Source organism: Athene noctua, chromosome 3, assembly GCF_965140245.1.
Source record: "Athene noctua chromosome 3, bAthNoc1.hap1.1, whole genome shotgun sequence".
Lineage (NCBI taxonomy): Eukaryota > Metazoa > Chordata > Aves > Strigiformes > Strigidae > Athene > Athene noctua.
In genome coordinates, this window is record NC_134039.1 from 52,796,830 (window position 1) to 52,868,681 (window position 71,852).

Here is a 71,852-nt window from a genome sequence, read left to right on the forward strand (position 1 = left end):
AGTGCTGCCATTTAGAGAGACCTTGACAGTGCAGAAAAGGCCCTGGCAAGGCTGGCAGACGCCAACTTCCATGCAAGCAACATAGCTTTGCAGCAAACGAGGCCAACACTCTCCTGAGCTGCATTAGGAAGTGTTGCTAACAGGTTGATGATCTCAGCACTGGTGCGACATCTGAAGGGATGGGTTCACTCCTGAGCTTCCCAGTACAAGAGAGACACGGACATAGCAAAGTGAGTCCAGCAAACTGCCATGAAGTTTATAAATGGATTGGAACATCTGCCCTTCACAGGGAGACCAAGAGCTGGGACACTTCAGCCCACAAAAGAGAAAGTTCAGGGATATTTTATCAATGTGCATAAATACCTGATGGGACAAGGATGGAAGAAGACTGCACCAGAGTCTTCTCAGTGGTGCCCAAGGAAAGGACAAAATTGGTACAAAGTGAAATACAGTGTGGTGGTTTGACCTTGGCTAAATGCCAGGTACCCACCAAGTCGCTCTATCACTTCCCCCCCTTTCCCCTTGTTTTCTCAACAGGGCAAACAGGGGAAAGAAAATAAGATAGACCAACCCTTGTGGGTAAAACAAAAGCAGTTTTAATATAAGCAAAGCGAAGCAAAGGTCCGTGCACGGAAGCAAAAAAAAGAAAACAGATTTATTCTCTCCTTCCCATGAAGAGACGATGTTGGGCCTTCTCAGGATCAGGGCTCCCATACGCATAGTGGTTGCCTCAGAGGACCAAAGGTGACCCCACCCCCTTCCTCCTTTCTCCCAGCTTTATACTGAGCAGACGTCACATGGTCTGGAATATCCCTTTGGTCAGTTCGGGTCAGCTGTCCTGGCTGTGTCCCCTCCCAAGATCTTGCCCACCCCGTCCCACTGGGGGGGGGGGGGGGGGAGGAAATGTTGGAAAGAGCCTCGGTGCTGTGTAAGCACTGCTCAGCAGTAGCCACAACACCAGGGTGCTGTCAACACCCTGCCAGCTCCCAGCATAAACCACAGCACCATGAGGGCTGCTATAGGGAAAACCAATTCCAGCTCAGCCAGACCCAGTACAGTCTCCACCCCTTATTCCATACCATTTACGTCCTGCCCAGGTCCCACATAATATTCATTTATCCATTCCATAAGCTTTCTTCACTCCTCCAGATGTTCAGTGACTTGGCTCCCATCTGTCAAGATGGATGTTCAGGACAGGAGCAGTATGTTTGACTGTTGGACTCCAGCACCAGCTAGGTTTGGGTCATCATTGCACGTATCTGGTTCACTCTTCACCGTTCCTACTTCCTCCATCACTTCCTGTAACATACAACTTATCTCACAGATTACTTTCCCCCCAAGGTTAAATGTTCTTGAGGCACACACTGAGTAGTCCCATCCTCCCACATTACCCACCAAGTACATCCAGGTCCCTGAGCAAAGACAATCCCACGAGTGGGTTTGCCTTTTCCCAAGGGAGGAGCAATCCACACTGCCTTCCCCAGCCATTTCCCAGTGTGTACTACAGGGACCTTATCTCCTCCCACATTATGAGGGGGGTTTGTTTGGGCAGGACCAGGATGGTTAACAGATCCTCTGGTGTTAATTAGCCAAGTGGCTTCTGGTAAATTTATATCCCAGCGCTTCCATCCCCCATTGTCCAATGCTCTCAACATAGTCTTCAACAGTCCATTATATCTTTCAGTCTTTCCAGACACTTGTGGGTAATAAGGGACGTGATACACCCACTCAATGCCATGCTTCTTTGCCCAGGAGTTTATAAGATTATTTTGAAAATGGGTCCCATTGTCTGATTCAATTCTTTCAGGAGTACCACCAGGGTTTCAACCCCAAGCCCCAAATTAAGGTTGACATATGGGTGATTCTCACAGCCCTTCCCAAAGGGGGGGTGAGTTTACCTTTAGGCTTCCCTCCAGGGCGCGGCCGGCCCTGCAGGGAGAGCCTTTGGGTAAATGAGCCCCGGGTGTCCCACATTAAGTAAACAAGGGTCAGGTGTCCCACTTGGGGATAAAAGCTGGGACCACTTACAGGCAGGGGCAGTGTCTGTCTGTGAGGTGGATGCACTTTGCAGAGTTTTCTGTTGGGGAAGGACCTCCTGCCTCCCTGGGACTGGGCTCCAGTCAGGTCTGGCTTTTGTAAACGTGGGCTGTGTAGAGATTCACTATGTGGTTTCCTTGGTCTTATGTGTTTGGCTTGTTGACTTGGTTATCTCCCATCACTTCTATGGGAGACTGCATTTCATTGTTTATTCCACCCGTTGTTGGTCATGTGGTGTTGTTGTTGGGGTCAGTGGGATTGATGTCAACTATGTATAATCTGATTGACTTGTTTGTACCCCTAGTGCTCATCTGTGTACTGACCCTTTTGTATCAAATACAATTTGGTTATTGGTTCATCTGTATGCTGGCTGTGTCCTTTATGCTAGGCCTGATAATTGGCAGAACACCATGCCACCATAAAATTTGCCTTTCAAGACCTAAGATGGTATTTCAAGCAGTGGCATGATTTATGGGGTACATTTCAAGCTGACCAGTAGTTGCTTCTACCATGGTGAGTATGTAGTGTTTGTCTTGGTGTGTTTGTGGCAGTGGTCCAATATAGTCAATCTGCCAGGCCTCACCATATTGAAAACTCAGCCATTGTCCTCTGTTCCAAGAAGACTTTACTTGTGTAGCTTGCTTGATTGCAGCACATGTTTCACAGTCATGAGTGACCTGTGAGATGGCCTCCATAGTTAGGTCCACCCCTCGATCATGAGCCCATCTGTATGTTGCATCTCTCCCGAGATGCCCTGATGTTTCATGGGCCCATTTTGCTACAAACAGCTCACCTTTGCACTCTCAGTCCAGGTCCAGCTGAGCTACTTCAATTTTGGCAGCCTTGTCTACTTGCTCATTGTTTTGATGTTCTTCAGTGGCACGCCTTTTGGGCACATGAGCATCTATATGATGTACCTTTAGAGCCATGTTTTCCACCCAGGCAGCAATGTCCTGCCACAATACAGCAGCCCAGGTGGGTTTACCTCTGCACTGCCAATTGGTCTTCTTCCACTCCTGTAGCCACCCCCACAGGGCGTTAGCCATCATCCAGGAGTCTGTGTAGAGATATAGTACTGGCCACTTTTCTCGTTCAGCAATCTTTAAGGCTAGTTGGATCACTTTTACTTCTGCAAACTGACTTAACTCGCTCTCTCCTTCAGTGGCCTTAATGACTTGTCTTGTGGGATGCTACACAGCAGCTTTCCACTTCCGATGGTTTCCTACCACACAACAGGATCCATCAGTAAACAGAGCATAACACCTTTCATCTTCTGGTAACTCGTTATATGGCAGTGCCTCTTGGGCACAAGCCACCTCCTCAGGCAATGCTTCAAAATCTCTACCTTCTGGCCAGTCAATGATCTCTTCCAGGATCCCTGGGTGGTTGGGTTTCCCCAGTCAAGCCCATTGCATGATTAATGCTACCCATTTACTCCAGGTAGCACTGGTTGCATGTTGTGTGGAAGGAATGTTTCCTTTGAACATCCCATACAGGCAATTGTGGTGCCGAGAGGAGTTGTCCTTCTGTACACACAACTTCTGAAGTGGCTCAAATCCCCTCATGTACTGCCAGTATCTCCTTTTCAGTCAGAGTGTAGTGGGCTTCTGATCCTTGATATCCCCAGCTCCAAAATCCTAATGGTTGACCTCAAGTTTCACCTGGTATCTTCTGCCAGAGGCTCCATGTGAGGCCATGCTCCCCAGTTGATGTGTAGAGTACATTTTGCACAGCTGGTCCTGTCCGAACAGGCCCAAGAGCTACTGCCCAAGCTATCTCTTGTTTGATGTGCTCAAAGGCTTGTTGCTGCTCAGGACCCCACTGAAAATTGTTCTTCTTTTGGGTCACTTGATAGAGAGGGCTCACAAGCTGACTGTAACCTGGAATATGCATCCTCCAAAATCCCACAAGTTCTAGGAAAGCTTGTGTTTCCTTCTTGTTGGTCGGTGGAGACATAGTTGCTATCTTGTTGACAACATCCATAAGCACATGATGGCATCCATCTTGCCATTTTATTACCAAGAACTGAATCTCTTGTGCTGGTCCCTTGACCTTGCTTTTCTTTATGGCAAACCCAGCTCTTTGTCCTTTCTTGAACACGTCTTCTGCCTCATTGCCCCATTGATGTTATCAATGTGTTGTAGAAGTTCAGGGGCATAACCCTTTTCCAGTGCAGTTTGAATTAGTCCATGACAAATAGTGGGGCTGTGCTTCCACCCCTGGGGCAGTTGATTCCAGGTATACTGGATGCCCCTCCATGTGAAAATGGTGGCCTACACTCTTCTGCCAAAGGAATTGAAAAGAATGCATTGGCAATGTCAATTGTGGCGTACCACTTGGCTGATTTTGACTCCAGTTCATATTGGAGCTCTAACATATTTGGTACAGCAGGACTCAGTGGTGGTATCACTTCGTTCAGGCCACGATAGTCTACTGTTAACCTCCACCCTCTGTCAGACTTTCATACCGGCCATATTGGGCTATTAAAAGGCAAATGTGTCTTACTGATGACACCTTGGCTCTCCAGTTGATGAATCAGTTTTTGGATGGGAGCCAGAGAGTCTTGGTTTCTGTGATACTGCCATCGGTGCATGGTCCTCGTAGCAATTGGCACTTGTTGTTCTTCAACTTGCAACAGTCCCACACCAAAAGGATCTTCTGAGAGGCCAGGCAGATTAGACAACTGTTTGACTTTCTCTGTGTTCACACTGGCTACATCAAAAGCCCATCGGTATCCTTTTGGGTCTTTGAAGTATCCCCTCTTGAGATAGTCAATGCCCAAGATACAAGGGGCTTCTGGGCCAGTTAAAATGGGATGTTTTTCCCACTTGTTCCGTCAAGCTAACCTCGGCCTCCAGTACTGACAGTTCTTGACAGCCCCCTGTCACTCCTGAGACCCAGATAGGTTCTGCGCCTCTATAACTTGACGGCATTAGTGTACACTGTGCCCTGGTGTCGATTAAAGCCTGGTACTTCTGTGGATTTGATGTGCCAGGCCATCAAATCCACAGTGTCCAATACACCCCACTGCGGTGGACGGAGGAAGCAAGCAGTTGATTCAATGTGAATGACAGAGCAAGCTTCAACTTTATTGAAAGAAATCACACCTTATATAAGCACTAACTATAATTATGCACACTAATCATAAATCTATTGGATACATCGAAAAGGCTACATTATAATATCCCAGCCCCCTGTGGCACTTCAGGCATGTCACAACATCCTCCTTCTTCTGGCTTGCTTTCTTTCCCAAGGTTGTTTACCATCATACTCAAGGCTGTTGTGCACCTGAGTTTCTCCCTTTGTTAGCATAACAGTCCTTTGTTAGCATAACTGTGCCCTGAATCTCCTTCCTTGTTAGCATAACTGTACCCTGGGTTTTTTCCTTTTACCTCAGATGGCTGTAATCAGCTCCTGCACAGACCCATGACCTTGTTCTGCAAGCAATTCTCCAACACCCCATCATCCCTTTTCTCCTCCTGGTTGGAGGCAGGGCCCCTCTATTCCTGTTCTTGGTCAGAGTATTCACTGTCTGACCCTTGCTGTGCCAGGCCGGAGGTTCCTTCATCAGGGTCAAGGGAGGTGATCTCAGTCTTCCTGTATCTGGGAGATAGCTGATTATTTTCTTGTGGTTTTACACCAGCTACATTAACAACCTTCTTAGATGTCTTCTTCTTGGCAGGGGTCTTTCCTCGCAATTCATGTACACAAGCTTCCAACTTAAAGGTGGGTTGACCGTCCCACTTCCTCATGTCCTCCCCCTGGTCGTGCAGGAAGGACCAAAGTTTGCCATGTGTCATGCACCTGAGTTTCCCTTTCCCTCTGACTGGGGCAGAAGAAAACTGATTTCTTGGGGAGCTCCTAACATCCCGGGCACTCACCCATAGAGATGAGGAGGTACCAAGACTCTCTTCAAAGTTCTGAAGCCAGGAAGAGACTGCCTCCACAGTTGGCGTACATCTTAGTCCTTCTCCCGCATCCATTTCTGGGTAGTACATCACAGCCAAGCCGGCAGAATACGAGGATGGCGCACCTTTAATCATCTTCCTCCACGTGGCCCACGTGCACAGGACATCCTCTGGATGTTTAGGGGCTTCATCATTATCTGGATCACCATGGATGACTTCCATCACTGCTAATTCTCATACTGGACACCTCCATCTGCAGTAGTCCACTTATCTAGGGTGTTGTCCATAAGATCTTCCTTGAAAGGATACCTTGCTTTAACACTTGAAAAGGAGCCATCTTGACAGACTGCAAATTGCTGTCTCTTTTCCAATTCCCCTTTCAATTCCTCGATTTCTAGCAAGGGAACCCAGCTGTTGAGTTTCCTTACCTTCCAGTTGTTGAGCATCTGCCCTATTACCCCAGCATCGCAGCAGCCAGGCAGCGATTTGTTCACCTGGCTGGCGGCAATAGTCTTTCTGCAGATCTCGCGGTTCTGATGACGTCAGGGACCAGGTAGTTTCCGCCTCCTGTTTCAGTTCTGTTATTCCCTCTTCAGATTCCTTTGTTGAAGGGCCAGCTTCTTCTTCTTTCTCCTCCCTGATTAATCGAGGGTATGGGCCTGTTGTTCTCCTTCTCCACTGTTTCTTTTTTACTACTGGGGCAATCTCTGCGGTTGCTTGAGTTATGTCAACCATAGTCTTTTGACAGTACTGAGCTGCAGCTCGATAAGCATAGGCCAGGCGCCCATACAGCGCTAGAAGTTGCTGATTCTCACTGGGATAGGCAAGGCACCCTTCTATCAGGTGGTGTGTCAATTTTGTGGGGTTGCTTGCTTGTTCAGGGGTAAGATCCCAGGCTACGGGAGGTGATAGCCATCCTAGAAACCTGCCTAAATCCTTCCACTCCCCCTGCCACCCAGGGACAGGCCACCTCAGAGCACATTTTGGTACTGACTCTCCCCAAATTTGCCTTCTCTTACACCAAAAACATATTGAGCTCCACACAACCCACAACAGGCGAACAGCATTAATAAACTGTATCAATGAGCTAACATAAGGATGAATATGTACCTTGAGAGCCTGCAAAATAAAACCACACATGATGTTCCCAATTCCTTGCAGCATGTTCCCAAGTTTAGCAAAATAAAGATAAGCAGAGCAATCAACAAACCCGTGACCAGCACAAGAGCTTGTCGCTTAACAACTACTATAGCTACAGCACACTTAATATAAAACTATTGTTGTTGAGCCCCACGTTGGGCACCAAAAAGAGACTGTGGTAGTTTGACCTTGGCTAAATGCCAGGTACCCACCAAGTCGCTCTATCACTTCCCCCTCTTTCCCCTTGTTTTCTCAACAGGGCAAACAGGGGAATGAAAATAAGATAGACCAACCCTTGTGGGTAAAACAAAAGCAGTTTTAATATAAGCAAAGTGAAGCAAAGGTCTGTGCACAGAAGCAAAAAAAAAAAAAAAAAAACAACAGATTTATTCTCTGCTTCCCATGAAGAGGTGATATCGGGCCTTCTCAGGAGCAGGGCTCCCACATGCATAGTGGTTGCCTCGGAGAACCAAGGGTGACCCCACCCCCTTTCTCCCAGCTTTATACTGAGCAGACATCATATGGTCTGGAATATCCCTCTGGTCAGTTTGGGTCAGCTGTCCTGGCTGTGTCCCCTCCCAAGATCTTGCCCACCCCGTCCCACTGTGGGGGAAAAATATTGGAAAGAGCCTTGGTGCTGTGTAAGCGCTGCTCAGCAGTAGCCACAACACCAGGGTGCTATCAACACCCTGCCAGCTCCCAACATAAAACACAGCACCGTGAGGGCTGCTGTAGGGGAAAACCAATTCCAGCTCAACCAGACCCAGTACATACAGGAAACCCTATTTACACCTGAGGGAAAAACACCATCAAATCTGCAATGGTGATCAAACACTGGGACAGGTTAACCTGAGAGGTGGTAGAGTCTCCATCCTTGGAGATACTCAAAATCCATCTAGATATACTCTTCAGCAACATGCTTTAGTTGACCCTGCTCTGTGCCATGTGATTGAAACAGCAGTGTCTCCAGATATCCCTTCCAACCTCAGCAATTCTATGTTGCTGCAGTTGTGAACAACTTTACGCAGGAAAACTGACACTATCACCCATACTCAGACCTTGACATCATATGAAGTCGAAAGCCTGTCTTAAGTGTTTTGCAGTATAAAACAGTAACAATTAGCACCATTTCATCTTCTATGGAATTTTATTTCCCACTTGAGTGGGAAATACAGTAACTGTTAGAGCAGTTATGCCTACAAGCCTTTGACTGGGAACCCACATCTCCATTAGGTCAGTGAACAGTACCTGTTGTTGAATCACACCTTTAATTTCAACTAGAAAAGGTGGTTCTCTTGCATCCGTGACTATAATACCTTATATTTGGAAATAACAGAGGAATGAGAGAGTTTCTCTCAGATGTAGGATAAAGATAGCAGCTTCCTGCATTCCTAACACGAACTTATCCACCTAACAAGGACAGGAAGAAGACCATAAGCTACACCAACATTTTGAGCAAAGCTCAACCTAGTGGACAGACTCTCACCAATGCTTATCCAGCCTGTAGGTTTGAGCCAGTAAGCAGATTTATCATCCAAATCCCCAAAAAGCCAAAGGGTTTTATGTCCTGTAAAGTTAACATTAGACGAGCTGGAATTCCAAGAATTTCAGGAGGTGCTCAAAAACAAATGTAGCAGTTAATGAAATTCTGGGTTTAGCCATAGTTATTAAATCTAGACCCAAAAGCTGTAGTTCAGGCACCCATCTTTTAAAATAGAGTGATGAAATCATCGAGCTTATGATTGTGTATCAAGGATGGTGGAAATGTAAAGATTTTATAAAAAGATTTATTCAGTAAAAACAAAACTTTTAGAAACCAAGTCCTAGTCTGACTGAGCAGAATTAAATGTGCATTGAAATGTGCAGGTCATTACATGATAAGTCATTTGGTGTACTAAATTATCCTGCCAGAACAACAGCTGAGGAAACATGGTTTTGTAGTCTTGTTCATTTACTTTGTTTAATTCCATGGAATTTGGCTCCTGGAAAAGGTTTACAAAATTAATTGACACATTTAATAAAATTGCCCTTTCCACCAGCACTGCGTGCATAGACTGTGACTCCAGATGTTACAGAACAATCAAATATTAACATAATTTCTTATGTTTTTTTTTCCTTACAAATTAGCATTATAGCGATCTCTGTTCTGAAAGTCTCTATAAGCACGTTTTGCATCTGTTTTACTGTGCGGGATTCTTCCAAAAGGTTCCAGATCATTGAAACAGGCATCAAAAACTTCATCCACAGCTTTCTCTGCTGTTTCTTTGCTAACTTTTCTAACAGCCAGAATGGAACGAATTGCTCTGTCTCGTACACAAGTCTAAAGTGGAAATAAGATAAAGAAAAATTTGTCATTATTAGTATAAATAATTTTTTTCCAGATTTTGTCAAGTATGAACTCCTACTAGATATGGAATAATTCTGTATCGCAGAAGAGTCAAACAATTTAGAGCCTGTAATAAGCACTAAAGTCCATTTTTGTTTCATCCTGTGTTAACTACGTGTTTTAGTTTTCTATGTGCAAATAAACTGTCAGATAAGTAAAAGACATTCCTTAGAACAGGAATTAAAATACAGTTTGGCATCTGCTGTAGGTATCAAGTATTTGTACAACTTGACTTGGAAACAAGAGTAAATATATCAAAAACAAACAGACATAAGTGTTTGTAGTTTTCCAGCTGAAATGCTATAAAACATTAAAGAATGCTATAAAATGTTAAAGAATGACCCCTCTAGTGGCCTTCATTTTGATGCCTCTCTTTATGGCAACTTTTGCTTACACAGTTTGTCTATTAAAAGATAAAAAAAGATGTAAATATCCCCAACTACAAGGTAAATGCCACTCTAACATAAGCAACTACTTGGGACTCAATCTGTAGTCTTCATTACTATTAACAAAAATTAATTCCTGTAAGACAACACACATGGTTATTTAAAACCCCTGTCATTCCCCTCTCTCTAGTTTTCAGAGACCTTTTAGAATCTTACCTGATTACAGTGGGTGAGGTATTCCCACTACATTTCCTGCAAACACTGGCTTTTGTTTGGTTCTTATTAACCATACGTTTTCAGTGGTAATACTCTACAATATGACTAAGTAGACAGGAATTTCACGTCAACAAAAATAACAAGGTGGAAAAAAAAATTTAACATGAAGCATTAAAGGTTATTAAAGGTTAATTAAGAGAAAGAAGCAAGTCCATGATATCTACTTATTTCTCTGATGTTTTCAGCTATGAAAGTGTAGAAGGCTGAGATCACGTAGGTAAGGATGGATCACAACAAATCAGTAGACTTTAACATCTACAGTCTTTACCTGATGGTGTCCTTTTAATCCAAATTTAAACCTGGCTATTTCATTCATCAGTGTACAGTCTCCACTGAGATTAGCAGCTCGAATCTGTTGAGAAAAAAACCCCACAGAATCAGAGAAACACATGTACATGTAAAATCGTAAAAACTGTAAAATTTTTTTTTCTTCAATATCTTTCTGGTGCGTGTTGGTAGAGACTATTCCCAGGGCCACTTCTACTTATTAAGTACATATTACCCTTTATATTCACCCTCTCAGCATCAATGAACTGCAAAGTATTACTATATAACTTGTAAGTTTCTCCAGGGACCAAGTCTCATGTATTGCCAAAGCTTAAATGAATGAGCAAAAGTTCATATAGCTGCAATACTGCTTTTCTGGATAACTCACCTGCTTTAGAAAAAGCCACATTTAAATGAATCTGTGTGTTTTAGTTCATTAATTGTCTTGTCCCATGCATTGTAACTTCTTTTGTTTGTCAACTGTTCCACACCCTACCCCCTCAATTAGGAAATAAAACTAAATTTCCTGTAATTAAGTACTAGAGTGAGAATAAATGCATGGAAAATATGAAATGCAAGAATTAAAAAGCTGACAATAAAAACTGTAAAGACCATATAATAAAATATCAAAAGACCCGAAGCAAGTAAATAATCTCAACAAGAGCAAGAACAAGCACAATCTTGTTTTACGCATTCTCTAATTTTATGTTTGAGGCTCACATGCTTTCTCCTGCACTGTGTAAATGCTTAGACAAGAAAAAAAGGTAGATGATACTTAATAATTCTGCATTATTGTATTCAGTTTACGAGGCAAGATGTTTGTAGTGGGGGACCTGTTGGGATGGCTTCTGTGAGAAGAGACACAGGGGTGCTCCCATGCTGGACACAACCAGTTTCAGTTGGCTCTAAATCAGACTGCTGCTGGTCAAAGACAAGCTCATCAGCAGTGTCGGTGGTACCTCTGTGATGACACATTCACGAAAGTATAAAAAACACTACATGGCAGCTGTGAGAAAGAGGAATTAGAAAATCTGAGAGAAACAGCCCCATCAACACGAAGATCAGTGAGAAAGGAGAGGGAGGGTAAGCTCCAGGCACCAGAGCACCCTGCCACCTGTGGAGAAGACCATGGTGACACAGGTTGTCTCTCTGCAGCCCAAGAAGGAACACAGTGGAGCAGATATCCACACTGCAGTGCAAGAAGGACCCCACACCAGAGCAGAAGGACATGCCCTGAAGGAAGCTGCAGCCCATGGAGAGCCCACGCAGGAGCAGGTTTTCTGGCAGGAACTGTGTCCTGTGGGGGACCGACACTGCAGCAGTCTGTTCCTGGACTGTACACTGTGGAAAAGACCCAAGCAGGAGCAGGTCTTGAAGAATAGCAGCCCATGGGAAAGACCCACATTGGAGCAGTTTATGAAGGACTGTATGCTGTGAGAGAGCTTTAAACTAGATTTGAAGGGGGGAAGGGACAAAATTGGAACTCCCAGAAATAAGCCCCAGGGTATATTACCAGAGTTTGTGGGCTGTTGTGCCAGCGATGACCCGCACCCTTCCATCTCAGTGGAGGCAAGGGATGGAGACATACAGCACAACAAAGATGCAAGACATATGGATGGATCAGTAACCGTGGTAACACCTGTGAAAGCTCAGGCTGGACTTAGCACCTCCAAATGCAAAAAGGCACTGGGGACATCAGCCCATCTGAAGTGCATCTATACCAATGCACACAGCATGGGTAACAAACAGGAGGAGCTTGAAGCCATGATGCAGCAGGAAAATTATGATGTAATGGCTATCACAGAAACATGGTGGGATGTCACCCATGACTGGAGTGCGCCAAGTGGTGGCTGTTTAGGAGGGACAGACAAGGAAGAAGAGGTGGTGGGGTGATGCTGTATGTTAGAGACTGTTATGATTGCTTCGAGTACAAGTGTAGTGAAGACAGGGTGGAGTGTCTTTGCGTTAGAATCAGGGGGAAGGCCAACCAGGCAGACGTCATCGTGGGAGTCTATTATAGGCCACCCAACCAGGACAGAGAGGTGAATGAAATATTCTATAGATACTTAGAGAAATCTCACAATTGCTTGCTCCTGTTCTTGTGGGAGACTTTAACTTCCCAGACATCTGCTGGAAATACAACACAGCAGAGCAGGACCAGTCCCAGAGATTCCTGGAATGCGTGGGAGATAACATCTTGATGCAGCTGGTGAGTGACTCAATCACAGAAGGTGCCCTGCTGGATCTCCTCTTTGTGAACAGAGAAGGACTGGTGGATGATGTACTGGTTGGAGGCCAACTAGGGCACAGTGATCATGAAATAATAGAGTTCTCTAGTCTTAGAGAGGCCAGGAGAGGGGGCAGCAGAACTGCCATCCTGGACTTTCAAAGGGCTGACTTTTTCTTGTTTAGTCACCTGCTTGACAGGATCCCTTGGGAGATGGTCCTGAAGGGTATAGGGGTCCAGGAAGGCTGGGGACTCTTTAAGAAAAAAATCTTAACGGCACAGGAGCAGGCTGTCCCCAGGTGCTGTAAGAGAAGCCGGGGGCAGAGAAGACCACCCTGGCTGAACAGGGAGATTTGGCTGGAACTCAGGGAGAAAAGGAGAGTTTACAGCCTTTGGAAGAAGGGGCTGGCAACTCACAATGATTACAAAGATGCTGTGAGGCTATGCAGACCAGAGAGAGCCTCCATCCCCTGCTAGATGCAGGAGGAAACATGGTAACATGTGATGAGGAGAAGGCTGAGGTGCTTAATGCCTTCTTTGCCTCAGTCTTTAATAGCAAGACTAGTTGTACGGATGGAACCCAGCCTCCTCAGCCAGAAGACAGAGACTGGGAGAAAAACCACTCCGCAATCCTGGAGGAGACAGTCAGTGACCTACTGCATAACACAGACACACACAAGTCTATGGGACCGGATGGGATACACCCGAGGGTGCTGAAGGAGCTGGCTGGGGTGCTCGCCAAGCCGCTTTCCATCATTTACCAGCAGTCCTGGATGAACAGGGAGGTTCCGACAGACTGGAAATTGGCCAATGTGACACCCATCTATAAGAAGGGTTGGAAGGATGGCCCAGGAAATTACAGGCTTGTCAGCTGGACTTGAGTGCCTGGGAAGCTGATGGAGCAGCTCATCCTGAACACCATCACACAACACATGTGGGACAACCAGATTCTCAGGCCCAGTCAGCATGGGTTTATGAAAGGCAGGTCCTGCCTGGCAAATCTGATCTCCTTCTACAACAGGGCGACCTGCTTATTGGATGAGGGAAAGGCTGTGGATGTTGTCTACCTTGACTTCAGTAAGGCCTTTGGCACCGTTTCCCACAGCATTCTCCTGGCAAAACTGGCTGCTTGTGGCTTGGATGAGCACACGCTTCGCTGGGTAAAAAACTGTCTGGATGGCCGGGCCCAGAGAGTTGTGGTGAACAGAGTTAAATCTGGTTGGCGGCCAGTCACAAGTGGTGTCCTCAAGGACTCGGTTTTGGGGCCACTCCTGTTTAACATCTTTATTGATGATCTAGACGAGGGGATCGAGCGCACCCTCAGTCAGTTTGCAGATGACACCAGGTTGGGTGGGAGTGTTGATCATCCAACTGTGTGAGTTTCCATAAGGCCAAATGCCGGGGGCTGCCCTTGGGCCACAACAACCCCCAGCAGCGGCTTGGGCAGGAGTGGCTGGAGAGCTGCCAGTCAGAGAGGGACCTGGGGGGGTTGATTGACAGCCGGCTGAACAGGAGCCAGCAGTGTGCCCAGGTGGCCAAGAAGGCCAATGTCATCCTGGTTTGTGTCAGCAATAGTGTGGCCAGCAGGGACAGGGAAGGGATCTTACCCCTGGACTCGTCACTGGTGAGGCCGCGCCTCGATTCCTGTGTTCAGTTTTGGGCCCCTCACTACAAAAAGGACATTGAATGACTCGAGCGTGTCCAGAGAAGGGCAACGAAGCTGGTGCAGGCTCTGGAGCACAGGTCGTACGGGGAGCGGCTGAGGGAACTGGGGGTGTTTAGTCTGGAGAAGAGGAGGCTGAGGGGAGACCTCATCGTCCTCTACAGCTCCCTGAAAGGAGGTTGCAGAAAGATAGGGATGAGTCTCTTTAACGAATTAACAAGTGGTAGGACAAGAGGTAATGGCCTCAAGTTGTGCCAGGGAAGGTTTATACTAGATATTAGGAAGCATTTCTTTACAGAATGGAATTTTAGGCATTGGAATGGGCTGCCCAGGGCAGTGGTGGTCCCCTGGAGGTGTTTAAGACCTGGGTTGATATAGTGCTTAGACATACGGTGTAGTTGAGAATGGTCAGTGTTTGATTAATGGTTGGACTAGATGTTCTTCAAGGTCTTTCCCAACCTAGATGATTCTGTGATTCCGTGGGAAGGATCCCATGCTAGAGCAGGGTAACAACATCAGGAAGAAGGAGCAGCAGAGAGAATTGTCATGAACTGACCACAGCCCCCATTCCCCTGTGACACTTGGGGGAAAAGGAGACAGAAGAGTCAGGAATGAAGGAGTGAAGTTAAACCTGGAAAGACGGGGAGGTAGGTGGAAGGTATTTTTAGTTTTATTTCTCAGTATCCTACTCTGTCATTATTTGGCAATAAATTAAATAAAATTTCCCCAAGTTGATTGTTTCTTACCCATGATGGTAACTGGTGAGTGACACCCAATGTCCTTATCTTTATTCATGAGCTTTTTAATCTTATTTTTCTCCCCTGTCCTACTGAAGAAGGGGAGTTGGAGAATGACTTGATGAGGGCCTGGCAGCCAGTCAAAGTCAGCCCCCCACAATTATACAGAATGGATTTACTGATTCCACATAAAGTTACTTCATAAAATTTTATCTCTAAAGAGATAAAGACAATCATAGAATAGTTTGGATTGGAAGGGACCTTAAAGATCATCTAGTTCCAACCCCCCTGCCATGGGGGGGTCCACACCTTCCACTAGACCAGGTTGCTCAAAGCCCCGTCCAACCTGGCCTTGAACACTGCCAGGGAGGGGGCATCCACAGCTTCTCTGGGCAACCTGCTCCAATGTCTCACCACCTCACAGTAAAGAATTTCTTCCTTATATCTAATCTAAATCTACCCTCTTTCAGTTTAAAACTGTTACCCCTCACCCCTTCACTACACTCCCTGATAAAGAACCCCTCCCCATCTTTCCTGCAGGCCTTCTTTAAGTACTGGAAGACTGCTATAAGGTGTCTTGGAGCCTTCTCTTCTCTAGGCTGAACAACCCCAACTCTCTCAGCCTGTCCTCATAAGGGAGCTTCTCCAGCCCCCTGATCATCTTCATGGCCTCCTCTGGACCCACTCAAGCAGATCCATGTCCTTCTTATGTTGGGGGCCCCAAAGCTGGACACAATACTCCAGGTGGGGTCTCACAAGAGTGGAGTAGAGGGAGAGAATCACCTCCCTTGACCTGCTGGCCAGTTTTTTTGATGCAGTGCAGGATATGTTTGGCTTTCTGGGCTGCCAACACACATTGCTGGCTCATAGTCAGTTTTCCACCCACTAATACCCCCAGGCCATTCTCCGCAGGGTTGCTCTCAAGCCAATCATCTCTCCACCTGCAGTTGTGTTTGGGATTGCCTCAACCCATGTACAGGCCCTTGCACCTGGCCTTGCTGAACTTCATGAGGTTTGCACAGGCCCAACTCTCAAACCTGTCCAGGTCCCTCTGGATGGCATCCCTTCCCTTCAGTGTGTTCACTGCACCACACAGCTTGATGTCATTGGCAAACTTGCTGAGGGTGCACTCAATCCTACTGTCTGTGTCTCCAACAGAGATGTTAAACAGCACTGGTCCCAACACCAACCCCTGAGTAATGCCACTCATCAGTGCTGCACTTGGAGATCAGAGACTGTGACTCTTTCCACAGCAAATATTAACTCAATGAATTAAAATTAATTTTTATGAAATCTGATTTGTTCTGTACCAAACTCACCATTTTGTTTCTCTCACATATTCTTTTTAGGTGAAACCTGTGCACACCTTAAGTCTGGAATCAAATATGTTCTTATTTAAAAAATCCAAACAAACTAACAAACAAAACCTAAAATAAAGTCCCTATAACATTTTTGCATCACTTTATGTATTTTTTTAAAAAGTTAAAAAGCCACCCAACTCACACAGTCAAAAGAATGTACTTTTTTAATATTAATCATATTGGTAAGCTTTTTGTGTCATCAAATCATATAGATAACATCAGAAATCAGCTAAATGCATGTGAATACACACAGGTTGTGTACACAAGATGAATCCTTACTACCCTGTGCTCAGTTTAATTTCACCTCCTAATGCATCAATTTTTAAGGCCTTTCAAGCATCAAATTCCTACGTCCTTTGAAATAGTCACAGAGTCATAACTAAAATGTATTATTAGCAACACAATAATTAATCAAAAAATATGTTATAGGAAAGGGCAAGTTTGCTGTTAACCAAAAGAATCTGTACAAAAATAAGGTTACCATACAACTGTGACAACTAACCAACATACCAAGATGTGCAAGGGAGAAGAACTCTATAAGCATTTGGTTAATGTGTGAATGCATTTTCATCTCTAGCTACTCTAATCTGTAAATAACCACTTCTTGTTATAGTAACACTTACAGTGATCGCATTCTACTTAATATGACACTGACATGAAAATTTGTGAAAACTAAATATTTCTTTTCTGAGTGAAACTGTTTTGGTTGATCTGACAGAAAAGACAAAATGTATTAACAAGATTAAACCAAATGAAGTCTGTGTAACAGCATGCTTATTTAAACATGAAGCATCCCTAATAACCAGTAGTAATTAATATAATGACAACATCAGAAGCATTTTAACTTACCTCTGAACATGCTAAGTGTTTGACATTTTTAAACCAGTCAACATGTGCACGGCAGTGATCAAATGCATGAATCAATTCATGTGTGACCACCCGGTTCATATGGGATTGTTGGCGAATGTTGTTCTGACACAGAACAATCTGTAGAAGAAAAGATAGAGATAGTGTTTTCACCAAGTTTCAGCATCTCCCTTACTTGTTAGAGACCCAGCACACATCACCTACACTGTTTAGACTCTTCAGATCAGTGTTTTTTGACATTAACAACCTCATCATTCTGCACTGTATGAGCTCCAATACCACGGAACATCTTTCATTTATCTTGTTTTCATGACTAACTTGGATATCAACATTAGTCGATTTAATCCTAGTAACAAAGCACTAAAAAAAATTGTAGTCCTTTCAAAGAGGACAATGTCCAGTGCCTACCTGAGATGTGGCAGAATCAAAACCTCCACTGACACAGCCATCACAGTTTTCACAAGCAAAGTGCCGGTCATTGAAGACAGTGCTGCAAGGCCCAAACAAGCAAAGTTACAGGGAAGAATTTGAAAAAGACCAGTATCTCCATATAACGGTGATGTTACTACACTGAACAAGATGAATTAGTTTACATACCAACCAGACTGCTTCATAGCCTCAAGAAGAAGTTGAGCATATGGATCTAGAAAAACATTGCTGCAATCAATTTTTCTAGATAAAAATTTTGAAAGTCATCTATAATCAAAATACAAAGACAAGAAAAAAAAAGAAAAGCACTACACATGTAAACTCATACTTTGCAGTGTTTAACCCTAATGCAATGCATCTGTTTGCACTGCATCCGTTACAGCTCGGGCTATGTAAAGGGATACAGAAACCTGATACAAAGCTATTCAGGAATCAAGTTGTTTCTGACATTATCTTATTAGTAGTAAACATACATAGTTTAGTGTCTATAGTACTAAAATAAATTAAGTACTAAAGACACTACTAGTCTATTGCCGAAAACAATGGTCACTATAGTGGCCTATAGTGACCATTGTTTTCAGTAACATTCACAGCCATCATTACATGGTGAAAAGGGCACAAATGAACCAGAAATCGATGAACCCTCTTCCGATTTCCAAGCGAAAAAAAGTAGAGCTGGATCTCCTGACAGAAAAAAAAGCACGCAGTCACTGTTGAAATTGTCTTTATCTTAACCAAAGTCAGCGTGTCCATCCAAGCAGCAGCTCCACCCCGCCCACCGCTCGGGCCCCGTCCAGCCGCCCCGGGGGGAACCGCGGCACCGGAAGGAGAGCCGCTCCCGCCCCGAGCCCTGTGGCCCAAGGTCGCTACCGCCGGCGGCGGCAGGCCGCACCCTCGGGGACACGACCGTCCCCGGTTTCACCCGAGGCGCCCTCCGCCGAGCCAGAGCCGGGCCTGGGCCCGCCGGGGCCAGGGAAGCGCTTACTGGTGTCCAGGGTCATCCTCAGCATCAGCTGGCACCTGTTGTGGAAGGTGAAGAGGCTGCGGACCAGGAAGCTCTGCTGCTTCTTGTTCCGGTCCGGGAAGAGCCGGTAGCCGAAGTCATCCTCCTCCTCCTCGCCTCCCTCCCTCCCGCCCCGCTTGTCCTGGGCCGCCGGCGGCGGGGCAGCCCCCCCCTGCTCCATGGCCGATGCCCGCCCCGCGCCGCCAGCCGGGCACCGTACCGGCGGCGGGGCAAAGGGGAAGGGGCGCGACGGCGCCAATCGCCGCGCCAGCTCCACGCCACGTGGGGCGGGGGGCGTGGCCACGCCGCGCAGAGGGCCGCGGTCCGTGAGGCCAAGCGCGCCGGGGCGCGGACGCATGCGCTGTCCGCTCCTTCTACTCCTGCCCCTGCCGGGGCGCGGGGCCCGTCCCGCCGCGGGGCTGCGGGGCCGCGCTGCATTCTGGGAGGAGGCTCGGCCGCACGGGGAGGGTGTCCGGCGGCGGCGGCAGCAGAAGGAGGCGGGACACGGTGCAGGTGAGGCTGCGACCGGACGGGACGGGTGGGATGCGCGGGGCCCGACCCGACCCGTCGCCGCCTCCTCCCCCTCCCCCTCCCCGTGGTCTCCAGGCGGCCTGGCCGCGTAGGGTGTGGAGGCGAGGGGCCGCCCATCCTGAAGCAGTCAGGGCCTCGTTTGTAACTTGGGGGCGGAGAGACGGGCGTTAAAACTTAAACGGGCCGGCTTTGCCTCGGCGGTGGGTGTCTGCCGTGAGCCGCGGCCTCGGGGCCGGCGCGGCGCTCGCTGCCGGGCGGGCCTGCGGTGCCGCTGCGTGCTCGCCTGCTCCGCTGGCACTCGGCCAGGCCCCTGGGCAGTGCGGCTGCTCCCCTGTGGAGTCGCTGGGGCAAGGCAGCCCTCGGGTGTTGGGCAGGACAAAGGAAGGCCCTGGCCTTGAGGCTCAAATAAAACTGCCCTAAAGGGTTTAAAAGCAGTACTGCGAAGGAGTCTGCCGTCAACGCGTGGATTAAGGTCGTTGCTAAGCTGCGTGTGGCAAGCAGTGTTAGCCTGGTGGGTAACAGGAGCAGGCTTACGTTACACGTTTGTGCAAGACCCTTTAAAAAGGCAGAAAGCAAACAGCTAGATTTAGCGTTAGATTTTCACATGTACAAGAGTATTATTTAGTTAGTGACAGCAAAAAAGAAAAGTTGAAGAGATTACGGTGTAGTTTCTTGTATCTTTTGAAAAATCTTGCTCTAGGTACCATTGGCCAGGGTGTACTAGGCTGTATGGAATATTTGGTGTGCCCATGCCCAGGTTTCATAAAATTAACTCACTGAATATTGCAGAGACAGTTTGGTATGGGGCAACAGTTGTAAGTGGAAAAAAATACAATAACACCTAAATTGGAAGTATGATGAAAAGTATGATTTTTTTTTTTTTTACATTGCCTGAAGTTTCTTTTTGTTTCAAATTGACCAACTATTTAGAAGACTTTTAGAAAAATACGTTGCTGAGTGTAAGTATGTTACTACTTTTCGTATAGGAAGTAACTCAGGAGAAGCACAACTGGTGCATCAGGGCATCTTACACAGCTGCTTACTCCTGAGGATGAAAAAACCCTTCTGCTTTGGTAGCATTACTTCACTCGTAATCATGCACTGTGTTTTTTCCATCTTTAGGAGATTCTCATCTGTAATTATGGACAGCACGTTGTATTGCAAAAGTCATTAGCTTTGTTTGGCCCATAAATCTTTATGTTTCTATGCTATTAGGTCATTGTCTTAATAGATGTTAAAAATAAATAAAAAATCTAGTTCTTTTTCTCCCTTAAAAATTTTGTGTGTACGATATCTAAATAGCTAATCCTTATGTGAGGGTTGTAACTGATCATGAAGATCTTTCAGTCAGGAGGTTATAGTTAACTGACCATTCATAGCTTTCTTTGTCTAAGTTCGTATTTAGTTCATCATGAATTACTTAATCATGATTGTTTTCAAAATATGTTTGCTTCGTTCTTTAAACATTGTGTGCACAAATGCGGGATTTTTTCTGAATTGTAGCCAAGAATTTTTTTAAGGTTACTTTTTACTTCTGACTTGGTATTTCTGTGATAATAAAATGCCTTTCACTTAAGACACTAAAATTGAGAGCAAAACTTATGAAGGCTATTCAGCATTAATAATTATTTTTTATTATTTATTATTAATAATTATTAAACAGTATATTAGGGACTTAGAGGGCTACAGATGTGTGCAAAAAGCACCTTCATAGAATATTCTGGACTTGTAATTCAGTAGACTTCATAATAAAACACCTCATGGGTTTACTCATTCCTGAGCTAAAAATTGTACATATTTAAGCATACTTACTCGTAGGAGCAAAAAGTGCTTTTAGGAGTTGGTTTGTTAGATGTATTGTTTCTGTTCAGATACAAGGCAGGATGTATATCTTAATTGTTTTTATTTAGTTAAAACTTAAATGCTAACATGTTAAATTTTTCTTCCTTCTGTTGTCTGGGAAACACTACAGAAATTGCTTTAGGCTGTGATCACCTTGTTACCACTTTCAGGGTTTTCATTGACTTGTTGCACCCTTTGACTTACAGTGTATCACAACAAACAGTTTTATTTAAATATCATGGTTTCTTGTAATTTTTTCAAAGACATTTAAATTGTGTTTCTTAGCCTCTTACTATTTAACATTCCTATTACGCTACTAGGAGGCCTGTCTTGCATGTAAGTTAGACTTCTTCATTTTGAAGTAGCTAGCTTCCTTCAGTACATACTTCCAAGTTATCTTTAGAAACTTTTTTCCTTGAAATTTGGCAGACTACAATGAGCACACCAAATAAAGCACTGGAACTACAGCTGCAAATGAAGCAAAATGCTGAAGAGCTGCAGGATTTTATGAGAGAATTGGAGAGCTGGGAAAAAGATATTAAAGAAGTGGATTCTGAACTAAGAAAACAGAGTGGTGTCCCAGAAGAGGTAAAAATCACAAGTCCAGTGTCAATATTAACTCAACGATCCATAATGCGATAGTTTATAGTAATTACTTTTAGCTTCAGCAAAAGTGCACATATTGACTTAAAATATCTGGATAGAAGTTACGAGCTGACTCGTTCCTCATGTGAAGCAGACCAAAGATTCCTCCGTAAACTGTTCCAGCAACAGCTGTGGGGCAGTAGCCTCTGGACGTGATGGGCCAGTAAATTTTTAATCACTTCCAGGTAGAGCTAGGAGAATATTTCTGTTTGCAACATCAATATCACTTATTTACTGGTGAGTTTGAATGTATTGGTGGGATACTTTAGTGACACTCTGCAGTGAGTTGCCTTCTAAAACTTAGTAAATATTACATGTATGACATAAATGTGTCATTACTGAAAGATTTATACTTGCTGTCCTTAGTAGTTTTGTAGAGTTCCTGAGAACAGCTTGCTGGATGGATTTCTAATATAAAACTAGCCAGTGATACAGATACTATATCTAAATATAGGTGCTATAGATACTTCAATACAAGAGACTTTTACACATCTGTTTTATAATCTATTACTTATTTCAATTTAGAATTTGCCACCAATTCGAAACAAGACTTTTAAGAAAAAGAAGAAAAGCAAAAATAAAGTCCCTTCAAAGATAACCACCGAGGAAAACAAGAAAAACAAGATAAAGTCTTATGATTATGAAGCATGGGGAAAACTTGATGTGGTGAGTCAGAATATTTGCTTATTAATTGAGTCTTGTCCCCAGTTGATTTGGTCTTAAATTAGATTTTCTTACAGTGCTGAGTTCAGTCCACAGTCAGTATCTTGCTGTGCTGGGTACTGTATGAACATAGAAAGTAGCTTTCTTCCAAAAAAAAAGGTAGTGTTTAAAATTTGGACTATTGAGAAATACTAGTTTTCTATTGACTCTGCTTTCATTCAGCAGACTGAATCTGACTTTAAGGGGAAAAAATGGTTTAATGATAGATCTATTAAAAAGTCATAACTGTAATAGAGTTAACTAAAGCACTAAACACAGCTGGCAGTATTAGAGAATAGATCTTTTACTTTTGAAGCGTGGAATACTCCTCGGTAAAGAGGACTTAAGCAGAGATTTTTCAGAATGCACTGCTTGTTCTCTTAGTCTTGCTCGATTTATTTTGTATTGTTAAATTATAATGAAGATAATATTTTTTTATCTGATTTCAGGATAAAATACTTGAAGAACTTGATAAAGAAGATAGTACTCATGATTCTATATCTCCAGAATCAGACTCTGAGGAAGATGGAATCCGTATAGATGCAGAAAAAGCTCTTGCAGAGAAGGAAAAGGTTACAGCGTTATAACTCTTTGTTATACTCAGTATCAGAGCCAGTTCTGTTTAATATCTTTATCAGTGATCTGGATGAGGGAATGGAGTGCACCCTCAGTAAGTTTGCAGATGACACCAAGTTGGGCAGGAGTGTTGATCTGCTTGAGGGTAGGAAGGCTCTTACAGAGGGATCTGTACAGGCTGGATCAGTGGGCTGAGGCCAGTTTTATGAGGTTCAACAAGACCAAGTGCCGCATCCTGCACTTGGGACACAACAGCCCAATGCAACGCTACAGGCTTGAGGAAGAGTGGCTGAAAGCTGCCCAATGGAAAAGGACCTGGGGTTGTTGGTTGACAGTCAGCTGAACATGAGCCAGCAGTGTGCCCAGGTGGCCAAAAAGGCCAGGAGCATCCTGGCTTGTATCAGAAATAGCATGACCAGCAGGGACAGGGAAGTGATCTTACCCCTGTACTCGGCACTGGCGAGGCTGCGCTTTGAGTACTGTGTTCAGTTTTGGGCCCCTCACTTCAAGAAAGACATTTTGGTGCTGGAGTGTGTCCAAAGAAGGGCAACACAGCTGGTGAAAGGTCTAGAGCATAAGCCTTGTGAGGAGCAGCTGAGGGAACTGGGATTGTTTAGCCTGGACAAAAGGAGGTTCAGGGGAGACCTTATTGAGGAGGCTGTAGTGAGGTGGGTGTCAGTCTCTTCTCCCTAGTAACAAGCAATAGGATGGCCTCAAGTTGTGCCAGGGAGGTTTAGATTGGATATTAGGAAAAACTTCTTCACCAAAAGGGTTGTCAAGCATTGATACAGGCTGTCCAGGGAAGTGGTGGAGTCACCATCCCTGGAGGTATTTAGAAGATGTGTAGATGTGAGAAGTGGTGCTTAGGGACATGGTTTAGTGGTGGACTTGGCAGTGTTAGGTTAACAGTTGGACTTTATGATCTTAAAGGTCTTTTGCAACCTAAGTTATTCTGTGATTTACAAAGTAGCAAGTTAGACACAGGAGCTTTTGTAGTTTCTTTTAAAAGATTGTGGACTGAAACTACACTTCTGGTGGAAGAATTGCCTGTTAGGAATGTTCTCTGTCTTTTCCTGCCCATTATTACAACATGCAAAATTTTCACTGCGTTTCTCTTTCTTCCTATCACCAGTTGCAGCAAACTTTGTCAGACTCTGCTTAATGTGCATTGATGTTGATTAATATATTAGTGGGTTTTTGCTTTGAGAAGTTGGATTGCTGTATAGAATTGCCATGGGGATCAAACTGTTGTTTATCTCAACATGAGGTCTGAATGCCACAGACTAAATCACTAAGAATTTAAGATTAGTTCCTTTGCAAGGCCACTACATCTGGGAATGATGTGCAAACTTGTATGTCTTTCCTGCCTTGATAATGGCAAGTTCAGTTTTACCTTAGTTTGCAAGTAGAATACAGCAAGACCTATCTCATCCTTTGTTGTCATGTGAGATAGGCAAAGCTAGTTGTGTGGCAGCTGCTGTAGTTCTGAGAAACTTCGTTTACAAGCAATCACTTAACACCATCTGTCAGTCCATACTTCTCTGTAGTAGAGTTTCTTAGGGGTTTCTTTGTCTGCATGGGTGACATCTGCCTTCTTTCCCTGCTGCTGTAGAAATTACCTGAGGTATAATCTGCAGTCTGCACTGAGGAATTTAAATGTCTTTGACCATTATTATCTTGACTGCAGTGAAGCAGTTGAGGACACACAAGATGAAAGTTGTGTCCCAAAGAAGGCAGAAATGAGTATATTTGCCTTGGAAAGTGAAGATGCCCAATCTAGTTACTACCCCCCACCCCACAATAGTTCAGGAATTCTCTGTGGCAATTTAGGCAGCTATGTATGTGTTTGTTCCTGGAAATGGCCTACAGGTACTGAAAAACAGTATATAATAAAACCCTCTTATTGCATAAATCATGAGAAATATTTAAATAAGATACTTAGAATAAAATAATAAATAATAGAATAAATGTTTTGCAGTAAAGCAGTGCTTTAGAGATATTAAACAAAAACGTTTGAGCATTCTAAAATACAAGCTTTGAATTTTTTCACTAAAAATTAGTAATGTGCCTATCAATGTACAGTAATTTGCCAGTAAGACTTTCTTGTATTCACAGGGTAATAACTACTTTAAACAAGGGAACTTTGATGAAGCTATAAAATGCTACACTAGAGGGATGCATTCTGATCCGTATAATCCAGTATTGCCCACAAACAGAGCATCAGCTTTTTATAGAATGAAAAAGTAAGACTTGTATTGTTAAATCCTTAATCTTTTATTTTGAATGTTACCTTCAGATTTCTTGTCTCATTTTAAGTCTTGATTATTTACCGTGCCGTTATATTACATTACATATTATATACACATTATATGTGTAAGACTGCTGTTGCAGCCTCCTTGCAGTTTCAAAGTAAAATAGGAATTGCTAAGATAAGGCATCTGGTAGTCTCTCATCTTTTTTTCCTCTGCTTTCATGTTGTAAGTTCACAGTCTTCTGTGTTACAGCGTATGACTTCAATTAAAAAAAAATCAGGCTCTAATTTGCCTTTCAGATTCAGTGAGCTCTATTTCTAAAGCTTTAATTGTTTAGGGGAAAGAAAGAATGTAGGAGAGTTGGTTATTCTTTCGATTGCAATGGAGATTGTTGACCTCTATTTTCCTTTTCTGTTTTTATGTGTTCTCAATTGAGAGATATTTAAATAGTTGTTCTGTGCCCCTTCTGAAGCATGTAAAATTTCCACTTTGGAGAGAACCTGTTAAACTTCAGAGTAAGCTAACCTGATGATTTTTGGGGGTTTGTTACCTAGATGTTTCCAAAATAACTCATATTTTTGATAGGTTTTCTGTTGCAGAATCTGACTGCAATTTAGCGCTTGCTTTAGATAAAAATTACACAAAGGCTTATGCCAGAAGAGGGGCTGCTCGCTTTGCTTTGAAAAATCTTCAAGGTGCTAAAGAAGGTGGGTCCTTTTAAAATTCTTTCCTTAAAATACATACAAACTGTTCATTTATCTGCTTGATTAAAGATGGTGTGATTTGCGTATTTGGTGTAGGAATTTATTTTCCTATAAACAAAGAAATAGAATACTATATTCTTCTGTCAAGGTAAAATTCAATCAGCCAGTCTTAATGATGATTGTGGGTATTAGAAGTTCTAGAATAATTCAGCTTTAAATGTCTTAGAATAATGTGTTCTTTGTAATATCTCTGGTCTTTCAGGTAACTACAAAAAAAGGTTATCTCAAAAGAACATTCTTTTATACTGTGGTTGCTAGTTTGTAGTTCCTACCTGAAACATTGTTTTCTGATCTTCTAATAGATTATGAAAAAGTTTTAGAGCTGGATGCAAACAACTTTGAAGCAAAAAATGAACTGAAGAAAATTGATCAGGTAAGGAGACTAATAGGCCCTAACATAAATTAGTATGCCCTGTTCAGTTTATATCTGTATCAACTTATAACAAGAATTGAATTCAACAAAATCTCATGTGCTTTTTCTGGTATTTGTAGTTCACTGAGGTCAAAATCTGTAATTGAGTTTCTTCTGGATTAGCCAACATGTATGCAAACACCAGTGTAATGGTGGATTGGCAGACTAAGACTGGATGTGTGAACCAATATTTTTATTCTTTTTTTTTAATCTTCCTTCATATGTTTTTTCTGTCTCCCGTGTTAATGTTTTTTTTAGTCATGCTTAATATTTTGGAACAAGGTAGCTCTACATATAAGAAAACATGTGTGTAACGCTGTCCTGTTAGACTGCTTGTAGTCCCGCTGATTGCTGTGGTCTGCTAAACCACATAGTGGGTTTAAGCCTAGCAGAACAAAATACTCTACTGCAAGTCTGAACCCTTTCAGGACAGGGAGGGAATGTTAGTAAATACAAGATCACCTGTGACTGCTGTGTGAATATGCTTATACCTCTTCAACTGTACTTTTGAAAGTGCTTGAAAAATTTACTTTCAGAATGAAGAACCGAAGTCTCCAGTAATTGAAGATATTAATGATCTGTAAGTTGGAACATATGCAGACAGGTTCCATGGGTTATTTTACATTGTTTCATTTACGTTGCTTCAGAAATTACATACTTTTTATTTACCAAGTAAGTTTCTGACTTGCAGTTCTTCATAGAAATACATTGTCAAGAACAGTTCAGAATGATCTTTTCAGTTTGCATTCAGCTTAGAACACGGGCACTTCTGTTAAAACGCTTGACAGATTTTTGCATCTTAAAAGTTTTAGAATTTGTTGTAATTTATGTTCTGAAAATGTGTAAATGGGGGAATTATGGAGGCAAAAAAATACATCTTTGCAGGCTCTGTCATCAAGAAGCTCTGAACAGAAAGAGTTTGAAGATGTGGTCAGACCAGAATTAACAGATGAAGAGAAGCAGCGCATTGAATACCAGCAGCAAAAGCAGAAGGCTATTACAGAGAAGGATCTGGTAAGTCACAGGTTCTGGTGTAACAGGAGAGAGAGCAAAGAAAAGTGTTGTGCTATTAGCTATGCAAATGTGTAAATTAAACTTGATATTGTGTTGAACTTCATAAATACAGTATTATTGATATAATTTTGTTACCCATTTTGGGCTCTATAGGGAGGGGGAGAGTGAAGTTCTGTTTGGACTTTTCTGGAGGAAAAAAAGTACTACAAGGTAGCTTTTACAGCCCAAATAGTATATGATAGATTTCAAATACGTAGTAAGATAAGTAGAACTTCATTTTAGAGATCCTATTTCTCCAGTACTATATACATCTTGACCTCTGCTTGTTCAGGTAGAGTTGTGGGCTATTTCTTGTCTTTCAAACCTCTGATTACATGGTGAAAAGTAGGTATGAAATGGACTTCAGGGAGTGCAGGCAACAATGACAATAAAAATGTATTTCTGGATACATGGTCTTGACTCACAGCTGGCTTATTGTTTTTTCCCTCTCCCCACTGTTGCAATTAGGAAATAACGTTATCAACTAAAACATAATTTTCTCTCTGTTTCTTACCTACCTATTTAACTTCTGACACTTAATCAATATTCAGGTTTCCTATACTGGTTGTAAGAGGTAATTAGTAGGAAAAGAATGAAAGCCTAGATTAAGTAGGTAAAAGGAACAAAAGTTTGAAGAGGCCACAGAGAAGAAATCTCAGTCTAGTGCAGTGCTTTGTCGGTAGCAGAGTTGACTTGCTGTGGGCCTGTTCCTGACAGCATGGATCCTGTCAAGTCTGAACTTGGGCCTTTGCTTTTCTGCCAGTGAGTAGAGTAGTGGCAGTGAAGATAATACATGGCTTTATATTAGTATTGAGAAGCAAAAGGTAATTTTGGTCTCTTAGAAACAAAAAAATTAATGTAATTTTGTTGTATGGAGCATTAATTAGAAAATAACAGGAGGTACAGGGTGACTTATCCTGCACATCAAGAGTGAAGATAAATGACAAGTTATAGACTTAAAAGTAGCAAAAATTTTTTCGTACTAGAAAAAATTAAGATTTTTTTTTTGTTGTGGCTGTCTCCAAGCTTAGATATGAAGAAATATGTCATAAATATCTGCCCTGATGTGGGAGTCCTTTGTGATCCGTCTTCTTGGCATTGTGACCCTGTCTAACTCAAAAGGATAAGATAAGCTTATTGCACAAGATCTTGCTCAACGCTATTCTTTTCTAACCTAAATATTACAGGGTAATGGTTATTTCAAAGAAGGAAAGTATGAGACTGCAATAGAATGTTATACCCGTGGTATAGCAGCAGATGGCACCAATGCACTTCTGCCAGCTAACAGAGCCATGGCCTATCTAAAGATCGAAAAGTAAGTAGGATTGCATGTGCTAGACTGTTTCTTTCTTTGTTGTGAACTAGACAGAACGGCCCAGTAGACTTTCAGTCAGGTTAAATTACTGCCACTCCTAATCCTTTTTTATAATTCAGTCTAGAATAAATCATATTGAAAACAGTAAGGGAAAAAGAACAGCTCAATATGTGTGAACTTACCATGCATTTCGTAGGAAATAAGTTCTGAGAGAATAAAATAGCATCAGCATGAAATTATAGTTTCTAAAGTTTGATTTTCGTTTTTGCGTCTAAAATTCTAGATATTCACTTTCCTCCAAAGACCTGCCCAAAGCCTTATGTCTTTTTTGACTATAAAAAACAGTCAGCTGTTAAAAGCTGCACTGTAAAAAGAAGTGGATTATATCTTCTCACTTCAAAGGGAATGGTGGGAAAAGAACTTTTTCTGGAAATTGTCATCTTTTAAAATATTTTTCTTTAAGTCCACTAATGGAGACATGTATGTGTATTTTTGATTAAACTTTGTTCAAAGTAACAGTACAAAATGCATGCTTTCTAGCAAATGAGAGAAATTCCATATGACCTTTTTTGAACTCTGAATTTTTTTGACTCCCTGATGGTATGGCAGACTAAACCTTTTAAACTGGTAGCATGAGAATTAGAGAGATGAGCATTATGTTGGTTATCTCTTCTCACATGATGTGGCTGGGTATCTGTAGAGACAATACATTGATCTCAAATTATGATATTATAAAATAATGTTGTATAGATAGTATTTCTGACTCAGCATTTGTAATTTAGTACTGAGGACATCATAATGCAAATAATGTTTTCAGAGAGTTGAAATAATGTATTCAGAGAGTTGAAAAATATCACTTCAGGAGGAAGTGATATTTTAATTGAATGACAAAGCAAGAAAATTAATTTTGTACGATAAATCAGTGTATTGTGGGTTTTTACATTTCAGAGAGGAACCAAACATCAAATGCCACAGAATCTTACTGGTATTCTTATAAACCTCTAGAACTGATAATAACTGAAAAAAAAAAAAAAGTTTCCATAAATTTAATGATATACTGAAGGAGGGGAAGAGGAATGAATGAAAATACTTTAATATACACGTAGTGGAATCATGACCTAATACAACTGGCATGAGAAAATTTGATCTTACAGTGAAGCAAATGCAAGGATATACTGACTTCTCATTCTGAAATAGTTAAGGACAAGTCGCAGAAATTCAGATGGAATTTATTCTCCTATATGCTTGCTTCTCCTTACTTGTACTTTTATTGTATGTTTGTAATGGTATAATATTTCTGGTTTTCAGAAGTACAAAGCTATGATGCTGACTTTTTAAGGCTATTTAATGTTTAAAGTAGACTCTGCTCTGACAGGCTTTAAGTATTTATTTTCACAGAGCAAGTGAATTTCTCTGTGATGATAAAGACAGCAATGTGTCATGAGATACCAAAAGAGTTGACTGAAATTTCAAGGTGCTGAGAAGTCATATTTTATATGTTTACTTTTATTTTACATTTTAGCTCAGTGGTGTGTATTTATATAAGTAATTAAGATCTGTCTTTATATTTTAATTGCTTTGGATAGCTCTGTCATTTCAGATGAAACTGTCTCTTAAAACTGATTATTAATTTTGTACTAATCTTTTGCTGAGATATGAAGAGGCAGAAAATGACTGTACACAAGCTCTGCTCTTAGATGCCTCCTATTCTAAAGCCTTTGCCAGAAGAGGAGCTGCCAGAGTTGCTCTTGGAAAGTTAAAAGAAGCTATGCAAGGTATGACTTTGAATTAGCCTAAGTATGATATTAAGCAATAAATACATCCTGACTTTTTTATCTTCTAATAGCAATTAAATCAACTGCTGACTAATTGAGATTATCAGTGCAAAAGTTAAGAAGAGAGGGCTTTTGTTATGTTTCATTGAATATGTATAAAATCTTTTTGTGTTGGACCAGAAGACAGTTTTATGTGAAGTAACAATTATTGTCGCTTGTGCGAAGTAGCAAGAAATATTTTGAAAAAATGTGTTTAAAATCTAGGTCATTATATAAACATTAGGGTGACTTACCTGCCTTTAATTAGTTTAGAGCTGTGAAAGGAAAATAGAAGGTTTTAAAATTTTTCAGGAGTATTTGTAACTTGAGATGTCTACAGTTTTCGTGTTGTTTTTCACTCAGACTTTGAAGCTGTTCTGAAGCTGGAACCTGGAAATAAACAAGCAGTAAACGAACTCACTAAAATAAGGAATGTATGTATACTTGTGCTTTTTGTAAGTTTTATTGTAAGCCTATAGTAATAAAATGTTTTCATTCTTTATTATGTAACTTTCAATGTATTATGTAATTTGAGGAATAATGTAATTATTCCTCAAATTTTTGATCTTTTGGACAATTTACCTTTTTTTTTTTTTTCCCCAGGAATTAGCTGAAAAAGAACAGTGGACTCATCAAGAATATCCTGCAGTATTGATAAAAGAAACAGAAATAAAAAACATAGTGAAACTGATTGATAATCCATTATACCTGAAATCAACAGTAAGTTGTTTTGTGAGTTGTCTTCTATAATGATGGGAAAAGTAGAGCTTAGAGTTAAAATCCAATTCCTTATTTATGTAGACTAACTCCTGATAGATACATCTTGCCTGTTGAAAGCCCAAAATGTACAGATTGACTCTTTTGATATTTTTCAAGAACATAACTTTCAATAACATAATCACTTCCATGCGTGTGTAACAGCAGCAGTGGTGTAAGTGTTCAGCCTACAGGAGCACACTTGGGAAACATGGCGTATGCCTGCATCTATACTATGAAATGGGGAGGCAACCCTCTCCTGGGTCCCTAGCTAACACTGCAGTTGAGAGTAAGGGGGAGGCGGGTGAGTCTGTATTCAGTTGCAGACTTGAGAAAGCTCTGGATAAACTCCCCTTCTTTTCATCTGCTGTTTACAGTTTCTGTAGCAGTTGTAGTGGTAACAAGACACGTTGCCTACTGATGTCGTATGCTGGTGTCACCTAGGGCTACAGCAAGAGCCTTGACCCTGCATTTTCATAGACATAAACTAGAATAGCTGGGTATTGGTTTTCAAAAAGCAGTATTTTTGGACTATGAATTATCAGTAGTTAAAGATTTAATGAGCTACATATGACAAAATACGATGGTACAGATTAATACCAGCTTTCTTTATGTATTAGCCTTCCCCTTTTAGTAACGTAAAATCTTTATTGTTCAGCAGTGAGTTGTGTAAATACATACAAAGCATGCTCACACTTGTAGCACTGTAGTGTTCTGCTCTTAATGGTTTCAAAATGTTTACCTCCATTAAATATATAATTCAACTGGATAGTTTTTGGAGAAAATGGATGATTATTTTAATCTTTGCGGGGTGGGAGAGGGGGGATGATGGGAGGGTGGAGGCAAAGTATTATATACTCTTTATAACCAGATATGATATTTCTAGAAAGGTAGATAAATTTGATGTGAAGTAGCTGAAATACTATAGATGATTATATTAAGTTTTCAGTTTGGCTGCTAAATTAATGGGAGACACTAGGCTGTTTTTTCCTTCTTATTCTGTTAAGGCAGAACAAGTATAGGTGAAGTATCTGTGCTTTTAGTACTGCCCAAGGATTGGAAGAGAACACTGTAATTTTGTTTCATATCCACCAGGCAGCCTCACAGTCTTAGATCAATGATAAGATGGTATATTGTCAAGGCAAACCATGTATTGTCTGTCAATACACCAGCAAGACAGGGTTTTTTTGGCATGATTTAAGGCAGTTTGCAAACTGCTGCGAAGAGATGATGGGGTTGTGTTAGAGTTGGACAGAGAATCTGCTATTTGTAGGTCTAAATTGTTCAGTGTGTTTAATTGTGTATATTTGCTTCTGTATTTCTGGAGCAATATATACTATGTTCATGTTCAGGACATGAAATTCCAAAGTAAAAAGCGATGAATTTTTTTTCTTCCCCCCACTCCCCCAATGCTTTTTTGCAAGACTTGCGAGTCTGAGTGCTAGGTAATGGCCAAAAATAATAGTAATCGTTTAGAGATTAAACAAGCCGATACATTTTAGCTAGCATGTCCTCTAGTGGTGAAATTAATTGCCTTATGATGTATGTGACTTGGTCAATCAGCAGGGCTGAGTTACAGGTATTTATCATCTAAAAATTTTAAGTTGAGGGTCAAGGTCTGTGGTGCTGGATGGATATTGTTTAGCTAAATTACAAAGCTTGACCAGGTCATTGCTCAAAATATATGGTAATGCTAAGCTGCCTTTTTTTAATTTTATTTTTATTACTGGGAAAACAGAATGCAGATTCTGAGATCCTCTAAAGTTAAGGCTACACTGGTTTATGAGGTAAAGCAAGGCTTGCTGTAGAATGTCATGAACTTTCCCTTTTTGCCATTTATCTTTATTGAAAGTATCTTCCATGTGCATCACTACAGATGAAACCAGTTTTCATGAGATTAAAATTAAACACAGCTGTTTATCTGAGGCCTGTATATACACTGATGTTGAGGCTACACACATGATATATGTGTTCTGTTTAGAAGCCTCTGCGAAGAATACCCATTGAGGAAACAGATGATGACACACCAAATAGTGATTTGCCCAGCACTACTGCTTTAATAAGTAACTGGAGGAATTCAGTGAGTGTTGAAACAACAGACAATCTAGATCAGGATGATCAGTTGACTACAACAGACATTCCAAAAGCAAAGCACTTGAAAATAGAAGAAATCAGTGATATATCACCATTACAGTAAGTATAAAAATTCTGCTGCTCTTTTTAAAAGGTAAATGCAGTTGAAATGTAATCTTCATTTTCAGATTTCTACATGTGATGTATCAAACATACTTAGGAGAATCTGAATTAAAAAGAAAATACTGAAAAAAAATGCAGTTCTTAACATGTGTGCTTCTTTGATCATATAGTGGCTAAGTATGGTCTATTTAGTGTCAGATGGAAAACTAGTTTTGTCCTTACATTTCAAATATAAATAAATTAATATTTTCCTGTATGCCATACTCTTGCTTGTGCACTTCATCTTTCCTAGCAGTGATTTTTATTTGTAATGTTTTAGAGTAGATGCTGAGCAGAGTTCAAACATCTTTTGCCACACCAATTGTGAGAGAAAAGAAGCAGATGAGAGTGTCACCACTATTTCCTCTGCTGAGCAGGCAGCCGATAAGTTTAGGTTTGCTCAGATTTCCCAAGTTCTGCTGTGTTAGCTAGACAAGCTCAAGTCTGGCTGGCTGAAACTAGGCTGAAGTATAGAAGCCACTATCCTAGCTTTATCCCTGCTAAGTGTTGGAACTCTACTTGTCTGCTTAGGAGAGCTCTGTATGCACTGGCATTATCTCATTCTGTTAATACTAAGTACTTTTTATGGAATTCTGATTGAAGAATTTTTATGAGAAACAACCGCCCGCCCCCCTTACCTACCTTTTCCAGCTCGGGTGAATTTACTGTGAAGTGTTGAAGAAAAACGTATATTTCTTAGCCATTTTATAACTTCTGAAAAATAAATGGACTTAAATGACAAATTGTAGGACAAAAAATAGCTCCACTGTAATCAGTGTTGAAAATGGTTTGTTCATTTGACATTGTAATTGTTTTGCATTGTGAAATTGCAGAAAATGTAACTATCTTTTTTGCAGCTGTGTATGGTAGAAATCTGTACCATAAAATGCAGTTATTTCCAGAAACAAAGTAGAGAAAGGCTGAGTATATTGAGTATATTTGTAAGTATTTGCAGGTGTGGGCTTTTTAGAAAAGATGAATCAAGTATAAAACTTCCATAATTTGAAGGGTTTTTCAGATAGCCACTTAAACTAAAATACATTCTTTTTTTAAATTTTGATAGTATTTTAGATTTTTAATGAATTGAAAGATCTCCAGTTAGGTCTCAGTGTAGGATTTCCCTAAATGTTTCCTTGATTATGTGTTTCAAAATCTCTCTACAGGTTTCCTGCTAGTGTGAAAGGAATTTCATCAGTGTTGCATCCATCTTTCCCTGTGAACAAACAGAGGGAAAAAGAAATCAAAAGGTCATTTAGGTCTGCTTCTCCAGTCCCTGCCATTCCGGCAAATTCTTTCCAGCTTGAGTCTGATTTCAGGAAGTTAAAAGACTGCCCAGAAAATATGTACTTATACCTGAAGGTATGAAATGTAGTATTGATTGGAAGTCCTTGGACAGTTTCTTCAGCTGACATCAGAGAAACTTTGGAAAGGGTGGCTATATTTAGAGTGTTATAACAGTGTACAATAGTCCCTTTCTTTAATTGTCTTCACGTAATACTGAGTAGTTTGATCCATATTTGATATTATATTTTTTTTTTTAAATTGCTTAGAATTCTCTTAAAAGAAGTTAGCAATCATCATCACAAAAAAAAAAAAAAAACAAAAAATCCAAATTAATGTTCAGTGTCAAACAGTACAAGTGATTGTTTTTCTGTTTTTGCTCTCGTGCACTTCAGTGTTATTCAAGACATCCTAAAAACTCATTTCTAGTTGCCAGGACTCACCTGTATTTTTTGCCTAGAAATAACACTTTTTTAATTTTTTCAAAGCAAATAGAGCCTTCGCTTTATTCAAAACTGTTCCAGAAATCCTTAGATCCAGACTTGTTTAACCAGATTCTGAAAATTCTACATGATTTCTATATTGAGTAAGTTTAACTCCTCCTTTGTTGTTGTACATTGCTTATTGCTATTCTGGGGGGGTTTGCCTTTTTTTTTTTTTTTTTTTTTTTTCCCCCTCCCTAGCCCCACCCTTGGGCTTACAAAATTATTTCCAGCATGCAGCGTTACATAAGCATGATGCAATAACTGGAGTGATTCAGTTCTTCCTTTTTAAGAAATTAAACATCTTGAAAAATCAGATTTAAAAAAAGAGGTAAAGATACAGGGTTTACTGTATGTTGTTGAATTCAGTTCTGCTAAATAGCATCAGAAACTGAATATAAGACTATATGAAATAATTTTTGTTCATATTACTGCTTATGTTATACATAATTGCACAATAATAGTTTTCTATATTAACTTTGTAAAGCTGAGAAATAGACGGTTTAATTTTTGTACAACACTTACTGTGGTGTGTTTCAACTTCTATTTTTAATTACCTGCTAGCATTTCACAGTAGCCTATAGTAAGTATGTATTGGAGCTAGAAGTTCTGATAAGACAGGACAATTATTTTTGAAATTTATGCTACCGTTTGAGTCTTAAGGTTCATGTTGTCTGTCAGAGGCAGTGTATTGCTGCTCTGAATTACTCTGAGAGCACACTCAGGTTGTTTTTAAGGTGTTGTTTTATGGAGAAAAACAAAAAATCAATATTAGCCTTTCCCTCGATTTCTTTAAAGGTAAAATATCTGTCATGTGGGTAAAGCATGACATCTTAAAAGATACAATCCTACATTTGGTGATATGACATATAAAGGCAAGAAAGTTGAAATTGTTTCCAGTAAGGTGAAAGACATTTCTTCTGGAGGTGGACAGGACAAGTTATGAAAAAAAACCCAGCTTTTTAGTATTTGTAACAAAGACAGTGCCTGTTTACTGTTGACCAAAAAAATGTAAAATGAACACAATCTATGAATGTTCTGTATGCTTAAAAATTATGACAGCTGTAATGTGGTGCTTTTTGCTGAGCTTCCTATGGCCACAGGTGCTACTTCTCTTCACACCCCAACAGGTATAAAGATGGTGATGTTATGGCAAGGTGTAAGCATTAAATCATATAAGAGCTGTTCTGTACATAAACAGCAGTCAGTTTGCATCAGTCTAGGGTTTTGTATTTTTTCACTCTTGCTCTGTATCAGAATGATACTTGCATAAAGATTTCTGAATGTTGACTTCTTGTTTTGTGGGAACAGGGAAGATGAGAAAGGCAGTGAATATGAGAGAGACAGACAAGTGAATTCCATTGGTCCTTTAATTTCTTTTTCCTGGAGTCTTTAATATTGCTTGCAGCTATTGAATCTTTCTAATCAACAGTAGTTATTTTTATATTTCTAATAATCTTCTTCAGGAAAGAGGAGCCATTGCTCATCCTTGAAATCCTCCAGAGGCTATCTGAATTAAAAAGATTTGATATGGCAATAATGTTTATGTCAGGCTCAGAGAAAAAAAGTAAGTAATTCAGTAGTGTCCTTTTAAACTTCATTTCTGATACTGTAGAATCTATCAAGAAAGATGTAAAATTTACTGCTATTCTTCTTGGGTTTTCCATGTAATAATCAGTTTAGTTGTCTAGCTCTTGATTGTTTTAGAAGTTAATATGAATGTCATGTAATTTTTCTTAATCTTTTGATTCCTTATTAAGGCTTGAAAACTACAGCTAAATCCTCTTGTTTTTATCAGTATTACCACTGCATTTTATTCTGATAAAATAAGCTTCTTTAGCATTTTGGTTTGTAGCTGGTAATGTTACAAATTTATGAAGTTGTATGAAATCTTGTATCTGAGATGCAAGGTATCTAAATTACACAGTTTTTACAATTTATGACCATTTCTTGGCAATCCTGACTTTACTGTTGGCAAAAAGAATGCAGATGTCTCTAAACCACTTGGCCTCATCTGTCCTGTTCCTGATGCATCACTTAAATTAGTTTGCAATTCAGGTTGACACTGGCTTGAGTTCATGGTTTATAAACATGGGTTTTGTCTTAAATATTTCCTTTATTTAGCACACCAGACAGACTCTGGAACAGTGAAACACTTAAAAGCAAAATATTTGTCTGGGACCAAATAATGTCAAATTTACTATCTACAGCTGAGTGTCATTAATAATCATTATATTTTGAAAATTTTTATATGTGAATCTCCTTAAAATAAAATTACTTGTTTGACTTAAGAGGAATTTACTTGCACTTCATTATGAGTTGCATTCATGCCTTTAACCTGATGTAAGCTTTATCTACCATCTGGCATTAACTTATCTTCTGCATTTAATGGCATAGTGCCAAGATAGTAAACAAAATGAAAGCTGTCTCTGTGTTGTCAGGATTATATACCCGTTTAAGGACATGTTACGTAGCTTGTGGGCATCAAAGCAAGAGCTTCCCTTTGCTACTTTTTTCATCCTCTCCGTAGTTCTAAAAATGTACTCATATTTCACCTATATAAAATCAGTCTCACTGAGGAAAGAACTGGACTAATTTAAGAGTGTGAATAACAAAACTAACAGTTTATGCTGGGATTTTCTTTTACAGTTGCACAGGTATTGTTCAATCATTTGAGACACATGGGATTGAAAGACACTTCTGTTGAAGAATTGGAGAAGAAATATGGCATTTTCTCTTAATGAAATGACTGATGTGTAAACTTCTGCTTCTGCACTTATTTCATGTGGAAATCAGCTGAAGACGACTGGGATTTTGTTGCTTTTGTATAAGTAATGAAACTCTTAAACTTGGTTTAGCCAAATGGCAAGTGCCTGAAGAGATAATTATCTTGGTCTGCAGATATGTTTTCTTTCCAGCATCTGAAACTATGCAGATCTAAATTATCTTCAGTGGAATCCTAAGAAAACAATTGGGCAGTTTGGAATTCAAGGTTGGGACTGTAGATAGAGATCTTTATTAAAAAGGAAAAGAAAAAGTATTTATAAACATGTCTTTGGTAAAATGTGCGTGTCTCATTTTAGAAAATAAACTGAATATTGAATTGAAGATACTAAATTTTTGAGGAACTTTTTTTTATTAAGGTGCCTAAATCATCCTTCTCTAAGGATGCACCATGTCAGAACATGTAATGTGCAAAGCAAACCTGAGGTGTGATGGCCAAAAATATTCCAGAGCTCTTTTACTTAAGTTTACCCAAAAGCTGAGTTTTAGCATTGACAGCTGAGGTATTTCTGTGAACCTCAACTGTAATTGCAGAACAAAAAGAAGCCAAATACTGTTGAATGAAACTAGAAATGTAGGGAAAAATGCTTTTTGGTGTCTTCAGAGAGTACTTTTAAAATATTCTAATGAAACTTATCTTTTGGGTCAATTTTTCCTAACAAGATAAAGCCCTTGAGAAGCCTCAGGAAGCTGAGCAGAATACCTTTCCAGTATGCAGAAAGCAAAGGCAGGAAGTCACCTGAAATTCTTAGATGAGATGAAAAATAGCATTAGGAATAATAAACTATTTGTACTGTTCATGTGAACACAAGAAGGAAATAACAGCACTTTTCAAGTATACTGTAAGATTTAACTGTAGTATCCCAAGAAGTGGCATCTAAAAATTTGCTTCTGTTCTCTAGGCTTGACTGCTGTTGCTTGCATCCTCTTGATACTAATGTTCTGTCAGCTTGCTTTCGTCCTGATTCAGCCCCTGTGCTTTACTGATATTTCTCTGACTGTGGAAGCCTTCTGACATTAATGATTTTGTTTTAGTAATTGTGCAAGTTTAATCATTCAGAAGAGTGATTAAACTGCTGTAGCATTCAAAAAGACTTAAAACTTCCAAGGTGAATTAATAGGAAAAAGTATGAATTTTATCTGTGATGTAGTCAGTATTAGAAAACTAATTTTTAAAACATCTGCAGGTGTGTAATGTCCTAGTTCAGATATAATCCAGTTATAAAAACAATGTAAGAGCTGCATCGTTGGGCTAGGTAGCAACTGACATGGGTAGAATGCTAGATCCCTAAGGTAGTTACTAGTTAGCCCTGGAACTCAGCACTAGGGGAATAGCCGGTGTTACGGGTGAAATGGAAGAGCCTTTATGTAACTCTTCTTGCAGCTTACATACCATATGAACTGTTATTACTAGGTGTGTCCCAAGTTACTTGATAACTGGCCATTTCTTCCCCTTGCTGCAAAGCACTTCTGGTAATGTATGGGGGGTACTGCTGTAACAAACAGAAGTGGGGGGAGAGTAGTTATCAAGGTAATTTTATACGCCTTTTTAGGTACAGTGTACCTTCTTATGGACTGTTATGAGTTGTTCAGTGTAGAGCTGAGGTGTATGCCTCACTAAGTTATACTACTAGAGCATTTGGTACCTTCACAGAAGCTGCTTCTTGAAGACCGTTTGATGAAAAGAGATGATTGTAACATGGATCCTTGACAGTAAAAAGCAAAACGATAGCAGAAGATTTGAAAACTAGGCCAGGAGTCACCTACAACTCCATCCAGTCTGCTATGCTTTCAATGAGAATAAGCTGCTATATTTGGTTTCTGGTCCCACTACTTTTACGGACATTTCTGTTCAGGATTTGTAGGTGTAGGAAGGCTGGTTGAAAGGAAGCTGTTGAAGCATGTAGAATTTGGTAGGGTGAATGGGTGGACTTGATTCATGTTGCTACTGAACTTAGGCCACCAAGATTTATCTTGCAAGTGATACAGTACTGTAGCGTTTTGCAGTATCTGATGGGGATTTGCCAGGTCCCTGAGGTACCTCTTCAGTGTGCAGAAAACTGCAAGATGGAGACCAGAACGCAGGCATTCCGAGAAGTGCTAGCTTCACTTGCTTCAGGAGATGGCAATGTTTTTCCCTTCTAAATTGTTACAGATTGCTAAATCTCTGAATTGGAAGTGTTTTATGAAATATGGAGAAGATTCATACATCTGAAGTAAGTCCTCTTTTTGGGGAGAGAGGAGGATTTTTGGTTGGGGGTTTTTTGTGGTTTCTGTTATTTTTTTTTTAACTTCAGCACCTCAATGGTTACATCCCTATTGTGTCAGGAGAATAAAGTCTTGAGGTAAATAGTGTGAGACAATTGACAAAACAGTATGGAATACTTTATAGCCCTTTGCTATGTTATGGCATTCAAGGTGTCAAAAATCTGAAGTCATGTTTGCTGCAGTGACTGATTCAGATTTGAGGTTTGACTGATTCCCTTACTTACCAGTATTAAATGTTATATTTTTTAGACAGCTTTTTAACTTGTCAAGATCATTTTTTAGTTTCAGTGTTGTCCTCCAACAGATCTGGGAGATGCTTGGATATTGTCTATTGATTTCATCATTGTTAGAATATTGATGGAACTGATCCTAGGATGTACTTCTGCAGAACAACATCCTTACAGCTTTCTGTTTTGATAGTAGACTGTGATTTTATTTTTTGCCTTTGTGATAACACTAGCTTGCTCTATATTTGTATGGTAATAGTTTAATCTGAGCTGTGTTTGTCTTGCTTGTAAGAATGACCTGTGATAGTCAGATGTTAGGACAAAGATAATTCATCTACTGCTTTTTCATTATACTATTGTGGAAGAGAGGATAACTTGTTCTTGGTCAACTTGTGTCAGTTATTGTGGAAATCATAAGTGAGGACAGTTTAAGCACTTGCTCCAAAATATTTTTTAGAATTAAAAATTCATGGTCTAGTCTAGTCTCTGGTCAAGGAGTTATTGCTTCTTTTCTTCCCTCTTTTTCTGTTTAAAAATAAGTGTTTCAGCTTGCCAATTGTCAGCTGTAACTACTAGTACTACTACTGGGTTTGAGGTTCTTTTTTAACATCATATTAATAGAAGATTAACATACTAATTTTTAACATATAGAGAAGCCTTTTGGGTCCAGAGAACCTGTGAACATCAAACTTCAGGAAACTTACATTCCAACCCATTCTTTTCTTTTACTAGGCAGAGATATTTCTTTGTTAGTGATGTGAATGCAGTTTCTTGTAGTTGCCAGCACTAGGGAATACTGAAGTGAAAACAGCCATCGAACAGTTCATTTCTAATATCATCAGCTATCAGTTGTTTTACTTCCATCTTGCATAACTGACACTTCCCTTGTTTTTTTCTTTTAATGCCAGTGCACTTTCAGAGAAATCTCTTCTTATTCTTGTCAACTGCTGTTTATTTTGGTTTTCGGTTCTGATATGGTCCTTGTGTTCTCTTGTTGCTCCTACTTAAATAATCTCATTTCCATTATTTAGGCTTTTCTGAGATTGTTGGAGAGCTCTTTGTTGTTCAGGTTCGTCCATTTTTACACTTGTTATCCTTCCTTTGCATTGGCAACATTTGAGCTTGTTATCTTGATATCATTTATTTGGGAACTGCCAGGTCTCCTGTACTCTTTCCTGCCCTTAGATTTTCTTCCCATGAGACCTTACTGAGCAGTGTTAAAAAAGAGGAAGAAGCAGAGAGAAGACTAAGTGCATGAAGCTTTCAGAGTTACGTTTAGGTGCTGTGATGTCTAGGGAGCTTGAGATTACTGTCAATATTAGAAACTAAGAATCTGGGGCATTAAATATACCTGTTCTTTTCCCTCCTCTATCTATATCCCATCTGACATCAACTGTAAGCTAAGGAGGCTGTGCCAGTTTTCTGCCACTAGGGTTTGTTTTTCTTTCTGTAAATTAATGCTTTTCTAGGAATAGCAAGAAGGGCTTTAATAAAAGCATAGGGCTGCACATGTGTTGACTCTCACTTCTCCCAAGGTGAGATTTGCCCTGTAGCTTTTCTTTTGTAGCAGCTGACAATCAGACCATGTTTTTCTTTCTCACATCATAGAGCCAGTGGTGTTCTGAACTGCATTGTATCACTGCTGTCTTTGCATGATGCTTTAGTAACTTCCTTAAGGTACATTTTTAAGGGCTGTGTTATTCAGAGGACAGAATGACCCTGCAAAATCTTTTGTTATTGATTATGCTTGAGGGAGCAGGAAACTAACATGACTTCTCGGGAACACATCTTAAGTTTGAATCTAGTTTTCACTTAATATTAGCAGGTGCAAGTCTGCCAAAGGACCTGGAATGGCATTAGTGATTAATCTGACCTTATCTGCTTTACTGGTTAGACTTAGGGAAAATACAACTTTTGGAATAAAAAGTGAAATTGTATTTTTCACTCTTGTCACATCTCTTAAAAGTATGTGGTTCAGCCTGATTTGCAGCAGTGAAGTTGTGTGGGTTTTATGCATCTGTCCCTTTGTACTATTTCACATGAACTGCTTGTATCAGATCTGTCTCAATACATCTGTCACCATGTGCCGATTCCCTCTCTCTGAATTTCAGTCTTCCTTTTCAGTGTGCCCCTTCTGTTTCCATCAGGTTCAAGACATCGTATTCTTCACTGCCTTCCTTTTTTCATTAGTTGCAAGCTCAGCCTCTTAGTGTCATTTGAAGGCTCCTTTTAATTTTCTGAAAATTTCTGCTCAAGGCTCTTTGTTTCTGAGAGCTCCTTCCAACAGCTCTGCTTCTTAAAGCTCTATTTTGTAGGAATACTGCACTATAATGTCTGGCTTTATAAATGGAAGCAAGCACAGCATTAGAAACCAAGGAAATTACTGCCCCCCCTTGCTTCCTGTTCAGGTGGTTACTGAGTTCAGTTGTGGTTGGATACACTGGAATCTTCTGCTTTTTTTTTTTTTTTGTATTTGATTTCCAAAAGACATCATCTTCAAACTTTAGTTGTTCTAGTCTGTCTTCCAACAGTTGTTGCGTTAATAAAGTTTAAAGTGGCAGGGTAAAAAATAAATTTGATTCCTTATTCCTTCATACCAGTTAAGTCTCCTTGCGTTTTAAAGCAAGAAATAGACCGTTAGGCACAAGTACTGATTACATTAACCAACAACTGGATATTTGTCTTCCTTGTCTGATGAGGTAGGAAGATTCATGTTTTGTATAAACTATTAAAGTCCTGTTTTGTGACCATATAGTTGGACATGTCTGCCACAATGAGCTGAGCAGCAGATCAGAGTCTAAGTGAGGAAACCCACAAAAACCTTCAAATAAACAGAAAACAAACAGAAAAACCCAGATTTTTTTACTTTTGTATGTATCACAGGAATGGCTGCTTGTACTTCAGGTTGCAAGGTCATGTACTTAGCAGCTTCATCCCTAAAGAATCAGGACTCTGTATGAATATCACCGTAAAGCAGAGATGGTTTAAATGGTTGATTTGCCTGGCTGTCATTGTGATGGGACAATAGTATCTGACTCCTTAAGTCCAAATCTGGGTCTTTCTGGCTACACCAGGCTGAGTACTTGAAGGTGCTTGAACCTTGTTTATCATGATTTGTTATCACTTCTGGAAAAATCAGGAACAGGAAAACAGGAATCTGACTTCAGAAAAGTGTACTCCAGAGTCTTTGGGCAGTGGAAATGCTGCCAACTTTTTCTAAAAAAGCCTGAAGATGAGATTGTTGAAGTAAGTAATGAGCTACTGCTGTACACCAAAGCCTGTGTGTAACACCATGTAGCACATGAGCCTTGAGGATTCCAGTTCTGTTCTCGGTGTTAAGATTTCTTTGCATTTTGTGATTGGATTCTGGTGGTTGTGAAAATTAGCAAGGCTATTACAGGGTTACATCTTATTAAATGCAGTATTTAAGTGAAAATGTGTGTATGTTTTCAACAGATGGGTAAAAACTTTTAAAGGAATATTTTCCATACAATCTGTAACAAAGAAAGGACACTAAATAAATACTTAAGAATTTGCCAGACCTTTGCCATTTTATTCTGCTTCATATTCTTTTGTGGACAGGCTTGTGTGATTGATTGGTAAAGCTGGCCTCTCTCATCCAAAAATCTGCAAGCATTAATTGAGCTTAAGGAGAACATCTTTGTTTAAATTTTTATCATCCCTAGACTTTAAAATTTAAGCAAGTGGATTCACTCCTTGCTCTGGCTTGCAGCTGTCAAGCTTTGGCTTGATCTGACCTTGAGAGAGCCCTTGTCCTATGTCCCACCCCCACTCAAAATACTGCTGCAAGTGGCTCAGTGCTGCCTGAAAATGGGTACAGACCACAGCAAGTGGGACCTTTAGATGTCTGGAGCTTTTTTAAGGAGCTGAGGAGCAACCTCTACTTCATTTCTGACTTAAATTTCTAAGAGGGTATCTGGGTGTAAAACAAATGCTTTGCAGCTTGATTAACTGTTTGCCTGCTTTGTTCAAACTGTATCTGTATGTCCCTGGGCTTCTGCTTTCTGGTTGTCTTCCTGGCTTTGACAGAGCCCTGGGTGAGGCAGATGCCCTGTGGGACTTGTACCAGCGGCTTGTGGCCACTCGTTTATGGTGGCACAGAGAAGTCCTTCCTCCAGGGGTTTTCCAGCAAAATAGATAATGTGTAGCATAGTCTTCCCACTGCTAGGGCTGTGGGACTGAATGCCTGGAGAGACTGTGGAGAGACTTCTCTTTTTGCAGTAAAACTCTTTCTGTGGGTGATCTGCACAGACTCAGTGATTATTCCTGGAGTAGAAAGGACTTGGCTGACCAGCTGAGGAACAAGAGATGGTACCTCTCTCTGGGCTCTGGTGGAGATAAGGCCATCAGCTGACAGGCCACGTCATCTGGGATGCAGAAGGGGATGTGTTTTACCAGTGTGAACGCCAGCTCCTTCCCAGTGTAATGCAAAAACTGATTGACTGGGGGGGGGTGGTGGTGTGGTGAAGAATAGGAGTTTATTTCACAGGACTCAAAATCAGCATTTTTTCTTTCAGTCTTTCAATCTCAATTTCAGTATGCAGTGTTTTCAACATTTTTCTCTACTTCAGTAAAATCTAAACATTAATGAATATTTTTAACATGACGTTTGGAGAAGCTAGGAACTTGAACAAACCCTACTACCCATTTTTGAGCCCTAGGTCTGTTTTAGTAACTTCAGCTAGCTTTCCTCTCTCAGAATTACATTTTGTCCTTGACTTTGTCCTTTCATGCTTTTGCCTGTCACATAACAAGTTTGTGTGAAGCCAGCTGTACTAAAGACAGATTCCTGTGGTCAGTGTTCTCAACATCAAATTTTGTCAGAGTAGCTCTCCTGGTACAGAAGCAAAGAAGAAATTTGGCTTGATCAGAATACTCACATGCTGCATATAAAACACCCGGAGTCTTTGCCTGTATTCATTCCTACCTGGTCTATGCTAATAGAAACAGGAAGCCCTTGTATCGCCCTACTAGACCTCCAGTGTCATTTCATAAGGCTTCTTTCTCCAACTACAGTAATGCCAATGCAAAATGACATTATAGGGATCAGCTGCTGTTTTCAGAGGCTGACTAGGGGCTCTTGTTCCTGTTCAGCTACCTGGGTTAACAATACAGGCTCTTCATCTTAAGTCTCTCAGACCTTAGTGGTTGATAAAAGGAAGTTTGTTTCTCACTCCCAGTTGCCTAATGCATAAAACAAAGCTTTTCCTAAACCTAATTCCTTTCTTCCCCTGCTGATTCCATCTAGGCTGACACTTGCCATCCTTCAGCCTGCCTCTTCTCTCCATTGTTGCTAGTTCCTGGCTGAATATAGCCCATGCCTTTGTCAGAGCAAGAGAGATGTTTAGAATGGATTGAATTCAATCAGAACAATAGACTAAAGCAGCATTTTCAGGTACGTCAATGTATTCAACCTCCCTGTGTACAGGATTTCCCCACATACAGTACTGCACACTGACAAATTTAAAAACTTAACAAGATGGCTATTTCCAAATTGATGGGAGGTTACCAAAGACACAAGTGACAATTAGATGCCCAGGAGCCTCTGAATCTCAGGAAAAAAAGAGCTGCATTATACAGCCTATGGGAGCAGTCCTAGATCCAGCTATATTACAGACTGCAAGGACACTTGGACTAATCAGTGCTTGGGAAAAGAAGGGAAACCAAGTGATAAAAAGAGGGGCAAGACCAATCCCCTCCATCATTATCTTCCATGATTATAATGAATCACTTTGTTTTGAGAATAGCCACACGTTTTTGCATAGCTCCATGCCTCAGGCAAGTTCCTTCCTAGAAACTAGTTGGTGTCCAGTAAATTCAAGATTTGGATTTTTTTTTTTTTCCAACCATATTGGTAATATATGACTGTGCTGTATTATCCTTCTACTTAGGCTTTTGCTCCTCTGTTTGGTTCATGAACAAGCAAAGCAAGTTTGATTAGTTTCAAAGTCATGTGGAAAATTGAAAAGACACCATCACGGAAGGTCTCTCTCTCAACAGAAATTGACTGTGTCACCCTGCTAACTATAAAACCTTTGCCAGAGCTAATTTGCAAGCGCTGATAGTTTGGGGGTTTCTTTATTATTATTGAAAGCATTCTGGGTTTGCCACCCCAGTGTCTCAGGCCAAAAATTATTAGAGGAGCTTCCATATGTCATTTATGACTTGACATATTTAGTGAGAACTTGATTTCCCTCAGGAAGCATGTTTCAGATAATCCTTCCTGAAGATAGACTGGTATGTGACTTTGGTTTTTTTCTCAATTTTTTTCCTTGATAAATACTCTTTGCTCTGGAGAAAAAATATTTCCATTCATTTCCAATAAATAGTCTCTTTTCTAGCCTGTGTCTTCTTCCATCTCCTGTATGCTGCCTTTCTGTGCTGGAGCTCTTGCCAAGAATCTCCAGTTCAGCCAAGATAGCTCCTGTTACAGATTTCAAGGTGGGCCCCACCTGTGCTTGGAGGATGCTTTCCTGAAAGGTTTGCCACCTCTCCTGAGCTCCTTTCAGAGCTGCCCTATGGAATCCCACCTACCGATCCTTCGGACAAGCAGCAGTCTTCTCAACCGGAGTTCAGGCTCTGTGCTGTACTGCATTGCTTTCTCACTCCTCATGGGATCTCAGACCCCACTATTGGATGGTCACTACAGCCGTGGCTGCCACTGCCTATCACATCCCCAGCTGGTGCTTCCTTGTCAGTGAGATCATCGCCCTGCTTGGCCCATCTAGTACCTGTATCAAGAAGTTATCCCTGACACCTCCAGAAATCCTCAACACTTGTGTCCAGCAGATGAGAGGAGGTTAAAGTGCCCCCCAGAACAAGGGTCTGTGATACAGAGGCTTGAGCTGTTTAAAGAAGCCTTCGGGTTTGTCCTCACCCTGACTGGGTGACTCCGACTTTTATGCCACCGTCACTGGTCTCTCCTCTGATCATGACCCATGAGCCCGCACCCAGCCCATCATCTCTCCCACGGAAATGCTCTGCACCTCTGAGCTGCTGCTTGGTACGGAGGACATCTCCCCTCCTCTTCTTCACTGCCTGTCTTGCCTGCAGAGCTGGTACCCACCTGTGCAGGTGGTCCCAGTATCTCCAGTCTTGCAGCAATGCCACAGCCCTGTAACCTCACTGGAGTGCTCATCCTTCTGGATTTTTTTCCCAGGCTGTGTACATGTGTGCATCTGCATGCTAGGTGGGGGATGAACTCCTTCACCCTCTTCCTGATGTCTCTTGTTCTTCTCACCCTATCTTTCCACACTTATCTTTCTTAAGCATGTCAAATTTGACACCAGGATTGGTTTTAAAAAAAAATATAAAATTAGATTCCTTTTACAGACCTCGTGTTTGTTTAGCTGCAAGCCCAAATTTAAATCTTTCTCCAGGTTAAGTTCCTCACCGAGGTCTATAGCTGCTGACACTCAGATAAACATGATCAAAACTTTCCCAAAGTGAGAACTGTGGGGGCCGTCAAGCTGATGTGAAGCTTCTGTCATGTCACCGTACCTGTACAGCACTCATGTGCTGTCACTGTTGCCTAAGAAACCAGTTATCAGCATGTGAAGTTGCAATGCAGTGGTGGAGCTGGAGTCTCTGCCACACACAGGGTGTGGAGTATCTGAGGCTTTCAGAGATAATTAGGAAGACTGTTACCCAGGTGTAAAGATGAGGTTCATTGTCAGGAGAAGGTAACAGTATTTTCTCCTGATGGAAAAGGCAGCTCTAAGTCTGTAACAGAGTTGGGGCAGAGGGAGGCGTGCTGAACCTCCTCTCACTGAGGCAGGAGATTCTTGTAGAAGCCAGATGAAAACAGAATTAGGAGGGAAAAATCTTAAAGCAACTTGGGGCTCATGTTATAGTGAAGAGTGCTGTTCATTGAAGATTGTATTTGATGAAATTTGCATGAAATATCCGTTTCCCTTCCTAATTACAGAGCTGGCATAATGATTCGAGAATATCCACAGACTATGAAGTGAATTTTGTGCAGGGGAGACTATGAACTGTATTTGACTTAATTTATTTGACAAGCTTTGGGGCAAAGAAATGCTGGCAGGGAAAGAGAGCACAAGGCCTTTATCTTCACTGAATTATTTCTGCCAGCAAAGAAAACCTTTGGCTCCTCAATTATTTCAGTCCTAGCCTGATGTTTGTTTCCTATCATACAGTCCTGAATCATCTGACTTGTCATACAGGATCATGGTTGCTTTTTCCTCTTCAGCATAATGCTAAAAATAAGATAAATCTTTAAATCTAAAAATAAAAGAAATCTTTATTCCCCTCCTTACCCAGAAGACTACTGATGAGGTGTGTTTCGACAGAGAATTTTGGAACTGCACAGAATTGCCATAAAATCCAGTATTGGGGGAAAATGATCACCCCTGATAGCTAGGGCACAAACTGGAATTAGGTCTTCCAGGCTAAAGTGTCTTGGGCCATCGCTGTTGCAATTAGACAGTAGCACAAGACAGTTAGGCATGCAGAGAGAGTGTGAATGCCAGCATAAACAGATAGATAGAAAGAGGCAGTAGTGACCAACCTTTGGCTCATGGGCAGCTTTTCTTCCCTGAAATAACTCACTGGCACGATTCGGAGTCAAAGGAAATAAAGAAGTTAGAAGAGAGCCACAGCTTTCTGACAGGAAGAACAAAATTCATCACAACTCCTTGCTCTTTCTGCCCTGATTTATCCCTGAAGTGTTGAGATACCACAATAGCTGATGGAGATTTCTTCTGATCACTGATTCATTATCTTAGACAATGCAAAGCGTGTGTATTGGTTAATGGATAAGGAGGATGCATCAGCTGTGCTGTGCCTACTGATTATACTTGTATACAATCATGGAAAAAAATGCTCCTTAAAAGAGTATGACTAGAGTTGCAAAGTCAAGCACTCAAAAGGCTAAAAATATCAGTTATGACCAAGTGATACTTAGCCTTTATTCAGCCCATTTGTGTATTTTTCTTATCATAGTATGATCTTTAATTACATGCTACACCCGATTTCTTGCCTTCTAGCAGCAAGGCTTGAAATGTATTTATCCTCCTGTAGTCAGTGGATTGTTTGGAAGCCTATAGTTTTTTTTTCCAGGAAGATATTTCGTGCCTGGATTTAACCTGTCACTTCTGCAGCACAGTTCATGCTTTTAAGCTTTTCATAATGCAGCTGTGCAAAAAAATCTAACAATAAGTTGCAGCCACAAAGAGGAAAGTAAAGTGAGACTAGTAGCCCTTGTTCAGTTGGTTGTTAAAAATTTCATGATAGTATCAATGACACCCACACACAGTTACTGTATTCTCCCTATTGAAGTACTCTTCTATTTCCTGGCTGTTTAGCACCAGAGAAGCACCTGTCTGACAACACACATACCCCTGTGTGTGCCGGTTTAGCTGGACTACATGCCACATAGTATTTGCTTTATGTTAGGCTGGGAATGAAAAATCACTGTAAAACCTACAGCATCAATATATTTTTTATGAATTGAGTTCTTTGCTCTTCTAGACCTACGCTGTTTTTCTTCCAGTTCGTATTTGTTCTTACTCCTCTAATTTTCCTTCCTACTTTTCTTTTATTCATAAGTGCTAATTAACTGTGCCTACAAGCTGTAACACTTTCCTAATGAACAGGCCATGGGCTTTGTGGAAGTACCTCAAAAGACATGGAAAGAACTACTTCCAGCTGAGCCAAACTCAGCACATCTCCTTGTGCCAGACAGATAGGGAGAGAGTGGCTCCATTTAACAGCCTTTTGGAGAATTGCCAATGCTGTGCAATTAAAAAAAGCCTGCAAGCAGCAAGAGCACTGGAGCTCAGCCACAACAGCAGCTAGGGGACGAGTGCCTTGCTGTGAGCTACACAGGTGAGAGCATGCCAGGAGGCGAGGCACTTCCCAGGAGCCGCCTGAAGTTGCGCTGGCTCCGACGCGCGACATTATCCTTCAACCTTGCCTGAAAATACATCACATTCAAGAAAAACAAAAAAAAATGTCTGAGAACAGAGCAAAAGGAAAATGTTGCAGGGAACAACCAGCTCAGCCTGAGTACATGGAGTTAGTGTAATTGGAGATGCATGGAGGACCTTCACATGAAGGAGGCTTTAAATGAAGAGGAAGGATGAGTCCTGTCTGGGAAAGGCAAAATGGGAGAAATAGGGTGGTTTACTGCCTCCACACTAACAGCAAATGATACGGGTCTGTATTTCCATCCCTTCTTTTGCAGGCAGAATCAAAACCAAAATAGCTCTTCAGAGCTTTTGCATTCTGCAACATAGTAGCCAAAAAATGGCACTGGGAAGAAATCATCTAATTCACACTGTTTCCTTATTTTTTATGTGTTTTTGATGAAAGGTCTCCTATGCTGGACTGTCTTTAGAGTGTTAGCATGAATACAAGTAATGAGAAAGAGAGTATAGGAAGGGATTTCCATTTGGAAAATTGAAATATTTGAATATAATACCAAATGAAATTTTTGTTATGAGTCTGTGTAATAGAAAAAAAAAAAAAAAAAAAAAAAAAAAAGGATGTTTGATTTGCAGATGTTCCTGCTTATCATTCATGGCAAATGAAGCAAATGCAGTTTTATTGCATGAAGGAACAATCTTCAACTGGCTTGAACTATTATGCACTCCATTTAGCCCAGAGGCTAAATGAGACATGCAGCAAGAATGAATATTATGTAAAATAGGCAGAGGTTGAGGGAAAGCTGCAAGAATGAAACCGCATGGGGCTGAAAAATGCCTTTCCTAAATTTCTCCATTTCTTCCACTTTTCCCACAGAACAGGACCTGGAAGAAACCCAGAAACAGCATCTCTCAGGCTGAGCTTGCTCTTCTGTATGGAGAGCAGCAGCTGTGCCATGCAGCAGCAGCAAGGAGGGAAGGGTGAGAGCTGGTGGGTATAAAGGGGCACAGGAGCCCAACTATGACTGTCAGACCACCGTCTGACTTTTTGTACTTCTGCACTTGTTGAAATCACATCAATTCTTCTGTGGAAAGGCGAGTTTGCTAAACACAAAGAATGAAGGAAAAACACTGCTTTCAGGCATAGAGCTGTGTGTCACACGTTCCTCTCACCAGCTGAGAGTATCCAAGAGCATATGCAACACACATATTTCCCTTCTGTGGTTTCAAAATTGCTTTTTCTCAGTTAAATCCACATTGTGAAAACATGACAAATATGAATCTTTCATGATTCTTCGGTGCTTCTTTGATCTTTACACTACAATCTTGTTCATGACATGAAGAAAACAAGGTTAGAGCAACACTGATTTTTCCTCATAATGCTCTTTTATTTATTAACATAAATGGAAGAAAACAAAAGCAATAAATAGCTTTTTAGAATAGCTTCTACCAAAGAGGTCTTTATGCCAAAGAAAAAAAGAAAGATGAGGTTAAGAGTGTGTGGTCACACCAAAAAGTACACTGTGACTTTCTGTTTGCTTGGAAGGCTGTGCTGCAAAAGCCAGCATTAAACCCGATACAGAAAAGAAACACACAGGGAGGACTATCTAGTCAGAACAACCTGACTGCCAGCCTGATGATTACAATTGTAGGCTGTATTTTTTTTTCTAAATCACCTTTAAGAACAAGAAATATACAAAGAGTATTTTTTAAAAAAATAAAAAAGGGGAAAAAAAAAAGAGCCCACAGAAAATACCAACATAACAAAATCAGCAACAAAAATAACAAAAATAAATTGGACTGAATACAGTGCAGTGTGCCCAAAAGCCCAGGCTTTGAAAGTAAATTAGGCTAAAAACAAAGTCTGTTTATTTCCTTTTTAAACTTTTATACACTCGGCCTTCTTGATTTGTGCATCTTGCATCTTGCATTTGTGAGCACAGCTATTGCTATCTGATGTTCTTATTTAAGAGGCGTTTTCATCCTAAGGCATTAAAATTCCAATATTCTTGCTGGAGTCTCTCAAGTCTTTTAATAATTCTGTGGCTTAATTATTGAAATGATTGCAATCTACATTCAGTAAGTGCATCTGCATGTCGGTGATTTGAAGGGTGTGATATATGTGTATTCTCAGTGGTAAACATAAACAGTCATTAGTCATGTTGGCTCCTCCACATAAAACAATGATGGGGAGAGAGGTTTTTTGAAGGTCCAACAACCCAAAGAGGATTTGAGACCCAAATTACTGTATCAGATCCTCTTCTCTTCCCCCCTACAGGGTAAAATTTCTTCAGCACATCAATTTCTGCTACTGAATTTTCACAATCATCTTAAGTTCCTCACAGTGTGTGCATGCAGACCACCAAAACCTGGGCAGGATTAGAGCTGCACAACACTTACCTGATGCTGAAACCAGTTTTGGATGTTTCTTTTTCTCCCCCACCAATAGGGCCTTATACTTTAGTTTGACCATACCTCAAGGGAAAACTTGATGTCCCTACACACTCCCTAAGATCACAGTGGGTGAGCATCGAAATGGGAAATCTTGATTCAAGTTCCTTTCTCTATCCTTATAGCACAAGCCAGTGCCATAGAACATCCTGGGACAGTGGGTCCTAAATCCCTCTGAAAATTCCACTTTGCATGACCTAATTAGACGTCATGTTTTACAGTAAATTCCTGGTTTATATTAAAATAGGAATTGAAATGTCCCAAATCTCCTCCATTTGGTAATTCACCATTTGTTTGAAGGAATTTCTCTTACATTTTTACTCCTCCTGCCACCTGAAGATCACTTCACAGTCTGGTGAGGTACAGCAGAAAGGGTAAACTTGGTCCAATGAAAAACCTGAGCTCAATTTTATATACCATCCCATGTATGTTTGTCCTGACTATTGGTTTATCTACTATATCAAACAGAAGATGTCCTATCCTGACATCTTTTCAGAATGAAAAGGAACCCCTTTAAAAGTGTTTTAAAGGCACTGAGAGTTAGCAGAAATATAGTGATTTTAAATCCCAGACAGAGACAGGAATCTGAACCAAGTGAAGTGTTATGTCATGTTATCTTCAAGGAAGTGGAGCTTAAGATGTGTGATTTTCTATAATTTTTAAAAACTGTTTGAGAAGTTTCTCTTTTCTTGCAGCCCAGACAGGACACAGAGTGGTATATAAACATATAATAGACAACACATAAAATACTGTCTGCATGGGGAAATTGTGCATTACAGTTAAGATTTACAAGAAGATGGGACTAGCAGTCACCTCAAGAACTTGTAGAGCATGGATCATTGTCTATTTTGAAAAGATGTGGAAAAACATGTAGAATACAAAGAGAAAAAACTTGATCTCCAGCTGCTGAGAACAAGTTTCATAACTAGTTCATAACTACATAAATACTGGATTGATTGCTACAGCAGCAGTCTCCAGCATGAGGGCCACATATCATGTGTAAAGTCCTGTGCTAAAACTGAGGCTGTTGATGGAAAACAAAACGTGATGTTATCTGCAGAATATCCCCTTGCCCAATATTAGCTGTACCTGCAGCCATTGATCTTGGTGTGCATACAGGCTTCCTGGCTGGGGTGTGTAACACATTTGCTTTCCCTCCCATCTCACTCCTTTGTCCTCTGGAAATAAAACAGATTCAGGGGAAAAGGAACACACAGCAGCTTCCAGGCAGATCTCCAATCTGGTTGGTCAAATCCCAAACTACCATGTTGTGGTGGTCCTCTGTTGGACAGCCTGTTAAAGTAGTAATTTCCTTAGGGAGATCACTGAGGTCTCCACTTGTGTTGTAGCACAAAGTCCACATTCCCAGGGTAGATTCCCACATCTATCTCTGATAACAGAGAAGGAAGAAGGTTGATGGAAAACTGTCAATGTGCTGGGGACAAGAGTATGTCTTGCCCAATGTGTTTTAGGCACGGTAGGAATCCATGCACAGACATAAATTATCAGAGAAAGAAAATGCCTTGGCATCAAAGCCATGTTCAACGCGTGGGAGAGTCTCAATGCCAGCTCAAATATAGCACAGCAGGCAGATGTCTTTACTACAGTAGGCATACTTAGACCCCCCTGGATTCACAGCAACACTATAGAATTACAGTCTCTTTCATTCAAAAATTAGAGCACAATTCTGTGTTGCCACTCACCTTTTATATAAGCATGGGTGGCTACAACACTCGCCCACAGTGAGAGATCTGCAGTAAAGACAGAACAGAACAGGAGAAATTAAAGGAGGAAGTGTAGCAATTTCCATTCTTCCTCTTGAAGCCAGGCAGAAGGATGAAAAATTCCTTGTAGCTGAACTCAGGAGGTGTAGACTGAATGGAGACGCTACAGGATGAGTAAATAACTGGACGGACCTTCAGGTTTTAAAGTAGTGATAAATTACTTAAAGTCTACCACACGGCTGGTAATGACTGGTGTCCCTCAGTGGCTGATACTGTGGCCAGTTCTATTCAGTGTCTTCCCCTGGACAATGCAGTGGAATGCACAATCAACAAAATAGTGAATGGCATGAAATAGGGATAACAACTGACACACCAAAGGGCAAAGCTGTTATCTGAAGAGACCTCAACATGATGGAAGAATGGACTGTCAGGAACTTCATGAAGTTCAGCAAAGACAAATGTAATGCCCCTGGAATGGAATAACCCTATGCAACAGCACAGACTCTTCATTGACTGGCTAGAAAGCACTTCGCAGAAAAGGACCTGTGGATTGTTGTCCTGATGGATGACAAGTTGATCCTTGAGTCAACAGTGTGCCCTTGTGGTGAAGAATGCCACCCTCTTAAGTTATTAGCAAGAATGCAGCCAGCAAGTTGAGAGAATGATTCTTCATCTCTATTTAGCAGTTATGAGGTTGCATCTGTCCTACTGGGTTCATTAGTGGGCTGTAAAGTACAACAAACATCAACAAACTGAGCAAGTTTAACAGAAAGCCCACAGGCTGGTTGGGGCTGGAGCACTTGACCTGTGAAGAGAGGCTGTGGGACCTGGTCTGGTTCAGCCTGGAGGAGAGATGGCTTCAGGGGCACCTGACTGCTGCCTTAAGCTGCCTAAAAGGTAGCTGTAGAAAAGGTAGAGACATACTTTTCTCATAGCTGCACAAATAAGGTCTCCTCCCCTATTCAGGCAAGAGGCATAGATACAAGTTGTAACAAGAGAGATTTCAACCGCATATATTGAAATACATGTTCACAATGAAGGTGAATACGAAAACCAGTTGCCCAGAGAGACTGTGAAAGCTCCATCCTAAGAGATACTCAAAAGCCGACCAGACATGGCCTTAAACAAACTGACCTAGCTTAAAAACTGACTTGACTTTAAGACCTTCAGAGCTCCCTTACAACCTGATTTTTTTTTTCTATGATTTTATGATTCATAGAACCCAAGAGAGAAAGTAGGCAACAGGAAGCCTGAATTCTTAATTTAATGCTCAAAACTTTCTCTGAGAGAGACAGTTTCTGGGAGTCAGAGAGCCCTGCTGTCTGTGTTCATACCAGAGGGCATAAGGGTCCATGCCTGAACCTCACAAATTTAATACCAGTCCTACATATTCAGAGATAAATCCTGTTCCCAGTCTTTGAGTGATAGTCTCCTGCCCATAAAAGTCTCACAGTTGTGAATGTTGTTTCTACAAATAGCTTTTAGGAAAAGCTTTGGATATGTATGGGAGTGACTGACGATTATCCCCACCTTATCAGGTATATAAGGGTATGTTAAAATGCTTGCTCCCTTTTTACTGGAGAGATTTTCACAGCCCATTTCACGATGTTTGTTTCTTTAGGCTCTGAACTACAAACATCATGTCAAGCTTCTGGAAGATATTGCTCCACACCTACCATCTGGCTTTGAAACAGTCTCCCAGAGAGAGTCACAGAAAATTGGTAGGTAAAGGCATTAATAAACACATAGCAACAACAATTGCTATGAATACAAAACAAGGCAGCAGGAGAAGTAACTACCATTTTTAATCACTCCTAGTACCCTTTCTTTCACAGACATTGTAGGAGAAGTTGTTTAGTGGTTGGCATCAGGTTCTGTTGAAAATATTGTGTAAAACCTCAGAGTGTGGCTACTGTGGACGCACTGGGTTTTTTTCACCTTGCCTCATTTCAGTGGAATATAGGATGAGCAAACTCAATGGAAAACTTAATTTCAAATAAAACCCATTGCTGATTTAATATGAGAAGCTACTGTTAATGAACTCTTAAGAACAGAACACTAATAAAAATTCTTTATTGGGATGTTGTCATTAAGAACGACTCTCCTTCCTATTTTAAAGCTGAATTACTGGAAAACGATATTGACATATGAAATATTCCTGTTTTATGATGATTCTGAAGGTATAGAATTAGATTTTTCAGGCAGATTTATTTTTTTAAATTAGGATCAAAATTGCAGACTAATGTCATAGCTATAACAAAATCTTAAATTAGCACTGATATTTTAATAGAGCCATCTGATGCAGCCCTATTGCCCAGAAGAACAGGTCAACTCTCAATATTTGATTTTAAAAGCTAAGTAGAACTAAAAATACTTACTTAAACATAAAGTGTTAGGTGTATAAACTAGGTACTGCCTTGAAGAAATAGACTGGTATGGGACAGCAGCAAAACAAAAGAAGCAATTTTTATCTTTTTATTAGACTGTTAGCAACAAATATATGGAATTCTAACAGAATGCCTGAAGTCAGGCCTCTCAGATAATTTCTTTTTGTAATGTAAATTAAAATCAATGATTAATGTAGCATTTCCTGAATGGATACTAAAACTACTTCATCTTTTTAATTAATCTCTTAGGCATACACTGCAGTTTGCATTAAAAAGAAAATCCAATATGAATTTACTGATCCAAGAATATAATCCTCTCATAGTTAAAATGCATGTTCTGTGTGCATCCATTGCCTGTATCACACTGTGAAGAGAGGAGAATGGTTCTGAGCTGCACTGGTAGCAAAAGCGTCCAGCCTCTTTCTCCCCTTGCCCACCATTACTTGTCCCACCTCTAAAAATCCATATACAGTTGTGGATGAAATTCAGTCTGTCAACTGAATATGAAAAATAACCAGAGGACTTTCACTTATTGCTGCATAAATTGGTCTCTATTTGCATGTCATAAACAATGTAAATTCAAGCTTAATTTTAACTTTTTTTTTTTTTAAAGTATAGGGGCAATTTGAAGACCCTTCTAAACAAGTCAGTCACCAGGTGCAGCACAGCCCAAAAGTACTACCTTATCCCTGAAGTACAGCACTGTGACCCAGGCAGCCAGAGACAGCTGCCAACTTTCTCTCAGCAAGGCTCAGGTATCTCTGCCTTGTGCACCGTTACGTATCCATGCCCGTCACCACACCTGAGTGGAGCTGGGCTGTCATGGTTTCCTCCCAATGTTGCACCTCACTCCAGACACCCGAAGACACCGAGGCTGCAGTTGTGTGCCTCAGGACCACTGTTTTTTCTCATCGCCATGTGAGGTAACCAATATACAACAAACTGGCTTTCTCTTTCCTGACCCTGTATCAGGACCAATAATTGTATTCAGACAGAGCAGGTCACAGAAAGACATCTGGATGTGATCTGCAGATGGCAGGAGAAGGAAAACTGCCTGCTCTTTGCCCATGGTTTCTAAATGCCAGTTCATCCCTTAAAGGGACTGTACCTAAGTTATAGCTGGATTTGAGCTTAACTTCCAGACATTAGGCTTTTGTTCTGGTAGGGTAAAGAGCTCTTCAGTATCTCTGATTTTCTTCTTCCAGAAATACTCATTGGTAATATTTTAACTGCCTTGGCAAGTTTGATGAACTTGACAGACTTCTATAGTGTCTTCCAGTACAATATCTTTTCTACCACAACCTTTTGATATTTAACGTATAGATTTCATTATCAGTGAACATAGAATCATAGAATCAGAGAGTCATAAAATCATTTATCTTGGAAAGGACCTTTAAGATCATTGAGTCCAACTGTAAAAAATAGATGAGATACAAGATGAGAATTAAAGTATGATACAAAGTTTAAAGCATCTTTGATAACCTTCAGTCTTAAAAACCTCAGGATTAGTGTAAATCTTGTATTTGAAATACCTCTCTCTGTCTAGACAATATGCACATCAGTGTAATGCTTGGGCTGACAGAGATCATGGGCCTTTCATCTAAGCTGTGTGTTGAGCTTGTCTCTCACACTAAGAACCATCACTGTGTTTCTTCAGGTGGAGTTAACTCTCAGCACCCCTATCTGGCCGGTGCTCACACTAAGTTGCAGGACAGGACAGCAAGTCTTGTGTTAGCAAGAGACCAAGTAAACACCAGAACTGTGTAGTGCTGACTCTGCATCCCCAACCACCATCTTCACTGGCAAGAATGACCAGCTGGCATGGACACAGCTTTCCAACTGAAATCTGAAATTGCCATGTGGATGTGGATGTGGATGTGGATGTGGATATGGATATGGATGTGGATATGGATGTGGATGTGTTGAGCTGGACTGGTGCTGGCTGGGGTGTTTCTGAATAGATGCTTCTGGGTTTAGCAGATGGTCCAAGAAGGAGCAGCTGTGGTCAGTCAAGAGCTCAGTTTGGAGTGCTCTTGACAAGTGGAAGTGTAAGTTGCTACAGGTAATGCATTATCAGTCTTGACTTGTTTGGCTTTTTTCTGTATCTTCCTCAGGAACACTGCAAAAGCTAAAGTTGTGTTTGCATAGCACTGTTCTTACTTGGCAATCTCCTTATCCTTTTGGAAACTGAGGCACCAAAACTGCATGCTGCAGACACATTTCCAGTAACCCTAACTTTGCCTATCCATAAAACATGCAGTATAACAAGTGGCAGTTTTGCCTTCAGCCTCTCTTTTTGCAAATAATACTGGAAAGGCACACACAGTATGTATCAATTAAACAACATACAGGTGCCATGAAGCAACCCAGAAAAAGTCAGCCTTTTGCTGGGATCTGTACTAGCATCAGAAAAACTTACAGTCTAATTCTCATCAGTACTTTTTGTGCAGTGCCAGGAAAAGGACGGATGGGACAGACAGGGTTGATATGGAGCCTCATGAACCACAGAAATGACCAAGAAGAGTTTTCCCTTCTGAAAACCTCTCCTCCATTTGAGGGTTTGGGTTCATCACCCTGAGCCTCTTTCAGACCAAGATACCTGTGGTAGTTTTCCCACAAGACATGCCAAAGGCAAACACATAATCTTTCAATGGCTGGAACAGCTTAACAAGTTGTAGAGAAGTTCAAATCTTTCTTTTGTCATGGGAAGCAGGGATTGAAAGTCATCTCTCGTTCTTCCCAGGTCAATGTCCCCGTTATTGTTTAACTGTTCTCTCTTCCATTTATTTCATAAAGCTTCAATTAGTCTGTTCAAAATGGGATGCAGTTAACAAAAGAGACTAGAAGCCTCTTTCTCTGCCCTGACAAACCTGTCAGGTTGGTTTATGGTTTAGCGACCAGGTAAGATATAGAGACTGAATTTCCTCAGAGAAAAATGGGACTAGTCTAAAGATTTCATGTGCTGGGTGACTCCTCTATTACAGAAGTATTGAATAAAATAAAAAATGCATATTTTTTTGCATTTTTGCATAGTTCCCAACCTGGTTGGAGCATTTCTCCAGTCAGATGTTCTGCTACACCCTGACCAGACGTGAACACTAAATATGTTTGCACAAGAGCAAATTTCTCACTAAGATATCTCCATATGATTGGTGCTATAATATAGTAATGACCAAAAAATAGCACTAAAGAAAAATCATTCATGAGAGGATTTTCATCCTGCTATCCTCTATTATTTTAGGTCTGATGTTTATAAGAAAGGCTAAGGACCCTCTGCTTTCTGGCAGAACAGCTCTTCTTAATTAAAATAACATAATTTAGAACAGGGAACACAGATCAAGTAATAAATTATATAAAAATAAACCAGATCACAAACTGAGAAAACTGGCTCATATTTGTCACCAAATCTGATTCTTACCTCTTTTCATTCACGAGTGACATGTAGTTTATCCATTTTAAGCATAATGCTATAGCATTGCTGTTATGTGATGACATCTAGATCATTTCATGAGCAATTTTGATATTGCACAGTGGACTAAACAATTCCCAAAACATATCAGAGACATCTCCTTTTCACAGCAAAATTAATTCTTGCAAAAATAAATTGTGAAGGGAACTTTTCAGAAATTATGCTGAAACAGTGTGCTGTGAAAACTGAAACCTTGTTATATAATTCCTTAAACTATTTGCAAGGTTTTAAAAACATCAGTATGTTTTCTGGATGGAGAATCTACAACATTAGCCAAAAACACCTGAGCAATGCTATAGCTATTACTTTGATGTTATAAAAGTTATTTTCATCCCTCTTATTGCAATTTCTTTAATTTATTACTGCAGGAGTAAATGTAACTTCTGAGTTATTCCCCACACCTCAGAATTTGTAATGATCTCATGGGGAACAGGTTTGCTCTCAAGTAATATATAGCTGTGCCAACACAAAATATATTTGGATATCACTCCTGTAAAGTGTGAGAAATGAGACCAGAATATATGTGATATGAAACTTCTTCCAGCTGGATCACCAGACCTGTCAAACTACTAAACTCTTGGTTCAAATGAATGCAGACCACATTTCTAATTCTTTGTGACTATCAATAAAGATAGGGTGGAGAACCTATTTCTAAAGGCCTTCAGATAATAGTAGGAGGCTTGAATCTGTCCAGAAGCTCTTAGACTAAGTTATCTTGCAACGGAAGCATTTCATCGTACATGGAGCAGCTCCTGAACCTCTTCAGCCTACAGCATGGCATGCCCACACAGCCCAGAAACAGCTTTGATTTAGTTGTGTGGGCTCAGTCAGGATCTACACACACTGTTCACTTGTTGCCACAGAGGGGGTGGCAAGACTGAGAGTAGGTGGTGGATAAACAGGCACAGTATAGAGCTTTCTTGTTTTAATGTGCTCGTGTGTGTGCAAATCACCACCCACAGTCACATAGTGAAGGGAAAAAGAAGAAAAATTGCACTTTTAGAGTGAGATCCTTAGTTATTTCCCATCTGGTAGGACATGCCTAGCACCATGCAAGACCTGATGGCAACAGAGGAGGAGGAAGCCCTCCATCACTCCTGTGCAACTTGTTGGTTGCACTTGCAATGAGTTAAATCAGCATGCGGGATGGATTGCATATATTCTGGTATGTCATGACATAAACTCACTGAAAAAAGCAATGGAGAGCCATTATTTAATAGAGGGATTGACTTTATGCTTAAAATAGTGCTCATTCATTCTTGTACTCCCACTGTGAATCAGGTCTGCAAGATGTGTCTTCATTCAAAATCCCAACCGTGTCCAGCCAGAGATATGCTCATCTCTTCTGCTGTGATTTATTTTTACTACTTTGTGTCAGTATTAAACAAGCTCCTTAACGCTTTTGGAGCAAGCGAAGATGTGATAAACGAACGGCATTTTTTCCCTAATAAGCTGTCATTACTGAAATAACTATAAATGTTGTGCTATTGTTTTCATACAGTTTAAGATACTGCAATATAGACATTATTTTGCTAGGTGATTTTTAAATCTTCCTCTAGCTTTTATATGGGCATCTTTCAGTTACAATTTACAAAGTCTATTTACTCTGAAGAAAACTTCACTTCACTGAAATCTTCAAATTAATGGAGTAATTTTTCTGAAACATTGTTAACTTACAAGTTATTTTGTCTTTATTCATGAAGCCTGTGGATACCCAGGTAATTTTATTTCTTAAACCTTCAGACTTTGAAAATGAGTCATTTCATGCACCCTCTTCTGTCTCATGTAACATCCATTAGCTTCTTAAGAGAATTATCCTGATAAAAATATCTCATTATAACACCCAGAACACATTTCCTACATTTGTTTATGCCAATGTTGGGGGAATTAAATTTTTAACGTATGAATATGTGTTGTCTGAACATGACTAAGAAATGGCACACATTTACATAGCCACAGGATACATAAGAGATTTGCTTTTTGTCACAAGAAATATGCCTGAGAAAAGAATGCCATGGAATACTAAATACAAACTTACAGACCCAAAAATTCCATGGCTACTTTACTGTTTTGAAAGAGTAAGTTCAGTTAGCCAGCAATGAAAAGTTACCCTTGTGCTGATAGCTGCAAGTCAGTACAAACCTAACATTTTTTTTTCTTTTTTCTTTCTTTTTTCTTTTCTTTTCTTTTCTTTTCTTTTCTTTTCTTTTCTTTTCTTTTCTTTTCTTTTCTTTTCTTTTCTTTTCTTTTCTTTTCTTTTCTTTTCTTTTCTTTTCTTTTCTTTTCTTTTCTTTTCTTTTCTTTTCTTTTCTTTTCTTTTCTTTTCTTTTCTTTTCTTTTCTTTTCTTTTCTTTTCTTTTCTTTTCTTTTCTTTTCTTTTCCTTTCCTTTCCTTTCCTTTCCTTTCCTTTCCTTTCCTTTCCTTTCCTTTCCTTTCCTTTCCTTTCCTTTCCTTTCCTTTCCTTTCCTTTCCTTTCCTTTCCTTTCCTTTCCTTTCCTTTCCTTTCCTTTCCTTTCCTTTCCTTTCCTTTCCTTTCCTTTCCTTTCCTTTCCTTTCCTTTCTTTTCTTTTCTTTTCTTTTCTTTTTTAAGAAAGAGACAAGGCTAAGCTCTCTCTTCTCCTTTCTGGACCCTTATCTGGTATATGAGCTCGCTTCACAATAATACTTCTGTTGTTAGAGTTCCCATTAGGGACTTCTACCACTCAAAGGGAAAGCAGCCTATGTTTCATCTACCTTCCTGCATGCCCAGGGAGAGTGATCAAGTACATCAATTCCAAAGTTGTTATATTTTCCTTTACAAACTTTGCTTTGTCTTTTGAGAACTGGATACCTGTTCAAGTGAAAATAAGACAAAATTTACTTTGCTGTGCCTGAGGGGTGGTGAAATATAGGAAAAGTCTGTTTACATTGAACAGGATTCTAAAGCCTGAACAGGAACTGGGTAGAGCCTATCAGTTTAAAACTCCAGGCACATGCCAGAGGTGAAAGTTACAGCTATGTTACTAAATGATATAGACTGGAGATTTTTCTCTTCAATACAGCCAGACGATACTGGAACTTAACAGCTACATTCCACTCCTCTCCCCAATAGCCAGGCTATACTCCGTCTGCCACTGCTAGCTCTACTCAGTGCTGTCTTGGGACAATGTAAATTACCATGTTTACACAAAAACCCTACCAGGAGCAATGCTTGCTGTCTATCATTGCCTACTCCTTGCTGATATTTTACTAAAGCTGATTTATAGGTGTAGTCCTATAGATCCAATATACAAGAAAGGATTTAAGGTCTTCTCATGGTAACATAGATCCCACTGCCATAAATGAACACAACATGTTACTTGGAATTTTACTAGGTGATAGGATGGGTAAATGTTAAGTAAGCATGGTGTTGTCAGATCTTTTTGTTTTGTTTTATTTTTATTACTCTTTCAACTAAAATTCTTATCTCTCAACAAAAAACCCCACACCTATCCTGCCTAATATGAATAAGAATCACTCAGCAAAAGAAGGATGGGGTGTGTCTGGAAAAGTTATTTCTGGCTTTGAACTTTTAGGATTTGGAGAGGGGTCTCTTATTCAGAAGCTTAGTTTTTTCTTTTATATTTCCTATCTCAGTCCATAATTGTAGTTACTAGCGAAAGCTGCATCAATGATATTGCACCAAAGAAAAGATTGACTTTCAATTTCTATTTCTTTTGTGGCTTACAATGTGTTTCTTTCAAAAGAAGCTTATTTTTACTTGAGTTCCTTGAATTACATAAATTGCTTTCTTATAAAGGAAACCACAGCACTATTGATCATGAAAGGTAGTTATTTGAGTGAGATCTATATAAACCCAAAGGTTACATTTTGAGATGTTCAGATTACAACCATTGCTGGGAGTCCGCTGTAAACAATTTGGGTAAGTGCAGAAAATGTTTCTGCACACTTACTGGAGAGGTGATGCTGTGTGGCATTCTGAAGGGTTGCTGCTAGGAAGATGACAGATATGAGAATTAGCTGTTCTGAAAAGTGTTGCAGATTATGATCTGGCAATATGCACCAGACAAACAGCTTGCATGGTACAATACAGTCTACATCAAAATTTCATAGAATTGTGTTGAGTTCTGTTAATGGGTAGAAAAATATTTTTTTTCTCTAAAGTCAAAACATTTTATTCAAGATTTGTAATACATTTTAAAAACGTGTTTAATTGAATCTTATTAAATGTAACTATTAAAAATTCAAAAGGTATTTCAATTATTCCACCATGGAAAACTGGTTTTCAACCTGATCATTATTTTCCAGGGAGCAGGGAGAGAAGATCTTTTATCAGAAAAATAAAGGAAATCTCTTTATGTTAAAAGATTTTTCTTTCTTCTGTTTCGCCATTGATAAAAAAAAAAAAAAATCACAACACTAGCACTGATAAAGAGCCTGTTTGTCACCCATAGTCATGCTGTTTCCCAGATTAATGAAGGAGAGCAACATCTGGTCCTTAATCAAGACATATCTTGTTTTGTTCCTGCAAATCTGTGTTGAGTTTTGTCTGATATGTGACAAAAGTAATTAAAAATCACATTGTGGGATATATTGCTAATATCACTTATTTTAAAGTAAGTGTAAACAAACCTTCAATTTTTATTTATGTATGCATTTACTATATCTGTGTACTTACTTATTTAAAACATAGAGTCAATATTAGAGTCTCTTAAAAAGGAAAAAATTAGGAACTTCTGATCATGAATGGAAGTTGTAAAATAAACAAAGAGGGTATCAGTAAAATAAGTTAGTATCTGGATAAACTTCTTGATTAAATGAATCTTGCTAAAGGCACCAGATGTGAAAAAGACAAAAAACTAATTGTCAACATCAGTGATGCTAAGTAAATGTTTGACTTACTGATTATAATGAATCACTGCTGTTAGTGGGAGTTTTGTGAAAATTATTCTTGAATTATTCTTCCATGGTGAAAATGTGGTTTCAGTGGCATATTTTATATGCAATTATTTTGTCTATTGATATACAGCTCATTTGTCCCAGGAAAATGTCTCTGATTTTAAATTGGAGTTTTTGTATTATGCAAGTAAGTTTTTGGTAAATAATAATGATTAGACTAATATTGGTGGGTTTTAATTTTAAAATTCTACACAATGTCTATCTCCATTAATCATAATTTTGGACACATAAACAGTATTTTAATTGCCACTGAATATCATTTGCAACCTCATAGGGCTTTATAAAGTTTGAAAAGTCAGAAGCTCTTCAGCTAGTGGAAGTAGTGAAATGTTCAAGACATAGCAGAGATTCACAAAATGGTATTATGACTAAATGCTTGCAGCAGAAAAAAAAAAAAACAGTTAAGATGACCTAGCTATGCTGTGTGAATATAATCAACAAGCTCCCATTGTTAACAATATTTAATTCAAAAGACCTTCAAATATCTCTTTGGTATGTCATGCATTTTAATTCATGGAATTGGAACTGAGAAGAAAATATAAATAACTATCAAGAGACATATTGGAGGTGTCTGTTGTTTTCTTAATGGTACTAGAAAAAATAAAACTAAAACCCATGAATATTTGCAATATTTAGAAAACAGCATGACTTTGATTGCAGATTTTGGTTTGTCATCTGTCTTAGTGCTGTGCAAATATGTAGGAGTACTCCTGAAGAGAAAGAGAGGGGAAGATTGCTCTTTTAGTGGCTCTGTGCTTTTTATATTCATTTTGTCACATCTTAGTATATAAGGATTTTTGTTCTCCATTAAGCTTATACTGCCAGGTGTCTCCTGTGTAAGGAGTAGCTGCGTGATCAGCAGGAGACTAAACTCGCTAAATACCCAGTCAAAGCAGTAACAGACTCATACCTGATACTTTGGCACCTGATCCACAGTCACAAGAGGTTCTGTTTCTTCAACCTAAATTGCCCTGTTACTGACTGTCATAGCTTAACTCCTCCTTATGGACCTCTGGGGTGAGAAAAAAGTTTAACCCAAATATTTGTGAGGGGCAGTCAATGAAAAGGGGTGAATCATGATAAAGAAGAGGCAAGGATTAATGGCAGAAATCTATTCCTCCAGAAATGTTTGTGTCCTCTTCCTGTACATCTTCTTCCTATACATCCTTCCTACTGGTGAGTTAGCTTTGATGGACTTAACTCAAGGTTTCACTTTGTACCTTTACAACCCTCTCTTGAGTCACTTTGCTCAGTCTCAAATGAGCCTGAAGGAGCCAGCTAAAGAGCATTGTGCAAAGAGGCTCTGCAAGCAAGATATGCACAAATTTATAGTGTAAAGCTATACTTTACACAAAGATGTTGGCTATCAGTCCCAGATGCTACAAGTCTAAGCTTTGGTGTGCTCACCACCCTAAAGAGACACCTGAAGAGGTTTTGCTGCTCAGAAAGTGCCAGTCAGGAAGGAAAGAGCTGTCCCATGCCCCAGGATTGGATCCTCTATGCTGATGAATTGTCATCTGCTGACCCCGGCGTTCTCCTTTCAGGGTTTTATTCCTTTCTATATTGTTATTTTCACTTTTGAATCTGTCAGCCACTAGCAAACACCAGCTCCCTATATCTATCTGCAATTTTACCCTTCTTATTTTGCATGATTGTCTCTACAGGCTTTCCTATGGCCTTTTTCAGAGCTTGGTTACTTGCTCAGAATTCTGGGACAAGTTTATACAATGTCAGAAATAGGCCTGAACCATAGAAAGACAGACAGCTGAACCCATGGAGGGGGTGATCACAGAGCAAGAGGGTTATGGTTTTTTTTCAGTGTGTCAAGCTAATAAAGGATTCAAAAGTTCTTCGTCTACTGAACAAGATATCTTGCTTTATTAGCAAGTGTCTTGCAGGAAGATTACATTTGTGTTGTCTTTTTGTTTCTGAATATAAGAAATTTATATATATTATAGATATATTTATCTATATATAATATATATAATATATATTTATCTATATTATTTATCTATATATATAATATATATATTATCTATTATTTATCTATCTAGATATATAATATATATATTTATCTATAAAATTCATGGTGCAGTTTGGCCCTAACTATACAACAGATATCTACACAGATGCACTTCTGCTATCACGCTGACCTTAGAATTGGGGAAACTGTCTCACTGTTGTACTGTGCTCTTGACTGGTTCCCCATTTTCCAGTTCGCGATATATTTCAAGACAGTGCTACAATCTTTCTCTTCCAAACTGACACCATGACCATCTCATGTGGCAGCTTCTACAGAGGCTTCCCTGCAAATACATTAAAACACACGTTGTTGAAATCTCTAGGGGGAAAAAAAAATATTTTGAAGAAATAGTGGCTGCTTCTTTTATAACCATACAGGTGCTTGGGGTGACATACACATTTCCCCACTCAGAGTCTAATCACAGCACTTCGTGTCAGTCATGAAAGACTGGTTGGGCTGGATTCAAAATGTCACCTGCCCACCTACTCAGCATGTAAGTTTACTGTGTGCTGTGCATGGGAGTACAAAATAAATGGGTATTAAGTTAGCATTTTAATAACTCTGGGATCTCTAACGGGGACAGAAAGCAAAGGAATCCCTCTCTGCCTTTGTATGTGCTGTCATGTGTATGCTGAAGAGAAGCACTCTGGAGGGTTGGTGATGGGGGTCACCAAAATCTTCTTTCTTTTTTTGTGTACTGAACGTGCTGAGGTAATTTCCTCAAAAGTATTTTTTAGTTGTTCATTCTTATCTGGAAATGTAAAAGCTTCAACATTATGCAAAAATATTGATTTAATATCCATGCTATTAATCACTCAGAAACAGGTCTTATAAAGAGTTTTCCAACAGGAATAGAAAGATTCCCATTGTCTTCAAGCATTAAGCATCAAAATTACTAAGCTAATGACTACTTTGAGGCAATGGATACCAATGAAAACGGGAGGTTTTCTGAAGCTAACATCTGTTCTTGACAGAAATCAATTATGTCTATATCAATTATGGTAAATAAAAAATACTGAGTTCAGAAAACGGAGATGTTAGCCTGACATGTCCCACACAACTGGAACATTTGATTTGAAGAAGTAACACCCAACAAAAGAAATTACCTTTCTGTGAATTAATTGTTATTATATGTACAATGTCTACAATGGTAATCGTTAAGAACCTAAATGAAAAATATTATGCTTTTTAAAAAGTGACACCTTCATCAGTATTCAAGCAGAGACTTTCTAGAAATAATTAGTTATTTCTAGGTGGGTCTGGATCAAAGCCTACCTGAATATTACCAAAGTTTGGTTGAAGATATTGTGAATATTATTTTTCTTCCTCTGGGAACAATCATGTCTGTCTTTGCATTTTGGAACTGACTTCTCTGTCTTCAAATTAGTTTAATTAGCTCCTGCAAACTGAAGATAAAACTGGTTGCAGAGCTGTTTCATCAAGAAACAACTTTGGCCAATTTAGATCATTAAGATCCTATCAAACCCTCACATCACTGCTGCTCTCAGAGGAAAGGATATTTTTTTTTACCCCAGCAAAACCTTACAGAGAATAAAAAGTCTAGATATTAAAGGTGCAAGAGGAATTGTTTCAACTTTAACTTAGAGATAAAAAAATATGACTGTAAATCAAGGAAATGAGTCCACATGAACTGGAATATAACAACATCACTGTATTGCTCATTGTGATATCACTTTTACTGAAAGAGTGTATGTGCAAACCAAAGAAATTCAAATTATTTCCAGAAAAGCCTTGGATACAACTGCTGGTCTTTCATCACCTGGAGCCTGAAGTGAGGTTCCTAGGTTCCCTGAGCTGTCACATAGAGAAAATCAGGAGCCTAAGAACGAATGGCAACATATTGTTTGCAAAGCATTGGAAGAGCCCTGTGTAGCTTGTATATGAGGCTCTTCAGGGTATTTTTTGATGTTAGTTTGATCCTTCTCTGCAAAGCATTTTTATTCCAAATTATGCAGTATCTGAAATAAAAATCTTTAGTCAGACTCTTATTTCACAGGACCTGGACACAGAGAAATAACAGCCAGACAAATGCAGAGTAAATTAGATCTAGAGGTAGCAGAGCTGCCACGGTAGGGTGATGTAGATGAGCGGTTAAACTGCATTACATAGTGTGTGCCATGCATGAAGAACTAGGATTAGTAAAAGTGAGTCTTAAGAAATATTAGACTAGACAGTTAACTTTTAGATGGCTAAAATTCAGGCAGAATTCATCCCAGCTTGCATATCAACTCCAACATTACAGTCCTCAGTGTCAGCATGTACCTAAAGGCACTGGGAACCTGCCCTTGCACCCAGAAGTTCCCTCAGCATCTCAAGGCTATGACTGCTCCCACCGAGGAAATGAGGCACCCCCTTGCCATCCAGCTTTACGCATCACCTGAAATTGATCCGCATGAAGGGTCAGGGAAGTGCACAAGAGTAAGTGCCAAGGCACCATACCTCATGTTACAGGGTCTCTGCTTCAGAAATACTGCAGTACCACCAATAATCACAACAAAATTCATGGCACTTTTAAAGATAAATAGCTAACCATGGAAAGTATGCCATGGCTTCCCAGTCCACTTACAGCTGTGCGGGAGTGTTTTTTATGGGAAATAAATATCAGGTTTGCCTTTGCCAGTTGAGGACTGAGAAGCACTTGTCAGTGACAGAATATGCTCTGTATTATTTGATGTTCTCAGTATAATCAAAAAGTAGGAAGGGAAAGTTAATGCAGGAGTATGTGCTAGCAGCTAGATGTATTCATGGGAGAGAGGAAAGATGAAGAAGTGGCCTCTTTCTATAAGTCATCTACCTGGCAGTGCTCCATCTGTGAAGTATGAGGAGGCTTTAAAATTTGAAACCCTTATAGTGGATAATGCTTGGACTTTACCAAAGTGTTTCAAAACATGGCTTACATTTTGTTTCACAAGCTAATACAACTGTACTGTCACTGAAAATTCTCTTTCCATGTTCACAGCGTGGTTGCTGTGAATCCAGCTCCTGATTCAAAGGGATTTAGCCATCAGCCAATTCCTCTGATCCTTGGAGGGGATTGAGGAATGATCTTTGTACTGTTTGGGTTTAATTTTGGTGCAGAGGGCATCCTGCTGAACATGTCTTGCCACTATGTCAGCAAGGCAACATATGTGAATCATCTGTGGAGGATTTGCTCTGAACGTTGTCAAAGCGTGGGATCAGCCTTGAGGGCCTGTGGGACTCTGTTTACTTTGAATTTTGGTTTCATGTTCAGATGAAACATTGGAACAAAGGCAACTCATCTGAAAGAGCTGAAGGCTCATCTGCCTGTTTTGATCTCAGATTACACCACTGGGCTAGCTCGCTTTTGCCTCACAACAAAAACCAGCCAAGTGTTGTTCAGTTGCAATTCTTGGTCAGGGTGAGGGTTGTGGGCCTGTCCTGAATTTCAGTTTCTTTCTATCCTAGGTATTTTGATAACTTTGGCAGCCTTGTCTTCTTAACACCATCATATCTTCTTTCATCTTGGTAAAAAGTGCACTTGTTCACACCCTCTCCCTCCCACTGGTGCATGGGGTTAGCACACACAGCTCATTCACCACTGTTGGGGCCTCCTGTGCATCCCTTTGTCCTGGGTGCCCTGACAGAGGGCACACCCTGCCCACCCAGCCCCAGTTTTCCCGACCTTCTCTGTCCACTGCCCCTGCATACCACCCCAACTGTCAGTGTCACTTAGAGCCCATCCACTCCAAAACAGGGCTCCTCAATCACTTCTACATGTTTGTCCTCCAGCTTGCTCCATTTTCTCACCCCTACATCCTGCCAGACACCAAGAGATGGGACATCTTGTAATCTGGGGAGGAAGGAGCCATCGTGGTATGTGCGAAGAACCCCTCAGAGCCAGCCTCGTCTTGGACCTCAGGCCATGGGTGGCACATGCAGAAATTTCCTTCATAGGTTGGTGGGCATGGGCATATCCCCCTCTCTGTGGGTACTGTGGTTCATGACCCTTCTGTGGCAAGATGTGACACTGGCATACATGTACCCCAAGTGCTTCAGGTCATTGTCATGCTGACAGCTCCTCCAGATCTTTTGCTGAGGCTTTGACTGCACATGTCTCCTCACCTCTTCTGTTTGAAGTCCAGCAAACTCACAGCATCTTCTCATGCTGGTCTTGTGCATGCTGTACAATCCCTCCACCTGGAGGAGGAAACTCAATGGGGAAAGGGAGTTCCTAATGACTTCTACTCCCTCATCAGTCATGGCTGCAAGCATTACTGCATCCTCAGCTTCATAGATGCCTCCTAGGACAAGTGGGTGCTCTCAGAAGTGTTCTGCTACCCATGT

General features: G+C 40.3%; 2 protein-coding genes across 5 annotated transcripts; one reads left to right on the plus strand and one right to left on the minus strand.

Moving 5' to 3' along the window:
• Window positions 1-8,854: 8,854 nt before the first annotated feature.
• Window positions 8,855-18,899, minus strand: ATP23 (ATP23 metallopeptidase and ATP synthase assembly factor homolog). Of its 3 annotated transcripts, none has more exons than XM_074902985.1 (6): window positions 18,670-18,899; window positions 17,853-17,898; window positions 17,664-17,745; window positions 17,238-17,375; window positions 10,402-10,485; window positions 8,855-9,405 (listed from the first exon to the last, which is right to left on the minus strand). In XM_074902985.1, the coding sequence occupies exons 1-6, from the start codon at window positions 18,866-18,868 to the stop codon at window positions 9,202-9,204; spliced, it is 753 nt and encodes a 250-aa protein (XP_074759086.1). In that variant the 5' UTR covers window positions 18,869-18,899; the 3' UTR covers window positions 8,855-9,201. The 3 variants fall into 3 exon arrangements, with proteins under 3 accessions (XP_074759086.1, XP_074759087.1, XP_074759088.1); XM_074902986.1 differs by having other exon boundaries at window positions 17,853-17,951; window positions 18,670-18,752; XM_074902987.1 differs by lacking the exon at window positions 17,853-17,898 and having other exon boundaries at window positions 18,670-18,775.
• Window positions 18,900-19,085: 186 nt separating this feature from the next.
• On the plus strand, window positions 19,086-38,455 carry RPAP3 (RNA polymerase II associated protein 3). 2 transcript variants are annotated; one of them, XM_074902989.1, is made up of 17 exons: window positions 19,086-19,200; window positions 21,490-21,648; window positions 22,231-22,371; window positions 22,857-22,979; window positions 25,099-25,226; window positions 25,821-25,942; window positions 26,302-26,372; window positions 27,297-27,425; window positions 28,652-28,779; window positions 30,433-30,554; window positions 30,957-31,027; window positions 31,197-31,313; window positions 33,331-33,542; window positions 34,748-34,943; window positions 35,354-35,451; window positions 36,814-36,914; window positions 37,997-38,455. In XM_074902989.1, exons 2-17 carry the CDS (start codon window positions 21,496-21,498, stop codon window positions 38,086-38,088), a joined length of 2,004 nt encoding a protein of 667 aa, XP_074759090.1. In that variant the 5' UTR covers window positions 19,086-19,200; window positions 21,490-21,495; the 3' UTR covers window positions 38,089-38,455. The 2 variants fall into 2 exon arrangements, 1 of the variants encoding a protein (XP_074759090.1); XR_012633419.1 differs by lacking the exon at window positions 35,354-35,451.
• The last annotated feature ends 33,397 nt before the right edge of the window (window positions 38,456-71,852 follow it).

Coding starts and splice junctions, on each gene's coding strand:
- RPAP3 (XM_074902989.1), top strand. CDS start 21,496: ATGAGCACACCAAATAAAGCACTGGAACTACAGCTGCAAATGAAGCAA. Junction 21,649..22,230: donor AGAGTGGTGTCCCAGAAGAG/GTAAAAATCACA, acceptor ATTTCAATTTAG/AATTTGCCACCAATTCGAAA. Junction 30,555..30,956: donor GTTAAAAGAAGCTATGCAAG/GTATGACTTTGA, acceptor TTTTTCACTCAG/ACTTTGAAGCTGTTCTGAAG.
- ATP23 (XM_074902985.1), bottom strand. CDS start 18,868: ATGGAGCAGGGGGGGGCTGCCCCGCCGCCGGCGGCCCAGGACAAGCGG. Junction 17,899..18,669: donor GAGGATGACCCTGGACACCA/GTAAGCGCTTCC, acceptor ATGTTTTTCTAG/ATCCATATGCTCAACTTCTT. Junction 17,746..17,852: donor GCTATGAAGCAGTCTGGTTG/GTATGTAAACTA, acceptor TGGGCCTTGCAG/CACTGTCTTCAATGACCGGC.